The sequence below is a fragment of the Aegilops tauschii genome, chromosome 1, assembly GCF_002575655.3.
Source record: "Aegilops tauschii subsp. strangulata cultivar AL8/78 chromosome 1, Aet v6.0, whole genome shotgun sequence".
Taxonomy (NCBI): Eukaryota; Viridiplantae; Streptophyta; class Magnoliopsida; order Poales; family Poaceae; genus Aegilops; species Aegilops tauschii.
The window spans coordinates 301,390,552-301,462,640 of NC_053035.3; the positions used below are offsets into that span (position 1 = coordinate 301,390,552).

The window sequence follows — 72,089 nt, forward strand, 5'->3', positions numbered from 1 at the left end:
TCTAGCCATTTGTCGGAATCTGGGCCCGCCATTGCTTCTTCATAGTGCGAAGGTTCACCGTTGTCTAACAACATGATTTCCAGGACAGGGTTGCCATACCACTCTGGTGTGGAACGTGTCCTCGTGGACCTACGAAGTTCATCTCGAATTAAACGAGATCCTGATACAATGTTCATGCTCAAAGCTGGCACTAAATAACAATTATTGAGGTTTAAAACTAATCCCGTAGGTAAATGTAGAGGTAGCGTGCCGACGGCGATCACATCGACCTTGGAACCATTCCCGACGCGCATCGTCACCTCGTCCTTTGCCAGTCTCCGTTTATTCCGCAGCTCCTGCTTTGAGTTACAAATATGAGCAACCGCACCGGTATCAAATACCCAGGAGCTACTACGAGTGCTGGTAAGGTACACATCAATAACATGTATATCACATATACCTTTGGTGTTGCCGGCCTTCTTGTCCGCTAAGTACTTGGGGAGTTCCGCTTCCAGTGACCACTTCCCTTGCAATAAAAGCACTCAGTCTCAGGCTTGGGTCCATTCTTTGGCTTCTTCCCGGCAACTGGCTTACCGGGCGCGGCAACTCCCTTGCCGTCCTTCTTAAAGTTCTTCTTACCCTTGCCTTTCTTGAACTTAGTGGTTTTATTCACCATCAACACTTGATGTTCCTTTTTGATCTCCACCTCCGCTGATTTCAGCATTGAATATACCTCAGGAATGGTCTTTTCCATCCCCTGCATATTGAAGTTCATCACAAAGCTCTTGTAGCTCGGTGGAAGCGACTAAAGGATTCTGTCAATGACCGCGTCATCCGGGAGATTAACTCCCAGCTGAGTCAAGCGGTTGTGTAACCCAGACATTTTGAGTATGTGCTCACTGACAGAACTATTTTCCTCCATCTTACAACTGAAGAACTTGTCGGAGACTTCATATCTCTCGACCCGGGCATGAGCTTGGAAAACCATTTTCAGCTCTTCGAACATCTCATATGCTCCGTGTTGCTCAAAACGCTTTTGGAGCCCCGGTTCTAAGCTGTAAAGCATGCCGCACTGAACGAGGGAGTAATCATCAGCACGCTGCTGCCAAGCGTTCATAACGTCTTGGTTCTCTGGGATAGGTGCGTCACCTAGTGGTGCTTCTAGGACATAATCTTTCTTGGCAGCTATGAGGATGATCCTCAGGTTCCGGACCCAGTCCGTATAGTTGCTGCCATCATCTTTCAGCTTGGTTTTCTCTAGGAACGCGTTGAAGTTGAGGGCAACATTAGCGTGGGCCATTTGATCTACAAGACATATTGTAAAGATTTTAGACTAAGTTCATGATAATTAAGTTCATCTAATCAAATTATTCAATGAACTCCCACTCAGATAGACATCCCTCTAGTCATCTAAGTGGAACATGATCCGAGTCAACTAGGCCGTGTCCGATCATCATGTGAGACGGACTAGTCAACATCGGTGAACATCTTCATGTTGATCGTATCTTCTATACGACTCATGCTCGACCTTTCGGTCTTCCGTGTTCCGAGGCCATGTCTGTACATGCTAGGCTCGTCAAGTTAACCTAAGTGTATTGCGTGTGTAAATCTAGCTTACACCCGTTGTATTCGAACGTTAGAATCTATCACACCCGATCATCACGTGGTGCTTCGAAACAACGAACCTTCGCAACGGTGCACAGTTAGGGGGAACACTTTCTTGAAATTATTGCGAGGGATCATCTTATTTAAGCTACCGTCGTTCTAAGCAAATAAGATGTAAAACATGATAAACATCACATGCAATCAAATAGAGACATGATATGGCCAATATCATTTTGCTCCTTTTGATCTCCATCTTCGGGGCGCCATGATCATCTTCGTCACCGGCATGACACCATGATCTCCATCATCATGATCGCCATCATCGTGTCTTCATGAAGTTGTCACGCCAATGATTACTCCTACTTCTATGGCTAACGTGTTTAGCAATAAAGTAAAGTAATTTACATGGCGTTATTCAATGACACGCAGGTCATACAAAAAATAAAGACAACTCCTATGGCTCCTGCCGGTTGTCATACTCATCGACATGCAAGTCGTGATTCCTATTACAAGAACATGATCAATCTCATACATCACATATATTTCATTCATCACATCCTTTTGGCCATATCACATCACAAGGCATATGCTGCAAAAACAAGTTAGACGTCCTCTAATTGTTGTTGCATGTTTTTACGTGGCTTCTATAGGTTTCTAGCAAGAACGTTTCTTACCTACGTAAAACCACAACGTGATATGCCAACTTCTATTTACCCTTCATAAGGACCCTTTTCATCGAATCCGATTCGACTAAAGTGGGAGAGACAGACACCCGCTAGCCACCTTATGCAACTAGTGCATGTCAGTCGGTGGAACCTGTCTCACGTAAGCGTACGTGTAAGGTCGGTCCGGGCCGCTTCATCCTACGATGCCGCCGAAACAAGATAAGACTAGTAGTGGCAAGAAAATTGACAACATCTACGCCCACAACAAGTTTGTGTTCTACTCGTGCATAGAAACTACGCATAGACCTAGCTCATGATGCCGCTGTTGGGATCGTTGCAGAAATTAAAAAAATTCTACGCATCACCAAGAACAATCTATGGAGTCTTCTAGCAACGAGAGGGAAAAGAGTGCATCTACATACCCTTGTAGATCGCGAGCGGAAGCGTTCAAGTGAACGGGGTTGATGGAGTCGTACTCGTCGTGATCCAAATCACCGATGACCGAGCGCCGAACGGACGGCACCTCCGCGTTCAACACACGTACGGTTGGGAAGACGTCTCCTCCTTCTTGATCCAGCAAGGGGGAGGGAGAGGTTGATGGAGATCCAGCAGCACGACGGCGTGGTGGTCGAAGTACCGGGGATCTCGGCAGAGCTTCGCCAAGCTCAGCGGGAGGGAGAGGTGTCACGGGAGGGAGAGGGAGGCGCCAGGGGCTTGGGTGCGGCTGCCCTCCCTCCCCCCTCTTTATATAGGGGTCCAAGGGGGCGCCGGCCCCCAGAGATCCATCTCAAGGGGGGGGCGGCCAAAGGGGGGGACTTGCCCCCCAAGTCAAGTGGGGCGCCCCCCCCACCCCTAGGGTTTCCAACCCTAGGCGCAGGGGAGGCCCAAGGGGGGCGCACCAGCCCACCAGGGGCTGGTTCCCTTCCCCACTTCAGCCCATGGGGCCCTCCGGGATAGGTGGCCCCACCCGGTGGACCCCCGGGACCCTTCCGGTGGTCCCGGTACAATACCGGTGACCCCCGAAACTTTCCCGGTGGCCGAAACTGGACTTCCTATATATAATTCTTCACCTCCGGAACATTCCGGAACTCCTCGTGACGTCCGGGATCTCATACGGGACTCCGAAAAACTTTCGGGTTACCGCATACTAGTATCTCTACAACCCTAGCGTCACCGAACCTTAAGTGTGTAGACCCTACGGGTTCGGGAGACATGCAGACATGACCGAGACGACTCTCCGGTCAATAACCAACAGCGGGATCTGGATACCCATGTTGGCTCCCACATGTTCCACCATGATCTCATCGGATGAACCACGATGTCGAGGATTCAATCAATCCCGTATGCAATTCCCTTTGTCAATCGGTACGTTACTTGCCCGAGATTCGATCGTCGGTATCCCAATACCTTGTTCAATCTTGTTACCGGCAAGTCACTTTACTCGTACCGTAATGCATGATCCCGTGACCAAACACTTGGTCACATTGAGCTCATTATGATGATGCATTACCGAGTGGGCCCAGAGATACCTCTCCGTCATACGGAGTGACAAATCCCAGTCTCGGTTCGTGCCAACCCAACAGACACTTTCGGAGATACCCGTAGTGCACTTTATAGGCACCCAGTTATGTTGTGACGTTTGGCACACCCAAAGCACTCCTAAGGTATCCGGGAGTTGCACAATCTCATGGTCTAAGGAAATTATACTTGACATTTGGAAAAGCTCTAGCAAACGAACTACACTATCTTGTGCTATGCTTAGGATTGGGTCTTGTCCATCACATCATTCTCCTAATGATGTGATCCCGTTATCAATGACATCCAATGTCCATAGTCAGGAAACCATGACTATCTGTTGATCAACGAGCTAGTCAACTAGAGGCTCACTAGGGACATGTTGTGGTCTATGTATTCACACATGTATTACGATTTCCGGATAACACAATTATAGCATGAACAATAGACAATTATCATGAACAAGGAAATATAATAATAACCATTTTATTATTGCCTCTAGGGCATATTTCCAACAACAACTCTACGCACGCTTAACGTTCGCTTTACCTAGAACAAGTATGAAACTAGAAGTACTTTGTAGGTGTTTTTGGATAGGTTTGCAAGATAATAAAGAGCGCGTAAATAAAAAGTAGGGGCTGTTTAGGTAAAGAAGCAATAAAGTTAGTATAGCGAGTGTGGAAAAGTGGTGGTAGGTGTTGCGAAAATTGTCCCTAAGCAATTGACTACTTTACTAGACCGATAGCAAGTTTTATGTGGGAGAGGCCACTGCTAGCATGTCATCCCTGACTTGGAATTCTATGCACTTATGATTGGAACTATTAGCAAGCATCCGCAACTACTAACGTTCATTAAGGTAAAATCCAACCATAGCATTAAGATATATTGGTCTCCCTTCAATCCCGTATGCATCAATTTCTATGCTAGGTCAAAGCTTCTGTCACTCTTGCCCTCCAATACATAGTCCTATCAACATACAACAAACCCTATGGTGTGATCCACGTGCGCGCTCATATGATGGGCACCAAAGGATAGCAACATAACCACAAGCAAATTAAACCAATCATAGCAATTCACCAATTACCGATATGACAACGAAAATCTACTCAGACATCATAGGATGGCAACACATCATTGGATAATAATATGAAGCATAAAGCACCATGTTCAAGTAGAGGGTACAGCGGGTTGCGGGAGAGTGGACCGCTGTGGATAGATGGGGGAAGGTGATGAAGATGTTGGTGAAGATGATGGAGGCATTGGTGTAGATCGCCGTGATGATGATGGCCCCGACGGCATTCCGGCGCCACCGAAAGCGAGGGGGAGAGAGCCCCCCTCCTTCTTCTTCTTCCTTGACCTTCTCCCTAGATGGGAGAAGGGTTTCCCCTCTGGTCCATGGTCTCCATGGCGCGGGAGGGGCGAGAGCCCCTCCGAGATTGGATCTGTCTCTCTGTCTCTCTCTGTTTCTGCGTTCTCAGATCTGGCCTTTCACCGTTTCTTTTATAACCGGAGATCCGTAACTCTGATTGGGCTGAATTTTGGACACGATCTATATCCGGAAATTAGCTTTCTTGCGGCGAAAGAAGGGCTCCAACCGCCTTATGGGGTGGCGACGAGGGTCCAGGGCGTGCCTGACTCCCAGGGGCGCGCCCCCTGCCTCGTGGCCCCCTCGGGCATCGTATCGCGTTGATTCTTCTTCCCAAAAATCACAAATATTCCAAAAAAAATCTCCGTCAGTTTTTATCCCGTTTGGACTCCGTTTGATATGGATTTTCTACGAAACAAAAACATGCAACAAACAGGAACTATCACTGGGCACTGGATCAATATGTTAGTCCCAAAAATAGTATAAAAAGTTGCCAAAAGTATTTGAAAGTTGTAGAATATTGGCATGGAACCATAAAAAATTATAGATACGACGGAGACGTATCAGCATCCCCAAGCTTAATTCCTGCTCGTCCTCGAGTAGTGTTGGGGATATTACCACTGGGCGTAAACCGGCCAGGAGAGGCTGGGTTAACCCCATAAGTAGTTCATTTGTATCTGAAGTCCATGAAGACAGACAGTGACGCTTTATGAAGGCCCAGGGCCCAAAGCCGGTTTAAGGCCTGTAGACATAAACCAGCGTTGATGTGTAAACATGTGTTGTAAGATAGAAGTAGCAGAGACCGAGCCGGACACGATTATGAGCCGGCCTCGGGATTCTGTAAACCGGCGGGCGTCAACCCATGTATATAAGGGGACGACCCGGCGGCGTTTCAAGGACAACAGACAACAACTCGAGACTCAGGAAAAGCGTATTCGCTCCCTGGTCATCGAAACCCCAACAATTCCATCACAACTAGATGTAGGCTTTTACCTTCATCGTAAGGGGCCGAACTAGTATAAAACTCTCTTGTGTCCCTTGTCCGCTTTAACCCCTTTAAGTTAACCCATAGCGATGGCTCCACGACTAAGTCCTTTCTCTAGGACATCTGCCGTGACAAAACCACGGCAGTTGGCACCCACCGTGGGGCTATCGCACGATGGTTTCAAGTTCTTGGAGGGCAACTTCGAAGGACTCAAGGGTTACGCTGTGGGCCGGATGACCAAGAGTCATCGCGGCAAGCTCTGCATCGACGATGCAGGCTGGGGCCCCGAGGCCGGCTCAATTGAGTACGGGTACCGGGTCCCCTTTGGTGGCATACACGTTTTCATTGGCAAGATCGGCGAACCGGGCCCTGAGCCGGACATCTGCACCGACCTCGTCGAAACGGCTCAGCGTGCGAGATCTGCCCGGGTCAAGCCTATCATGAAGCGTGCCTTCGTGGGAGTTATCCATGGAGGGGAATCTGAGGATAGATCGGAATCTTGTGGTGAGACCGTCGTTTATTCCGGCGACGAGTCATCGACCGGAGAGACCGAGTCGTTATATCAGTTACAAGATGGCCGGATTGGGGGCTATTCCGATGGTGACAGTATTCCGGACCCCTTTGATCTGACAAACCAGGTTGCGATCTTCATGGCCGGTACGCATCCGGCACTCCACTCTTCGATAGCAGCGGCGATGATTTCCGGATCGGCAGCGGCAACAGCGGCTGGGGCAGGAGGCCCTGTGCGACCGCCAGCTCAGGTTCTATCTGATTTGTTTGACGCGTTGGCAATGCTGATGGCGGAGGTTAACCCGGCGGATCAGGATGCACACAATGCGAAAATCGCGAAAGTGAAAGATCAGATCACCCAGGCCAAAGCCGACTTAGCAGCTGAGGATACCAGGATGGCCGCGGAGCGGGCCGCTTTGGATGCACAAGCTTACCGGATCATGCTGGATCAGAGTGCGTTGAACGAAGTCCTGAAAAGGAGGTACCGATCTCGCCAGCCGCCGGTTTATGACGCTAGAAATCTCTTTAACACCCCAGGAGCAGGGGCCAGTAATCCGCCGGTGGTAAACTGGGCGGAGGCACCTGGAGCAGGGGCGCCGGTTCAGCCACGTTTGGTGGATCCGCCTCATCAGAACAACATTGTAACACCGCATGTCCCCACGCCACCGGGTCATTACTCTAACCCGATGGACAACATTGTCGCTGCCGCTTCACGGCTGGCGGCCATCCCGATCGAAGGCGATTCTCCGGCGGCGGTCGAGACGCGTCGGGTTAAGGAGCTTCTTCAGACAGCCTTGGTTCAACAGGAGGCTTATTCATATAGTCGCGATCGAATTCATTCCACTCCCCGTCCAAGCCGGAGTTACAGCAGGCGTATGGATGAACCGGCAGTGTCAAGCAATGCACGGAGCCGTGATCCGCCCTGTGGCAATAACCCGGCGGGTGGTGCTGGTGATGCTCAGGAGGTGGTGGACCGGGCTCGGGCACGCAGAGAGGCCGAGTTAGCGGCGTAGCATGAAGCCCGTCAGCTTACTCCGGTTCGTCCAACCACATCGGTGGAACCAGGAGTTACCTCTAGTTCTTTGGGAGTGCCGTGTCTCGTCCCGGCGTTGCGCAATGTGTGCCTGCCCAAGGATTTCAAGGGCCCGCGCAAGGTGCCGAATTACACCGCCGATTTATCGCCTGAAACCTGGGTCGAAAGCTATGAGATGGCCATGGAGATGTTGGATGTGGATGATGCGGCATGTGCGAAATACTTCACCATGATGCTAGAAGGGACGGCCCGCACTTGGCTAAAGAGCTTACCGGCTAATTCTATCAGGTCATGGGCCGAGTTGAGAGCCCGGTTTATTCAGAATTTCAAGGATACATGCAAGCAGCCCATGTCCATTATGGAATTAGCTGCCTGTGTCCAGGAGGAAGGAGAGTTAACAACCCATTGGGTGCGCCGGGTTTCGGAGATTTTGCATTCATCAGACCGCATCAACGCTGACACCGCAGTTTTAACATTGGAAGGCAATTGCCGGTTTGAACCCCTGAAGTTGAAGTTGGGACGGCTCAAACGTCATTGTAATGACATGGGAACCCTCATGGCTGCACTGGTGAAGTATGCCGACTCTGATAGTACCAAGGATCACGAGTCTGACGATGATAAGATAGGGAAGGGAAAAAAGAGCGGCAACGCTAAGGGGCAGCAACACTGGGTCTGCTTATGTACATATTATGACATTGTATATATTATGATCAATATAATAAACCGGAACCTCAGCTAAAGCGGGGTATCTGTTGTTTTTCTTACATCATGTGTGGTTACATGGAGCTTACAAAGCGGCGTCCGGTTTACCCCTTGATTTAGCTTCTCAAAGCTTTATATTACATCACTTGGGGGCTTGGTCGTATCTGAACCATACCTACACCTCTTGATCGGCGCAATGCCACAACATCACTTGGGGGCTTGGTCGTATCCAAACCATAGTCACACCTCTTGATCGGCTCAAAGCCACATCAATCCGGGGCCAAAGAGAGTGTTGTAAAACAACATCTCAAACATAGGCACCCACTGAGCACAGCTCACAATGTTGCTTGGGGATTCTTTGCTGTCGAAATGAACTAAGAATCTACACTTGTAACAGGATATCAAGCCATGGCTTGGAAGCCTGGTGTATACACCTAAAACCCCGGGTTAACCTGCCTACTTAAGTAAGTCACTCCGCCCAGGTAAACCTGGTATGACCCGTCAAACTTTGACAAGTTACTCTAAAATGAAGACCCTGAACTTGTCAAGTTAAAACAATGATTGGTTAAGGATTGAGGACCATCTTAAAAGGCTTTGCAAAAATGGTTTAACTCAGTGGCCTGGCAGCCCATGAAAAGCCTCGAATTTGGGGCCTGGCAGCCCGTGAAAAGCCTCGACTACAATGGTTTTTATTTGCCTTTTGCTAAGTTTTCTTTGTTTCATAAGATTTGTGATGTTTTTAAAACCGGTGTTTATCAACCCGGTTAGGCTGTCAACTACAAGTTGTCAGTACACGATCAAATTATAATCCGGAGACTATCAGCCCGGTCTGGTTTTGACTCAAAGGCACCAGTATGGAATAAACCGGTGTTTCTGACAACCCGGAATGGTTTTTATTGTAAACCGGCATCATATATCAGGAGTTACTTATCCTCTAGAGTAGGGTTATGGCCCTCACTACAAAGTTGGTTAGCCAACATCATGCCTAAAGGTCGCAGGTATTATATATTTCCATATTTGGTTATCTTTTACAACCTTGGTTACAGACCTTGATCCTATATATATTTGGGTATCATGACCCGCCCGGGGGTAAACCGCCAGGGCGCTTTAAGCTTCTTATCTGCAGGAACAGCTTGAATAAATGGCTATGGATTATGAATATCATATCTTAAGCATGTCGGATTAAGCAAGCATCAGTCGCAGATAAATATGCACGAAGGCATACCAGACCAAGTATTTTAACTAGCATATTACAAGGCGTTTCAGTGCCCAAAAGGGTAATTGTTTTCTCAAATACATGTTGCAGCATGTAGAAGACTAAACCGGCCTCCAGTTCATGGTTGGTCACCAGCTTGGCCTGACGGCTACGGATCATCTCGCACCGGTTCAACTCCCTCCTCTCTACCCAGTGGCTAGAAATCAATAGTTGCCCAGTCGATCCCGGTTAGGGCTTGGAATACAGCTTCATCACTTATCAGCGTGGACGGTTCAATGTCAGGGGCATAAGTGTGCTTACGGATTGGTGGGATAAGATTTTGTGCTTCTAGAATTGGTACCGCAACCCGTCTGTTCTTATCATCATAACTCGCCTGATAAGTATGAAAGATCTGCCTCTTCAACCAGTTGACAAGCCAATGGGCGTACTTCCCGGTTTATGATTCGGAGATCATCATTGCCAAATTCTGTTCCGTCTTCCTTTAAACTGGGATAGCCTTGGGCCACCTCCACTGGATCAAAGTCAGGTACCCATGCTTTTGCCCGGGTTAGTGCGGCCAAAGCGCCCGTTCTAGCGGCAGACTTTTTAGCTCGTCTACCCGGGCAGGAAGCATAGATAACCTTTCTAAGGTATCCTTGATCAAAGTGGGAGGAGGATTATTATGTGAAGCAGTGTAGATGATCCGCTGCGGTATACAGCTACTCTATCAGAGTGTAGGCAGCTTTCAACTTCTTCTGTACATTAGAGCCCAGATGGCTAATGCGAGTTCCTGCACCATTGTACACATCAGTAAACCGACAACACATGGGAGAGATATGTTGAAAGTATTAAGGAAAAGATGTTTTACCGAACACAGCAGCAGTCATGTCATGAATCTGCCGCTTTACGCCGGTCAGTTCATCAACCACCGGTTTAAGAGCGGCTTCTGCTTTTTTAGCCCTTTTTATCAAAGCGGATTTTTCAGTCTCCCAATCCGCCCGCTTTTTGTTGAAGCCCTCTTTCAGTTTCTCCATAGCGCCTAGAGCGCTGGTCAATTCTTCCTTCGATTTGGAGGTTTCAGCTTGTTGGGACTTGAGGTTCTCTTGCAGATCAGCAGTTTGGCTTTCCTTCTTTCTTAGATCAGCCTATAAAGAGATAGATATATAATGAGTTGACAGTACATGTTTGAAGTACCAAGCACATAACAAGTTATGCCCTTGGTACTTGGGGGCTAATGCATATTTGCTCTTTATCAGAAATTTCTGCAAGTCCCAAGCACAATACAAGTATTAAACTTGGCACTTGGGGGCTAATGTGTGTTTGCTCAGAACTGCTGATATGGGAATTCTGCTACAAAGTCCCGGTTCATCTTTATAAAGTTAAACCGGCCCTTGGGGCTACATCAGTGAAGTTAGGATGCATTGTTGCAAACATGAAATTGTTATTAAGTCCCGGTTTAGATTGGTATACTAAACCGTTACTTGGGGGCTACTGGAGTTGATAAGCTGCAATTAGATGTAAGAGAGAAACACTTATGTAGTTACCCCATATCGCTCCTTCATCAAATTTACCAAACCGGCTTCATAGTCACGGCTGGTGTATAGACGGTTCAAGAAGCCGGAGTGAAGGTCTTGAGCATTCAGATGGGCATAATTGGACAAATCGGTGTTCCATTTGCCTTTGCCAATTGCAGAGAGCTCATCTTTGGTAGTATGCTTTGACAAAGTGACTGGATTGCCAGGAGTGGTATGGCCAGTGCCAGTAATCATAATATCATCGTCTTTGTCATCAGCAGCCGTTACTGGGGTTGGCGATTTGTCAGTATTATTCACTGGACTGACCTGTTTGTCATCAGTCCGGACAGGGCTGGTTGGCTGGTCAGCATGGCTTGTGGTGTCAACTTCTACCTGCTCAGCAACGAAGTCATGATCTTGAGGTGGAGGGTCATTCAGTATGGCATCAATGTTGGTCTCTTCAGGATCTGGAGTTTTCTCCGGTTCAACAGCCACGTCCTCATCAGCCGGTTTATTCAACTGAGCCTTCTTGCTGGGTCTGGGCTTGGCGCTGAGAAGAATAAACAAGAGGACCAGTATAGTATATATTAAAATAACATATCAAGGATAAAAGTAAGTGTATGACTCACCCAAGAACTGTTTTGAGGGGTGGAAGCTTTGTGGCCGACGATTCGCCAGAAGATGAGTGAGAAGTACCCTGATAATTTGAATCAGACGGGTTAAGAGGCTGGCGGAAACAACCCGCTTTGGGGCATGAAGTGTCAAGGGGATAAGAGACCTCTGATCAGCGTTTCCGAACCGGAGTGTTCGGTAAACCGGCGGAGGTAACTACCTGGCCGCTGTGCCGGGTTGTGCGGCGAGCCTCGTGCTGCTGTGTCTTCAAAAGAAAGTTTGGGTCCAAGTAAGCAAGGGGGTGAGAAAATTTTACTTTCCGGTTTGCTCGATGGATTTTTTATGTCGGCAGAGGATCTGAATCGGAGGAAGAATGATTACCTCTACATCATCAGCATGACTGCCTTCAGCGTCATCCTGATAATAATCATTGTCAACAAGGTGTACGAAAAATGAACCAAGAGAGTCAAGTTCTACCTCTGATTCCGAATTACCCACATCTTCATCAGCTGGTAGATCAGAGGATGCAGTGGTCCTTTTCTTGGCAGGTTTTTTAACAACCTTGGTCTTTGGACGAACTGGCTTGACTGGTTTATCTTGCGGCTTGACCGGTTTGTCTTGCGGCTTCGCCGGTCTGTCTGTGGTGGTTTCTTGTTCCAGAACGGATCATCACCCTGTCAGAAAATAATCACACTTTTAGAGAATATTTGGACAGAAGCAACTTCATATAAAAAGATTATATGATTCTTACAGCTGGTGGTTTGTTGAAGGTGCAGAAAGGGAGTAGTCCGGTTTGAGCACAGACAGCCTCCGGTTCATTCAATATCTTTTTTACAGCCTCAGTGACTTCTGCATCTGTAAGCTGAATGTCAATGTGCTACTGAGCATCCTTCAAACTCTCTGTATACTCACACATCAAACCGGAGCGCCGGCTTAAGGGCAGAATACTCCAGCTTATCCAACAACGAGCAAGATCAACTCCTGTCAAACCGTTTGCCATGAAGGCTCTAAGCTTTGATAATTGAGGAGCATAGTTGGCCCTTTCTTTTGCAGTCAGCCTCTGAGGAAAAGGATGTGTGTTGCTCAAGCGTTCAGGGTGGTAACCCGGCAAGGGGTTTTCATCAGGTGGAGATGTATCCTTGCAATAAAACCAGGTCTGGTTGGGGTGACTGTTGAGCTTGGGGTGAGGGAAAGTGGCTTCCTTCCTTTTCTGAACCGCCATTCCGCCCACTTCCGTATTGGCTCCATCCATGAACTCTGTGCGATGGTTTAAGTGAAAGAAATCCCTAAACAGTTCGACTGTAGGTTCCTCTTGCAGATAAACCTCACAGAAGACTTGGAAGTGGCAGATGTTGGTCACAGAATTGGGACCGATGTCTTGAGGGCGCAGCTGAAAACTGGCTAGTACATCTCGGAAAAATTTCGAACCGGGAGGGCTAAAACCTCGACTCAGATGGTCAGCAAACAGGACTACCGCTCCATCCTTGGGTGTAGGAGGATTTTCCGGGCTAGGGACCCTCCAGTGGATGACATCTTTCTTGGCTAAAGCGCCCGTTTTAACAAGATTGTTTAACTGTTCTTTGGTTACTCGAGAAGGAGCCCAATTGCATTCATAGACTTGCTTGGCCATGGCAATGAAAGATCTGAAACATGATTATTGCTGGTTTAAGATTTACAATGGACAACTATACATCGGTATAAGGATGTAAGCATATTGTTAAACCGGAATTGGTTATTCGTAAAACGGAGTCTGACAATGGAAACAGTACAATGATGAATGCATTGGCGGTTCAACAGGGGACTAATGGTATCTACTGGGTCATCATTTTGTATATGAAGTTAAACCGCCCAATCTGGTATTAAAAGTGTATAAGTGAAGGAAGAAACAAGTTTCACATCTTGCCATGGTAATTTCAGATCTACCGCGCGTTGGAAAAACAAAATATATACTGACCTAATTTCCAGCATGTTAAAGGTTCACCAAGTTGAGATGAGTTTTATACAAGGCAGATGTTCTAACAAGGAAGCAGGAGTTTAAAGTACAAAGGCTTTGGAAAAAGCAGATCTAAACTAGCCATTGGTACTGCTAAAGAGAAACAAACAGATTCAAGAACTTTGAAGAACTACGAAGAACGACGAACACTAATGGTCGATCTGGAGTAAGAAAGGAGGAACGTACTAGTGCTGAGGAAGCAGTAGAGGATTGCCGCATTTTTCTGGTCCGATCAGGTTGATGCAGCGGCCGTTGCGGAGGAAGAAACGAAGGTCGACGGTGGCGGCAGAGCTCCAAAGGATGGGCAGTGCAAGGAAGAAGATGAGGTGAAGAGATACGGAGGGGAATGGAAAGACCCCCTGGCCCTATTTATAAGGGCAGAAGATAAGCGTCAGGCACGAAAATCGAGGAGCCTAAATTTTGGATATGAGGCGGAGCTGTCGCCTCGATTGTCGGAGGCTCATTAATGAAGGTGGATTATACACAGTTTTAAATAACATGTGACGTCACGACGATTTACCATGGTCCTAGAAGATGATGTCACAGCGGTTTACAAGATTATGTGAAGATGTTGAAGAAGAAATTTTCTTAAGTATTGAGGATTGACATGAACCAGTTCAAATCAATCTGGGGCCTAATGTTGAGGATATTACCACTGGGCGTAAATCGGCCAGGAGAGGCCGGGTTAACCCCATAAGTAGTTCATTTGTATCTGAAGTCCATGAAAACAGACGGTGACGCTTTATGAAGGCCCAGGGCCCAAAGCCGGTTTAAGGCCTGTAGACATAAACTGGCGTTGATATGTAAACTTGTGTTGTAAGATAGAAGTAGCAGAGACCGAGACGGACACGATTATGAGCCGGCCTCGGGATTCTGTAAACCGACGTGCATCAACCAATGTATATAAGGGGACGACCCGGTGGCGGTTCAAGGACAACAGACAACAACTCGAGACTCAGGAAAAGCGTATTCGCTCCCTGGTCATCGAAACCCCAGCAATTCCATCACAACTAGACGTAGGCTTTTACCTTCATCGTAAGGGGCTGAACTAGTATAAAACTCTCTTGCGTCCCTTGTCCGCTTTAACCCCTTTAAGTTAACCCGCAGCGATGGCTCCACGACTAAGTCCTTTCTCTAGGACATCTGCTGTCACAAAACCACGACAAGTAGGTAAATGATAAAAAAGATAATTTTTGATGTGGAATGCTACCTAGCATAATCTTGATCATGTAATCTAATCATGGCATGAATATTAAGACACGAGTGATTCAAAGCAATAGTCTATCATTTGACATTAAGACAATAATACTGCAAGCATACTAATGAAGCAATCATGTCTTTTCAAAATAACATGGCCAAAGAAAGTTATCCCTACAAAATCATATAGTCTGGCTATGCTCCATCTTCACCGCACAAAATATTCACATCATGCACAACCCCGATGACAAGCCGAGCAATTGGTTCATACTTTTTAACGCGTTGCAACCTTTTCAACCCTCACGCAATACATGAGCGCAAGCCATGGACTTAGCACTATGGGTGGAATAGAATATGATGATGGAGGTTGTGTGGAGGAGACAAAAAAGGAGAATGTCTCACATCGACGCGGCTAATCAACGGGCTATGGAGATGCCCATCAATTGATGTCAATGTGAGGAGTAGGGATTGCCATGCAACGGATGCACTAAGAGCTATAAGTGTATGAAAGCTCAAACTGGAAACTAAGTGGGTGTGCATCCAACTTGCTTGCTCATGAAGACCTCGGGCATTTGAGGAAGCCCATCATTGGAATATACAAGCCAAGTTCTATAATGAAAATTCCCACTAGTATATAAAAGTGATAACTCAAGAGACTCTCTATATGAAGAACATGGTGCTACTTTGAAGCACAAGTGTGGTAAAAGGATAGTAACATTGCCCCCTTTTTTCTTTTTCTTTTTTTTCTTTTTTTCTTTTTTTGCGGGCTTCTTTGGCCCCCTTTTTTTATTTAGGCTTCTTTGGCCTCTCTTTTTTTCTTGGGGCAATGCTCTAATAATGATGATCATCACACTTTTATTTACTTACAACTCAATATTACAACTCGATACTAGAACAAAGATATGACTCTATATGAATGCCTCCGGCGGTGTACCGGGATGTGCAATGATCTAGCGTAGCAATGACATCAAAAAAACGGACAAGCCATGAAAACATCATGCTAGCTATCTTACGATCATGCAAAGCAATATGACAATAAATGCTCAAGTCATGTATATGATGATGATGGAAGTTGCATGGCAATATATCTCGGAATGGCTATGGAAATGCCATGATAGGTAGGTATGGTGGCTGTTTTGAGGAAGATATAATGAGGCTTATGTGTGATAGAGCGTATCGTATCACGGGGTTTGGATGGAACGGCAAAGTTTGCACCAACTCTCGAGGTGAGAAAGGCAATGCACGGTACCGAAGAGGCTAGCAATGATGGAAGGGTGAGAGTGCGTATAATCCATGGACTCACATTAGTCATAAAGAACTCATATACTTGTTGCAAAAGTTTATTAGCCCTCGAAGCAAAGTACTACTACGCATGCCCCTAGGGGGATAGATTGGTAGGAAAAGACCATCGCTCGTCCCCGACCGCCACTCATAAGGAAGACAATCAATAAATACCTCATGCTCCAACTTTGTTACATTACGGTTCACCATACGTGCATGCTACGGGAATCACAAACTTCAACACAAGTATTTCTACAATCCACAACTACCCACTAGCATGACTCTAATATCACCATATTTACATCGCAAAACTATTGCAAGGAATCAAACACATCATATTCAATGATCTACAAGTTTTATGTAGGATTTTATGACTAACCATGTGAATGACCAATTCCTGTCAACTCTCTAAATAGATATAAGTGAAGCAAGAGAGTTTAGTTCTTTATACAAAAGATATGCCCATGCTCTAACAAATATAAGTGAAGCAAAAGAGCATTCTACAAATGGCGGTTTTCTATGTGAAGAGAAACATGCAATCCAAACTTCAAATGATATAAGTGAAGCACAAGAAGCATTCTATAAAGCCATACTCAAAAGATATAATTGACGTGTAAAGAGAATTCTATAAATCAACCATGGACTCTCTCATACCAGCATGGTGCATAAAATAAAAGTGAAAACTAAATGCAAAAGACGCTCCAAGATTTGCACATATCGCATGAACGAAACGAATCCGAAAACGTACCGATATTTGTAGAAGAAAGATGGGATGCCTTCCGGGGCATCCCCAAGCTTAGACGCTTGAGTCTCCTTGAATATTTACTTGGGGTGCCTTGGGCATCCCCAAGCTTGAGCTCTTGCCTCTCCTCCTTCTCCTCACATTGAGACCTCCTCGATCTTCGAACACTTCACCCACACAAAACTCAACAGAAAACTCGGTAAGATCCGTTAGTATAATAAAGCAAATCACTACTCTAAGTACTGTTGCAAACCAATTCATATTTTGTTTTTGCATTATAGCTACTGTAATATAACTTTTCCATGGCTTAATCCACTGATAGAAATTGATTGTTTCATCAAAACAAGCAAACTATGCATCAAAAACAGAATCTGTCTAAAACAGAACAGTCTGTAATAATCTGAACATTCACCATATCTCTGGTACTCCAAAAATTCTAACAAAATTAGGAAAAATAAACAATTTGTATAGAAAGACAGTGAAAAAAGTTTTAGAACCATTTGACGTTCCAGTAAAAAATGTAAAATCGTGCACTACATCCAAAGTTTCTGCCCTGCACCGCACAAACCAACAAGCATTGTAAACATCCTAAAGGCAAACCTTGGCACATTATTTTTATAATACAATGGAATTGTACAAGGGGATAATTTTTTTTGTTGAAAATTTTCTGTAATCAAGATTCACAAAGTTTCCGTGAGCATGAACAAAGTTCAAGGAGCTCCCCCACTTCAACCATGCTTGTCTCTCTCACTTTCACTTTCCTTTTTGAAAAAGTTTTGGGTTCCCCTCTTTATTTTTTTGTTTTTAAACTATATAAAAGCACTCAATAGAAATAAATGACTCTCTAAAACTTCTAGGTTGTCTCCCTGGTAGCGCTTTCTTTAAAGCCATTAAGCTAGGCATGTAGTGCTCAAGTAATGGATCCACCCGGATCCCAAGGTATATCAAAGCCAATTTGAATCAACAATGATTTAGAATTTAGTAGTGAGCACAAAGTAACATATATCATGTAATTACGAAGTCTAACTCTCTTCCTGTGCATCGGCATATCATAAAAGAACAATCCATGCACACATAGTACAGGCCAATGCATAGTATAAATAGTTTCTTGCAATTTTATCATATTGGAAACATGGAGAGGCGGAGATATAGTTCCTCTCTCATAATAATTGCAAGTGGGAGCAGCAATCACATGAATTTTATATTCATCAAAATCATCATGTGCAACGGTAAAAGGCAACCCATCAATATAATCCTTAATAAGGGCAAACTTCTCCGATGTAGTGTAGTTTGGAGAATTCAAAAAGATAATAGGACTATCATGTGTGGGTGCAATAGCAACAATTTCATGTTTAACATAAGGAACTATAGAAAGTTCATCTCCATAAGCATAATTCATATTGGCATCTTGGCCACAAGCATAACAAGCATCATCAAAAAGGGATATTTCAGAAGAATCACCGGGATCATAACAGTCATCATAGCAATCATCCTTCGGTAAGCACGAAGGGAAATTAAACAATGTATGAGTTGAAGAGTTAATCTCATTAGAAGGTGGGCACGGGTAGCTAATCCGCTCTTCCTCCTTTTGTTCTTCGCTCTCCTCATCATCTTTTTCATCCAATGAGCTCACAGTTTCATCAATTCCTTCTTCCATAGACTCCTGCAAAATATTAGTCTCTTCTTGTACAGTGGAGGAGTCATCAATATATGGTTTAACATAGGCATTAGAAGCATAATTATCATAACAATATTTAAGTATGGCAAAATGTTCAAATTTGTAAAGAGTAGCATCATACTTTTCAATCAAAGAAGCAATTTCATAAGCACCCTTAGCAACAAATTCTTCAATTTGTTGAACATCATAGTAATTATAAACACCCTTAACATACGAAGATACGATTCCATCACTAAACTCACGTTGGTAAGGAAGGTGTTTCTTAGGGTTTTCCGAACAACAAGTAACATCATATATTTCACATAAATTCCAAGCATAGCACTGCAAATGATGAATTTGATCCAATAAAAGTTCCCCTTTTTGAGATAAGCGGTGTCGCACATAACAAGCATGCTCATCTAAAGATTTGCCCTCAACTAAGCTAGTTGGGGTTTCAGCACGAGCACAAAGGGATCGAAGATGATCCAACTAAAAAGCTTTAGGAGTGTGATAGATTTTGAATGGTTCTTCAACCATTGGTGTAGTAGGTACAACTAATTTTTTTGGTATTTTACGTTTCCTACCCATAACTAAAGATAGAAAACAACTTAGAACAGCAAATAAAAATTACTTAGTGATAAAGCAAACAAGCACACACCAGAATATTCACCCCACGCTATGACTCCCCGGCAACGGCGCCAGAAAAAGGTCTTGATAATCCACAAGTATAGGGGATCAATTGTAGCCTCTTTCGATAAGTAAGAGTGTCAAACCCAACGAGGAGCTAAAGGTAGAACAAATATTCCCTCAAGTTCTATCGACCACCGATACAACTCTACGCACGCTTAACGTTCGCTTTACCTAGAACAAGTATGAAACTAGAAGTACTTTGTAGGTGTTTTGGATAGGTTTGCAAGATAATAAAGAGCGCGTAAATAAAAAGTAGGGGCTGTTTAGGTAAAGAAGCAATAAATTTAGTATAGAGAGTGTGGAAAAGTGGTGGTAGGAGTTGCGAAATTGTCCCTAAGCAATTGACTACTTTACTAGACCGATAGCAAGTTTTATGTGGGAGAGGCCACTGCTAGCATGTCATCCCTGACTTGGAATTCTATGCACTTATGATTGGAACTATTAGCAAGCATCCGCAACTACTAACGTTCATTAAGGTAAAACCCAACCATAGCATTAAGATATATTGGTCTCCCTTCAATCCCGTATGCATCAATTTCTATGCTAGGTTGAAGCTTCTGTCACTCTTGCCCTCCAATACATAGTCCTATCAACATACAACTAACCCTATGGTGTGATCCACGCGAGCGCTCATATGATGGGCACCAAAGGATAGCAACATAACCACAAGCAAGTTAAACCAATCATAGCAATTCACCAATTACCGATAGGACAACAAAAATCTACTCAGACATCATAGGATGGCAACACATCATTGGATAATAATATGAAGCATAAAGCACCATGTTCAAGTAGAGGGTGTAGCGGGTTGTGGGAGAGTGGACCGCTTCGATAGATGGTTGAAGGTGATGAAGATGTTGGTGACGATGATGGAGGCGTTGGTGTAGATCGCGGTGATGATGATGGCCCCGGCGGCATTCCGGCGCCACCGGAAGCGAGGGGGAGAGAGCCCCCTCCTTCTTCTTCTTCCTTGACCTTCTCCCTAGATGGGAGAAGGGTTTCCCCTCTGGTCCATGGTCTCCATGGCGCGGGAGGGGCGAGAGCCCCTCTGAGATTGGATCTGTCTCTCTGTCTCTCTGTTTCTGCGTTCTCAGATCTGGCCTTTCACCGTTTCTTTTATAACCGGAGATCCGTAACTCCGATTGGGCTGAGTTTTGGACACGATCTCTATTCGGAAATTAGCTTTCTTGCGGCGAAAGAAGGGCTCCAACCGCCTTACGGGGTGGCCACGAGGGTCCAGGGCGCGCCTGACCCCCTGGGGCGCGCCCACCTGTCTCGTGGCCCCCTCGGGCATCGTATCACATTGCTTCTTCTTCCCAAAAATCAAAAATATTCCAAAAAAAATCTCCGTCAGTTTTTATCCCGTTTGGACTCCGTTTGATATGGATTTTCTGCGAAACAAAAAACATGCAACAAACAGGAACTGGCACTATGCACTGGATCAATATGTTAGTCCCAAAAATAGTATAAAAAGTTGTCAAAAGTATATGAAAGTTGTAGAATATTGGCATGGAACAATCAAAAATTATGGATACGACGGAGACGTATCATATGGCATGGAGTCTAAAGATTCCAGACAAGTTGGTTGACGCGTATATTCATCTCGCACTTAATCAGTCTGCACGCCAGGGATGCTCCATTTCAGTTGAACTGCACAAAAAATTTGGGTGGTTCATTTTCTCAACCGCCTCCTTTCTTGTCTGCAATGTAGAATTTTGGCGAGCTACAAGACCAAGATGAGCCAGTAAACTAGTTGGATGAAAGTAGTGGCCAAGTTTATCAAACCTTCCTCGGCACGAGGCCACTATTTGAGGATAAACCTACAAGCAAAGTTCAGATTGTCTGTGCTGCCTCTTATGTACTCAAAAGTTTACTCGTACAAGCATTAATTTTAGCAAGAAGTACCTCTGACTGAACACCATTTACCAGTATGTACCCTAGGTAATTAAAGTTCGTCCATGGATCATATTGGCTGTGATCTCAATCATTTGGATGCATAAACATACTGAACATGTGTATATCCGAATCTTTTTGTGAATTATCTATGAATATTGTTGTGTGATCTATCAATCATTTGGATCCATAGACATGCTGAACTTGTGTATATATGAATCTTTTGAGTTGTTGATAGTGAATGTTGGCTATGAATATGAACGTGTCCTGTGAACCTGAGTTTGATACGAATGTTTACCTTTTCTGTTGTGCTTGTGTGTGAACTTGTTAGTATGCCTACTGTGGGGTATGTGACGTGTGGGTGTCAACGGCACACCTTCTTCCCGAGAAGAATTGCACATGCTTTCTTAGGGTAGCAACGGCGCATCAGCTCTTTTTAATCTTTTTGCTCTGTCTTGCCCCCTCCCCCGCTCAACCCCTGCCGTAATGTTTTCGGCCTCAAAACAAACATAGTACTGCGTTGTTTTTGGGGCTTGATGAAAAATTGAGTGCTGGTTTCTGTAGGTTGGCCTGCCCGGCAAATGGGCTGCTGGTCCACCACGGACTGGGAGGCTAAAAATACAAGTTGTATGGTGCAGAGGCAAGTAAAAAAACGCCATCGAGATCCATCCACCGAAGAAAAAAAATCGCTCCTGATGTGCTTCTTCAGTCGTGCCGCTGGCCCCCTCTTTAATCCAGTTCGCTCGGAGATCTGGTCTCATTTTTTTCCAGAGGGCGAACAAGTATCAGCTAGGCCTAGGTTTTGTATTTTAACATGCGTAGCCCACGACATACGGTGACAGTGGTTTCAACTTATTTTTTGAGGTCCATACCGGCCTATGGGCTTTTTCTTAAAGATCGGCAGCCCAATGTATTTTTTTAACCACATTATATATATTTATATTATTACTATTATCGTATATTTTATAGAGACTTATATATACATTATAAAAACATCCCACGTGTTATTAACTTATAAAAGTAAATGTTTAACAGAAGTTGGCAAGGAAAATCCTGGTTGTTTTTGACTCACAGGCAAGGAAAATCCTGGTGATTGCGTACAAAAGCTTGCGAAGATTTTAAGGACCAATGTAATAATAACGCGCTCATTTTTATTTTAAGCAATAACTCGCTAATTTGTTAATTATGTATATAAAAAATGTGCCTCTCCGGTTTATTTTTGATATTAGTTGCTCCTTCTAACATAACATTATATATATAACGAGCCTAGCTAATTCGTGTATTTGAAGGAAGTGCAAATGGGCTGGGATTTCTTAGATAATATAAATGGGCCGCATTGACGCGAAATTATTTGTTCACCCAGCCCACCAAATGAACTGTACATTCTAGAAAACATGGGTTAAATATATGCCACATTTTCGTAGGCTGACATGTGGGCCAATAGGTCGAAGCCTACGCAGGGCGTTGTCAACTTGGTCGGCATGCACCTTCAATCTCTTGTCTTCTTCCTCCAGCATCGCCGGGACTGCCTGGTCCGGCCTCCGGCGGCTAGCGGCTCTGCTTAGCACGCATCGCTGCGAAGCGCTACCCCACCGCCGGCCAACTATCCCTCCACCCCTCCACACCTCCTGTTATTCTCCACTGACTGCAGCCCCACGCCGCACCAGAACTAGTTATAACCCTTCTCCTCCACTCAATATGCGACTCCACTGCCGCTTCTTCCCATCTCCGAGTCGTTCCCGTCCGGGGCCTCGCCGTCGTCCACCGCCTCGCTGTGCTCGGTGTGGCGTGGTCAACAAACGAGAGTCATTGGAAGAGGACTGTACATGGAGAGCCTGACGGCTGGGACCCATGAGGTCCATGGTCGCACGCAAGGAAAGTTCCTCCTTATTAAGCTGAAAAAAATGTTTCCTCCACCTGACAGCTGGGACCCATCGGCCGTATCTTCGCATGGAAGGAAGTGCCTCCATGTTATGCGAAAAAAATTATTCCTCCCGTTGACAGCTGGGACCCGTCAGATTTGGTGGCTGACTTGTGGGCCTACTAAGCGGACGTGTACGCAGGGCTTTGTCAACTTAATCAACAAATGATTCTAGCAGCTGGACCATTGGATGTTAATCCAACAGCCGTGCTCCTTCTTCAACCTCTTTTCTTGCTCCTGTCTCCCATGAGCGGCACTGCGGCTGTGCTGCCGCGCACCCGAACCAGTCAAGTTTCCCACTCCTCTCCATCTGCGACTCCACTGCCCCGTCTTCCCCATCTCCGGGTCGTTCCAGTCTGGGGCCTTGCCGTCGTCCACCGGCCTTGGTGCGCTCTGCACGGTGTGGTTAACATGGTCAACAACTGAGAGTCATCGGAAGGTGACTGTACGTGAGAGGCTGACAGTGGGGATGCACCACGCCCATGGACGCATGCATGCAATGGAACGCGGCGTGGTCAACGTGGTCAAGGAACGACTTCCATCGGAAGTGTACTGTACGTGGAGAGGCTGACAGCTGGATCCACGGCCGCAGCAAGGAAGTGCCTCCTTATTACGCGGAAAATAATGATTCCTCCACCTAACAGCAGGGACCCACAGGACGGGCCACCGTATTTTGCACACAAAAAAATGTTTCCCCCTGACTGTTGGGACCCACCGGACGGGCCACCGTATTTCGCGAAAAAATGTTCCCCCCGCTGTCAGCTCGGACCCACCGGAAGTGCCTCCTTATTACGGAGAAAAAAATGAATACTCCCCCTGCTAGCTGGGACCCACCTTGGTGGGAGGCTGACTTGTGGGCCTACAAAGTTGACGGGGACGGAGGGCTTTGTTAGCTTAGTCAATATAAACGATTCTAGCTGCAGTGACCGTATGATGTCCATCCAACGGCCGTAGTGCTTCTTCAACCTCTGTTCTTCTTGCTCGAGCCGCCCAAACCAGCGCCGGTGGTGCCGCGTGCTCCTGCCTCCCGTGGCCGGCTATGATGCCGCGGAGGCCTCACCTCCCCCTACTACTCCCACCGCTGGCCAGGCCATCCCTCTACTCACACACATCCCCCGTTATTCTGCGGCGACGGCAGCCTCACACCGCAGCCGAACCAGTGAACCCTCGTAATCCTCTCCGTGCGGGCTTCCACTGTCGCGTCTTCCCCGGCTCCGCGTCGTCCCCTTCCTAGGCCTCGCCGTCGTCCACCGCCCTGGTGCTCTCGGCGTGGCGTGGTCAACGTGGTCAAGGAACGACGTCCATCGGAAGAGTACTGTACGTGGAGAGGCTGACAGCTGGGTCCACGGCGGCCGCAAGGAAGTGCCTCTTTGTTACGCGCAAAATAATTATTCCTCCACCTGACAGCAGGGACCCACCGGACGGGCCACCGTATTTCGCGAAAGAACGTTTCCCCCCTGACTGCTGGGACACACCAGCTACATCTTCGCACGCAAGGAAGTGCGTCCGGGCAAAAAAAATGATTCGCCCCAGTGATTGTTGGGACCCACCAGCTACATCTTCGCACGCAAGGAAGTGCGTCCGGGCAAAAAAATGATTCGCCCCCCTGACTGCTGGGACCCACCAGCTACATCTTCGCACGCAAGGAAGTGCGACCGGGCAAAAAAAAACGATTCGCCCCCTGACTGCTGGGACCCACCAGCTATATCTTCGCACGCAAGGAAGTGCCTGACAGTCGGGACACACCTGGTCGAAGCGTACGTAGCGTTGTCATTCTGGTCGCGAACGTGTACGTACATACTGGTCGATGTAGAGCGCGCACGTGTCGTAGTAGAGGCGCGCATGTAGCATGTACACGTACGTACAGCGGCCAGTGTGCAAGAAAGAAAATTTGGCCACGTACGTACATACGGGTGGGGTCTCGAACGCCTACTCGCGCATATGTACGACCAGGGCTCATGTACATGGCTGGGTCGGAACGGAGAAACTGCGTCGTCTTTGTGTTCATGGGGAGCCAACCAGCTGGGTCGGAACGGAATGCGTCGTCGTGTTTATCGGAAGGGCTTGGACGCAATAGCCAATGGAAACGAGGCATGGCGTACCGCACAACGGAGGAAACGGCCTTGTGTTCGACCGGCCACGGTCGAAACGGGATCCAGTTCATCGGGAGGGGTCTGGCATACCGCAAAACGGAGGAAACAGACCTCCTACGGTCGAAACGGGGGTCCTGTTGATCGGGAGGGGTGTGGCGTACCGCAAAATGGAGAAAACGGACTTGTGTTGGAGCACTACGGTCGAAACGGGGGTCCTGTTCATCGGGAGGGGTGTGGCGTACCGCAAAACAGGACTCCATGGGATACTGTTCATCTCCACCGTCGACCCCCTCCAGCCTCCACGGGCTACTGTTCATCCACCGTCGACCTCCTCCAGCCTCCACCTGCGACTGTTCATCCACGGGCTCATGTTCATCCAGCCTCCACCGCGTGCTACTCCACCGGCTACTATTCAACCAGCCCTCTCCACGGGCTCCTGTTCAACCACCCCTCCACGGGCTACTGTTCATCCAGCCCTCCACCGTCTACTGTTCATCCAGCCCTCCACGGGGTGGTCCTGTTCATCCAGCCCTCCACGGGTCCTGTTCATCCAGCCCCAACCGGCTCGATCGATCGGGGTCCTGTTCATCTAGAGGCAACACCACGGGGTCCTGTTCATCCACCCCACCGGGAACTGTTCATCCAACCCCCCCCAGCAACACTCAGTGTTCATCCAGAGGCGGCATCGATCGGCTTCAGTTAGCAGTAGTAGCGAAGGAATCGCTCGATCGGGTTCGGTTAACAGCCATCGATCGATCGCTCGGGTTCAGTAACGCGTAACCTGCAATTCAATCGCTCGGGTTCAGTTAGAGCCCAACGCCTCGCACCCACGCGCGTGCGTGTACGAGAGAAACGCGCATCGCTCGGCCCCGACCACCCACCGTAACCGGGAACATCCCGATATTTTCCTCGCCCTCGCTTCTATCACGGTTTTTTCCGTCATGGACGGCCCAAAGAATGTCATGCAGCTGCGTCTCCGGCCCGCCCAGGGCGAAAAACCCATTTTCTGTCATGATTTTTTGTCACAGAAGTAGGAGCCCACCACATCTATGATGATACCGGGTTTTGTCACAATTATCGTCATAGAAGTGTCATAAGTATGACAATTTTTTTTCGTTCGGCCCAAAATGTCATGAATGTGTCTTTTTTTGTAGTGTATATAGGCGCAAGAATTAGGCCAGGAAGTGCACGAGGAGCCCACAAGGGTGGGGGCTCGCCCTACCTCCCTGGGCGCACCCTCCGTCCTTGTGGCTGCCTCGTGGCTCCTCCGACTTCATCTCCAAGTCTCCTCGTTGTCTTCTGGTCCAAGAAAAATCACTGCGAAGGTTTTATTCCGTTTGGTATTCCTTTTCTGCGAAACTCAAAAACAGGGAAAAACAGGAACTGGCACTGGGCTCTAGTTTAATAGGTTAGTCCCAAAAATAATATAAAATAGCAAATTAATGCATATAAAAGATCCAAAACAAATAATATAATAGCATGGAACAATAAAAAATTATAGATACGTTGGAGACGTATCATGCACCTCCGCCGACCTCAATGTATGATGCATCGAAATCAGCAAGAGGGGCACTCAAATTCACCGTGCTCTCGGCCAACATCTCCGTATATGTGCAGGGAACATTTTGGCTACAAAATCGATGGCCAAAGCTCAAGAAGTGTTTCGAATTGCCAAAAATGAAGATAACCGGTGCAAAGCAAGCAAGAGATTTTTTTACCACCCGGTCGTTTCATCGAACACGTTGTGGGTGTGGCCAGTGGCTTGGCCATCAATGTGGATGCCAGGGATGGCCGGAGGCAGAGGAGGTGAAGTAAATATGCCCTAGAGGCAATAATAAAGTTGATTTTTATATTTCCTTATATCATGATAAATGTTTATTATTCATGCTAGAATTATATTAACCGGAAACTTAGTACATGTGTGAATACATAGACAAACAGAGTGTCACTAGTATGCCTCTACTTGACTAGCTCGTTAATCAAAGATGGTTAAGTTTCCTAGCCATGGACAAAGAGTTGCCATTTGATAAACGGGATCACATCATTAGAGAATGACTAGCCGTCAACCCGTGCAACCGCACAGGCTACTTATTTTGGCAACAACTTTGTGCAATAAATTTAACATATTGGTTATATGTAAGAACACACGATTTATGAATTCATACACTTTCTAGTGCTCTTGAAATTAAATTCTTACCATAGTTTCATCTTTAGTCATACATTTAATTAACATTTGTATGTCCCATCAAAACACAATATTTTGTTTTCCTTGGCCTAGAAAATCTTAATCGTTTCTTCAACATGTGTCAAAAGTTGCTAAAAACAAAAAAAATTGAAAAATTCTTAGTCTATGAAAGAAGTTCCACCATTTATTTACTCCCCCGTGTGTATTAATTATATAAAAATGTTCCACGGAAAAAGTGAAGCACACAATTACTAATGCTTCAATTGTGGAAACAAATGATATTCGGATGTTTACAAACAAAACTGCTGACAATACTTTCTTAAATATAGTGTACAATTACTGAACCACAGAGCAGCGTGATGTTTGTAATCATGCCATACTGTCAAGCAACTAAATAAACTCGAGTCCATCAGTGTCTGCCATGCTGTTATATTGAGAAACACATGATTTCTTCGTATACTCATTAGGAATTCTCCATGCTGAATTGTTGAAAGATTGTACACACTGAACATGACAAACACAATAAGTTTGTTTTCGACTATATAATTATCAAAAAAATTCATATAAAATATAAACATGCACAATTTTTATAGACAACAGTACACCTGCAGTGCCATCTCTTCCACGTACCTAAAAGAGAATCGCCCAGTAGCGGCCACTTGATTATTTGCCCAATCTCAGAAATCAAGTGGAAGTGCGATAAAATATTCAGATGTTTATACAGTCCACATGCATTGCTTTGGTTCCCTGGTGTCATGTGATCTACATCACTTTACAAAATATGAAATATTGATTATATATCAGCAAGAAATAAAAATTGAGTGGGCCAAGATTAATATAATGAATTATGCAAAGAAAAATATAGGTGAATCGAAAACATTTTAGAAACATTTTTCGTTCTTTTCAACATGAACCAAGATTACGTGTTGTTTTTTAGTTAGAAGGAGAAATAAAAATCATGCATGTAATTAAAATATGTGAGATAATATTACCTTGCTTTATAACTCCAAGGAAAACAATCTAACTTCAAGTTGTCGTATAAATAAGTGTACCAACAGGCGACTCCTCCTGAAGTAAAACTTTTCCTAGCAATAGCCTATAAATGGACTCACTACTACGCTAGTTGAGTGATGCTACACATATTGTCCTATCCTAGTACGACCAATGGCTTTCTCATAGAAAAATACGACCAATGACATAGTATATTAGTATCTCTCTTGTTTTCAACCTGTATGGTCCACATTTGTGTCCTACCACCATCCGTTAGCAAAGCATCGTATGTGTACCATTTGTTTTTTCAAGATTTGCAGTGTGGTGCTGATGTTTCCTGCCACTGCCATTGCATTGACCGGCCAATTTATTCAACAGTAGTTATGGAGAACAGAAAAAGAAATTTGTTCCTCATGGCTAGGTATGACCAACTTACATTTGATTCAGGTGAGGAAACAGAATTAGGAGGACAGAAAATGTATCAACTCAAGCATATTTGAAGAGAGACTAAATACAGTCATGTCTCAGAATGTTAGCAAGAGGTTATTCCTATAAGAACATGAGGGCGTGATCCCTAATGTCAACTTTGACATTGTAGAATAACTAAAAATATGAGATAAGACCATCAAATTTATTGAATAGATTATAAGCTGAAGCATGCATTGCTACTTAACAAAAGGACACATTAGGCGCCTGCAAGTGAGTCCATGACTTTTTTCCTTGTGCGTTTCATCTAACATACATGGGAAAATTGAGTGCTATTTGACATCGTATGGCCATATCTTATCGAGAAATACGATCATACTGGAGGTGGAATTAGTATCATCTAAGCTATAAACTTTTTCCTATCCAAATAGCATTTCCAATTTTTCTTTGCTCTGAGCTACAATACCACTTATGTATGCTTTGCAGTAGTTCTTTGGTCACAGACAACCATATTATAATCTAGAGACGCTAAAAAAAATATTGAGTGGTCTATCAACATGGAGGTATACTTGATCAAGTAGAAAGAAGAAATTTTCTCCCTGAACTCGCACTTTTGGTGATATTGGCATACGGAAACCCCTCAACAGTTTTTTTCCAGATCCAATTAATGTTAAGAAAGCCCTCGTAGTCTGCCCGTGAACGAACCTGTAAGTTTGCTAATCATGTTCCAGACCTGTTCTGACCTTCATTGATGCACTATTACCCCTGCCGGCCGACACCTTTTCCTGCAAGTAGCGATCAGTTCACTGACAGAGAAGATCAAAGAACAAAATTTGCATCATGGTGAATATCTTAAAAGCTGTTGTATTTCCTAATACTTTGCATTACATACTTTAGTGCTAGAGTCATCTTCAAGACTTGAGCAGATGCCTAATTCACTACAAACAAAGCAAATCAGCTCGCTGGAGACAACCTGTGGTAGCATGTAATATTAAATCTAAGCAAACTGCATTAGCCATATCAGGGAGCCCAACTGAGAACATCAAGAGTTTGTGCGATCTCTGATTCAGGGATGATCTAGAAGACACAGGGAGGCATATGTGGCTTCTCCACCGAGAATCCAATCATTCATGTATGCATCTATTTATTCAGTCTATTCATCATCAAGTATCTAACTATGCATCCATTAATTATACTTATCCATCAATTCCATATTTGTATCAGTGAGTACCATCGAGATAAAGCATAAAATATATTGTTCGGTCATAGGTTGTTTGCTGGGTACAAATACCTACATGAAGCACGCACAAAAGTAGTCTGAAATGTTGGATGAATTAACATTTTCATCAGGTATTGGAAAATAGTTTAATTAGACACCGACTAAAAGCTAAATAATCCTTCTTTCACAATAATTAGAAGCCAGGGACAAAGGATTAATGTGTCAAGTAAAGTGAAACGATAAATCCCTCTTTACCATTCAACATTCCATAGGCTCCAGATTTGTTCACGTATATAGTGAGCCTATAACAGTTTTTTCATCTAATATGTGTACCCATGGATCGATGCATGATTGTAGATGAGTTTACGGTAATAAAGTTACGTCCCTACTCATAAAGAAAATCTTGTGATGATCCAACAATCCTATGTATGTTAGCTGCAAGGGGAGATTATTCTTCATAAGAATAACAACATGCCAAAACTGTACTCTCCCTGAAACTGAAGTTTGCCCGTCATATCCACCAAGTAATGTGCTCGACAGAGGGCAGATCTAGGAGGATCTTATTGGGTGTCAGCACCAACCTTCCGAAATAACATTTTCTGGTGGAAGATTTAACAAAAAAAACTACACACACCATATCTACAGTGTACCAAATTATAATAAGCTGGGAAAACTTTGTATAGTATGCGTTCAACACCAACAAAAACTGATATATCGAATGGTTTCTTTGACCCAGTAAATTGATGATTGAATTTTTTTCATAATAGGAAAGTAAATGTACATGCTTTAGGCATATCAACATAAGTGGTTTGCTATGTCAATTCACATGTGCAGCCCTTCACAACATAACTGAGAATAAATTGGAACCTTAAACAATTTCTAGTAACTCAATAAATAACTAATCTACATGTAATGGGCTGGAAACTGGAACATGTTTAATGCTTAGTCCTCAAATAACAAAGAATCCGTAGGGACCGAAATATCTCGATCTATTGTCTTTACCGGCTCAGCAGAACTCAGAAAATAGATAGGTCTGGAAAAATGAAAAAAGGCCACATACCTTGAACCAACTGTTATCAAACATCAACTATGTCAGCTGTACATGACTGCCCACTATGTGCATCAGGGCCTTTTATATAATAAACTGATAAAAATGATAAACAAATATTAGTCCATCCCAATTTACTTAGATATGCACTTACCACAAATCTTCCTTAGAAAATTGCAGAGCTTGCATCAGCCATCTGGACAGTGTATTATAGATAAATTATATGAGAATAAGTTATCCAAATCAGAAAATTCTTCAAAATACAGGGGTGAGCGGCGAAAAAAATTGAATGGTGTCAAGCATGTAAACAACTTTGCTACCAAATCTCCATCGTTGTTTGCTAGGCAGCCGGGTTGACAGAGACGGCCATCCAATCTGCTTCAAACCGTCATGGTACATGGTACACCTCCTCCACTCCATCAACCACAATGGACATATTCATCTGGTCCTGAAAATATATGTTGGATTACTGTGTGGCAAGAAGTTGAAAGTTCCATCCCAAGCAGCAGGGGAAGATGGATTGGATGGTACCTAGCAGCAGTATAGTTGGATCGTACCTAGTTTTTTTAGACCGATACCAATGTGCATGAATACCTAGAAGCAGTAGAGGATGGATTGAATCGTACCTTGTTTTTCGGATCGATTCCAACGTGGATAAGATGCGGCAAGGAAGGGCGGCGGTCGGGGAAGCTGGATGATGTTGCAGTTGGGAAGGGCGGCGAACGGAAGGATGGAAGGAGATCTACGGGGGCGAGGCCTGATCTGTTTTGGAGAGAAAGATACGAGAGAGGAAGAGAGAGCTGAGAGATTGAGAGAGTACTACCGTGAGAGAGTTATGGGCCTCTACTTGGGCTTCAAAGATGGTGGGCTTTCTGGTTTTTTCTTTTCAGCCGAACTAATCTGGCCGAAAGTTTTCTTTTTGACGAAAATTAATCTACACCGTAATAACTTGGTTCCATCTCAGATCTACGGCTAGTAAATTCTGATTAACACGGTAATTTCTAGGGAGTCACAAATTAGTATAGGTAGGTATATATATATATATAGGGAGAGAGAGAGGGGGGTATAGATAGATAGATAGATAGATAGACAGATATAGATAGATAGATAGATAAATAGATATAGATAGATAGATATAGATGTGATTGACTTGACCCATCCGTTAGCTTAGCACGATGATCATTTAGTTTGTTGCTATTGCTTTCTTCATAACTTATACATGTTCCTATGACTATGAGTTTATGCAACTCCCAAATACCGGAGGAACACTTAGTGTGCTATCAAACATCACAATGTAACTGGGTGATTATAAAGATGCTCTACAGGTGTCTCCGATGGTGTTTGTTGAGTTGGCATAGATCGAGATTAGGATTTGTCACTCTGAGTATCGGAGAGGTATCTCTGGGCCCTCTCGGTAATGCACATCACTATAAGCCTTGCAAGCATTGTGACTAATGAGTTAGTTGCGGGATGATGCATTACAGAACGAGTAAAGTGACTTGCCGGTAACGAGATTGAACTAGGTATTGAGATACCGACGATCGAATCTCAGGCAAGTAACATACCGATGACAAAGGGAACTACGTATGTTGTTGTGCGGTTTGACCGATAAAGATCTTCGTACAATATGTAGGAACCAATATGAGCATCCAGGTTCCACTATTGGTTATTGACCGGAGATGAGTCTCGGTCATGTCTACATAGTTCTCGAACCCGTAGGGTCCGCACGCTTAACGTTCGGTGATGATCGATATAATGAGTTTATGTGTTTTGATGTACCGAAGGTTGTTCTGAGTCCCGGATATGATCACAGACATGACGAGGAATCTTGAAATGGTTGAGACATAAAGATCGATATATTGGATGACTATGTTTGGACATCGAAATGGTTCCGGGTGAGTTCGGGCATTTACCGGAGTACTGGGAGGTTACCAGAACCCCCCGGGAAGTATATGGGCCTTATTGGGCCATAGTGGGAGAGAGGAGAAGGGAGCCTAGGAGGGGGCGCCCCCCCACCCCCCCCCCCCCAAGCCCAATCCAAATTGGGTGGGCCCCCTTTTCCTTCCCCCTCTCTCCCCCTTCCTTCCTCTCCTAATCCAACTAGGGAAGGGGGGAATCCTACTCCCGGTGGGAGTAGGACTCCCCTTGGGTGCGCCATAGAGGGCCGGCCCTCCCCCTCCTCCACTCCTTTATATACAGGGGAGGGGGGCACCCCATAGAGACACAAGTTGACAGTTGTCTTAGCCGTGTGCGGTGCCCCCCTCCACAGATTCCACCTCGGTGATATCGTTGTAGTGCTTAGGCGAAGCCCTGCGTCGGTAACTTCATCATCACCGTTATCATGTCGTCGTGCTGACGAAGCTCTCCGTCAACACTCAGCTGGATCGAGAGTTTGTGGGACGTCACTGAGTCAAACGTGTGCAGATCGCGGAGGTGCCGTACTTCAGTACTAGGATCGATCGGATCGTGAAGACGTACGACTACATCAACCGCGTTGTCATAACGCTTCCGCTTACGGTCTACGAGGGTACGTGGACTACACTCTCCCCTCTCATTGCTATGCGTCACCATGATAGATCTTTCGTGTGCGTAGGAATTTTTTTGAAATTACCGCGTTCCCCAACAGTGGCATCCGAGCCAGGTCTATGCGTAGATGTTATATGCACGAGTAGAACACAAAGAGTTGTGGGCGATAATAGTCATACTGCTTACCAGCATGTCATACTTTGATTCAGCGGTATTGTTGGATGAAGCGGCTCAGACCGGCATTACGCGTATGCTTACGCGAGACTGGTTCTGCCGACGTGCTTCGCACACAGGTGGCTAGTGGGTGTCAGTTTCTCCAACTTTAGTTGAATTGAGTGTGACTACGCCCGGTCCTTGTTGAACGTTAAAACAGCACACTTGACGAAAATCGTTGTGGTTTTGATGCGTAGGTAAGAATGGTTCTTGCTCAGCCCGTAGCAGCCACGTAAAACTTGCAACAACAAAGTAGAAGACGTCTAACTAGTTTTTGCAGGGCATGTTGTGATGTGATATGGTCAAGACATGATGCTAAATTTTATTGTATGAGATGATCATGTTTTGTAACAGAGTTATCGGCAACTAGCAGGAGCCATATGGTTGTCGCTTTATTGTATGAAATGCAATCGCCATGTAATTGCTTTACTTTATCACTAAGCGGTGGCGATAGTCGTAGAAGCAATAGTTGGCGAGATGACAATGATGCTTTGATGGAGAGCAAGGTGTCAAGCCAGTGACGATGGTGATCATGACGGTGCTTTGGAGATGGAAATCAAAGGCACAAGATGATGATGGCCATATCATATCACTTATATTGATTGCATGTGATGTTTATCCTTTATGCATCTTATTTTGCTTAGTTCGACGGTAGCATTATAAGATGATCTCTCACTAAATTTCAAGGTATAAGTGTTCTCCCTGAGTATGCACCGTTGCTACAGTTCGTCGTGCCGAGACACCACGTGATGATCAGGTGTGATAAGCTCTATGTTCACATACAATGGGTGCAAGCCAGTTTTGCACATGCAGAATACTCGGGTTAAACTTGACGAGCCTAGCATATGCAGATATGGCCTCGGAACACTGAGACCGAAAGGCCGAGCGTGAATCATATAGTAGATATGATCAACATAGTGATGTTCACCATTGAAAACTACTCCATCTCACGGGATGATCGGACATGGTTTAGTTGATATGGATCACGTGATCACTTAGATGATTAGAGGGATGTCTATCTAAGTGGGAGTTCTTAAGTAATATGATTAATTGAACTTTAATTTATCATGAACTTAGTACCTGATAGTATTTTGCATGTCTATGTTGTTGTAGATAGATGGCCCGTGCTGTCGTTCCGTTGAATTTTAATGCGTTCCAGAGAAAGCTAAGTTGAAAGATGATGGTAGCAATTACAAGAACTGGGTCCGTAACTTGAGGATTATCCTCATTGCTGCACAGAAGAATTACGTCCTGGAAGCACCGCTAGGTGACAAACCCACTGCAGGAGCAACCCCAGATGTTATGAACGTCTGGCAAAGCAAAGCTGATGACTACTCGATAGTTCAGTGTGCCATGCTTTACGGCTTAGAACCGGGACTTCAACGATGTTTTGAACGTCATGGAGCATATGAGATGTTCCAGGAGTTGAAGTTAATATTTCAAGCAAATGCCCGGATTGAGATATATGAAGTCTCCAATAAGTTCTACAGCTGCAAAATGGAGGAGAATAGTTCTGTCAGTGAACATATACTCAGAATGTCTGGTACCACAACCACTTGACTCAACTGGGAGTTAATCTTCCTGATGATAGTGTCATTGACAGAGTTCTTCAATCACTGCTACCAAGCTACAAAAGCTTCGTGATGAACTATAATATGCAAGGGATGGATAAGACAATTCCTGAGCTCTTCGCAATGCTAAAGGCTGTGGAGGTAGAAATCAAGAAGGAGCATCAAGTGTTGATGGTCAACAAGACCACTAGTTTCAAGAAAAAAGGGTAAAGGGAAGAAGTGGAACTTCAAGAAGAACAGCAAGCAAGTTGCTGCTCAAGTGAAGAACCCCAAGTCTGGACCTAAGCCTGAGACTGAGTGCTTCTACTGCAAAGGGACTGGTCACTGGAAGCAGAACTGCCCCAAGTATTTGGCGGAGAAGAAGGATGGCAAAGTGAAAGGTATATTTGATATACATGTTGTTGGTGTGTACCTTACTAATGCTCGTAGTAGCACCTGGGTATTTGATACTGGTTCTGTTGCTAATATTTGCAACTCGAAATAGGGGCTACGGATTAAGCGATGATTGGCTAAGGACGAGGTGACGATGCGCGTGGGAAATGGTTCCAAAGTCGATGTGATCGCCATCGGCACGCTACCTCTACATCTACCTTCGGGATTAGTTTTAGACCTAAATAATTGTTATTTGGTGCCAGCGTTGAGCATGAACATTATATCTGGATCTTGTTTGATGCGAGACGATTATTCATTTAAATTAGATAATAATGGTTGTTCTATTTATATGAGTAATATCTTTTATGGTCATGCACCCTTGATGAGTGGTCTGTTTTTACTAAATCTTGATAGTAGTGATACACATGTTCATAGTATTGAAGCCAAAAGGTATAAGTTTAATAATGATAGTGCAACTTATTTGTGGCACTGCCGTTTAGGTCATATTGGTGTAAAGCACATGAAGAAACTCCATGCAGATGGACTTTTGGAATCACTTGATTATGAATCACTTGATGCTTGCGAACCGTGCCTCACACTACAAAAAAATACACTTCCGTGATGATACGTGTTTGTCACAGTAGGTCACGTTTTCTGTCATGCATGAACATCCATGACAAATTTATGATAGAATCAAGATAGTCATACCTGTGTTGTCGTAGAAGTGTTCCATGACATTACCAAAATCATCATCACGGAAGTGTCCACTTCCATGACGATAAATCGCGCGTCACAGAAGTGCTTTCGTCAAGGGTGACCGACACGTGGCATCCACCGTAACGGAACGCCGTTAAGCTATCGGGTCCTGTTTTGGATCCGATAACCCGTTAACAGCCGGGACCAATGGGAAATTTTCACGTGTAAAATTCTGATTGACCGGAGGGAACACCTGTCAGCTCGTCAGTGGGCCAGATGTCGCCCGTCCATTGGAGGAAATATGCCTACGATACGTCGACACATGGCTGGGCCCAACAGAGGCCCATATAGGTTAAAAAGGCCGGCCCAGTCAAAGGCTCGTAGTACTTACTCAGGTACTAGTGGGACAGCCCAATAACGGCATGCTTAATAAAGGCCCATTTACGGCCCGAAGCCAGATCTGGCCTGTTAATTGTTCGCCGAATATTTGGGCCCATTTACAGCCCAAAGCCAGATCTGGCCCGTTAATTGTTCGCCGAATATTTGGGCCCAATTACAGCCCAGTGACTTTCGTCCTGTTAGAGGCCCGATGTAGACATGGGCCCATTTCAGCCCGGTGTGACTTTCGGCCTGGGAATGGCCCGTGCTGCCCATGGGCCATATATGGTCCGACAGGACATCGGGCCCACCAACGGCCCGTGATAAAGGTGGCAATAGTTAAGCCCAACGTGACTTTGGGCCTGTTAAAGGCCTGTTGCATAATTCGGCCCGTTGATGTCTGTACTAAGCTTTCGCCCTCTTAAAGGCCCATGATATCAGTGGGCCAACTAAAGCCCGAGATATGTTTTGGCCTGGTAACTGCCCGTGATATAACTGGGCCCAAAAAGGCCCAGTCTACATTTCATCCTGCTGAATGCCCGTCGACGACTAGTGAAAATTGAGGCCCAACATGCATTTCGGCCTGCTAAAGGCCCATGGTTTCATCTGGGCCGTAACAGGCCAGTACAATATTCAGCCTGTTAATGGCTCAACGCTACCTGGGCCAAACTAAGCGTTGGGTCCACAAAAGGCCCAACTAAAATATAGGTCGGTGTAAGTTGTGGGCCTCGCGCAAAGTGTGAAGGCCCCAATCATTCGGGCCCAAGAAAGATGCAGGCCGGCCCAATTGTGGCCCGCTAAACACCAAGCCCGTTGGAGGCGAATGTTTCAGCCCGGTCGACTACATCTGATTTTTTTCAGATAGCGAATGATGGCAGTAACTAGTAGGAATTAAGAACAAACCTACTCTATACAATAAAGAAATTACGGCATGGTAACTAAGAATAAACCTACACTATACAATAAAGGATTTATGGTATTTTACATCCACTGGGCATCAAAGTTTGCCAGCAGTGATCATAAAGCGCAACGAAGAAGCAGATTACAAAAACTGGGCACTATTGCAGCGTAACAAAATAATACTGAACCGAGACCACTTCCAAGATAGTTCAAGAAAGGTTAGCCTTGCGCGGTAACTACTGCGCAAGCTGCTGAGCAAGGCTGTGAGACCGGCCTAGCATGTCGGTCATAGCTTCCAGGTGTAGCTATTTAGCGATGAGGTTCTCATTGGTGTTCTCCACAATCTTTCTTAGAGATAGGACTTCAAGTCGAAGTTGAGTTGCAGAATGCCTTTCTGCTAGAACTTGGGACTGAAGAAGTCGAACTGATTCAGCCAACGAATTCTGTGAGCTTGTCTGACTGCTAGTCTCAAGTAACTTGAACACTGCATCAAGACAAGACTTTGGGGTTGTCTCGCTATCTTCAAGATGTTTTGCCTTCTTTGCTGCAATATATGTTGGGTTTGTCTCACAGCCTTCAGCAGACTTGTGCTTGCCATCAGGCATATCACCCTGAAACAAAGCAGAGAGATGACAGGTTTTGCACGTGTATAAACAAAGATGATAATTGTGCTGTCAATTCCATCCAATTTCAAATTAGAAAATAAAGAGTAAATTCAAAATATCAATAGCATAATTTGGCATTGTTCATAATGCAGGGAGCTTCACCACACTACTGGATTACCATGTCAACATAACAAGCATAGATGAAGGGCAAAGAAAATCATTGTATCTATTTTGGTTAATGTGCATGGCATGTTGCTCATATCATCAGCCACATCGGTAAGATAAAACAGGAGATGACAAGGTGCAAACGTGGGCTGCTTCACCACACACTGGATGATAGATCCACAAAAACAAGCATACATATAGGGAGTATTGAGTAATGTGCATGGTATGAATAAGGAATTTGGTTTTACAAGTAAAACTTAGAACTTACGGTTCTTGCAAACATGCATTTTGGTAGAAACAGCAAACTAAACAGCAGTAAACGATAGGGAAATTGAGCAAATTAAACAGCAGTTGAGGATAAAGGCTTTGGAAGGACTAACTTACATTAACAGTTAACACCGGCTTTATAATGCCCTTCTCCATGTCAAGGGAAGGATAACTCAAGAATTTCAGCACAGAATCTTCTTCATAAGCATTGCCTGTACTCTACATTTTATAGAGAGTAATTATAGATATGATAATACTGGAAGGGATAGAGGATAATGAAGATAAGATGCAGATTGATGCTACATAATCAACTACCAATCCCTAGAAGTACAAGCTTTACATGACAAAATGTACTGACAAGAGCAATGGGCTACACTTCTACACTGGCATCGTCTCTGTATTCTACTTTTTGGTAAGATTAAATATAGATATGATCTTTTTAGTAAATGGTGGGCGAGGGAGATAAGATGCAGAATGCTACACAATGAACCAATCCCTCTTCCCATAATACAAGAGTGTTTTGAACACTGGTGTACTGTACAAAACGTTCTTACATTATGGGATGGAGGGAGTAGCTGTTAATGTAAGTACAGTGATAGACGACGTTCAGTCCTTACAAGAGGACTGTGAGCTAAACCTCTTCAAAAGCATTGGGTTGATTCTAAATTTATGTAAGAGTCCATACGGATCTTATAATGTCCACCAAATGGACGATAACGAGGCTAACATGTGCAGTGATGCTACATAATCAAACAGCTATGAAAGTAAGTATGGTCATACAGGGCAAGAGGTACTCACAAGAGCAATGCAGTGTGCAGTATAGTTGCGAGATTCTGTGGTCCCTTGAGAATGAATGTTCTTCTGCTAACAGTTTTCGTACAAGTGAGATGTTAAGGAAAATGCAGAAATGTAGTTCAAATTGTGATGTGATATCATAGACAGTACCTTACGCTACAGCCGAGACCAATGTGTAACAAGATTATTCCAGTCACCGTCGGATAAATGTAGCACCGGAGACTTTACAGAAATTTCGTTTAGAGGCTTGCCATCGAAGTGCGCTTGCCTCAGGTAGGAGCGATACTTCATCAACGAGTGCTTGAAAAGCGCAACCAACCCTTGCTCGTCTTCACAATCCAGTTTGGTCCTCGCCTATTTAAAAGAATGAAATCTTGTGTCTTCTGTCAGCAGAAACATATGCAGTAATGACCATGAATAACATTAGTACATTACTTACGCGTAAGTTGCGGAGGAAGACTGGAAATTGTTCTATGTCTGCGGTATAATCTTTCCATGAAGGAAAGGTGCGCACAAAGTTCCTGACAACAATATAAGCTTTGTCTTCTAAACTGGGAAGAAATGGAACATGGGTCCTATTTGCTGCAATTGGGGCTCTCTCTGGTTCGAAAAGGGATTTGGCAACCGGATTTGGTGTACTCTTTGCTGGAATGGGGGTTTTGCGTCGTAGAGCCGGTGCTATGTCAACTGGCATAATCATAATGTTTGCTGCAGTTGGGGTCTGCTGAGTTGGGGCATCAGAAATGACCAGTGTAGTAGGGCTAGTCTGCTAGAGTTGGGGTATTTTGTGGGACAGGTGATATTGCAACTACACCTAATGGGCTATTTGATTTATCAGGTGCCACTACCTTTTCCAAATACTTTGCTTGTGCTCCTCCATGATCAGCAATCGCCCTCTTCCTTTTGAACGTCTGATACACAAGAACAGCATTTGAATGGATAAATATGGTATGATGACAGATGGAATATGTACTGAAAATGGATAGGCAGGGCGTATTCACATACACGATGTGTAAACTAAGCTAATGGCAGTTCAACAAAGTAGAAGCAATGCAAAGCATCAGTTGCAAGATATGTACGACCAATATAACCTTGGAAAGTTAGAGCAAGCACCTTGATGGGTGAATAAGATAGGGCATCTTCCTCTGACTCCTCCACTAGGGAGCTACATTGACTTAGGTCTCCCTCTAGCTCAGAATCACTATTAGGATCATATCCTGAGCATGGATCTGTAGGTGGAGAGCGTTTGCATTGCATTGCATCCAGAATTGATTTCAGTCCCTTAATGCCAAGTTTGACAGCCATGGCATTGTTCTGCTTTATTCTTTTCATGCGCGCAAGCTCATAATCATTATGATGCTGTTCAGAATCTGAGATTCATGAAAACATAAAAAGTAGTCAAATTATCTATGGAATGCATTGCAGATTCAACTCGAAGAGTGTCTCCCTATAAACCCCTGCATATGCAAAGTTCACCCCCCAACCATGCTGACCAGACCACACACAGAAATACAAATCCCTTATGTCTCTATAACAGACAGACACACATTTCAAAACTGAAGTAGGAACATTAGAATCATATGAAATTCATATTTGAACAAATAAACTAAGGAATTATGAGTGGCATAATGTTTAGCTTCAAGGGTGGAGTGTTGGTAGTGGGACACAAAGCAAGTAGGCAGATTGTATTCCATGTAAAAGATCGAAGCCTATGTAAAAGCTGGAAATGACACTTTCTTTCTATACAAGGCAGTGTTCGTTGCCCACACATGATGGAAGAGATCACATAGAGAAATACTATTCACTCATGTCTACGGTTGCAGTATTTAGAAACAGGGTGGTCCACCCTAAAAGAATATTGCCAACAAATATGACAAGGCAAGCATAGATGTAGTGAATCAATCATTTACTTGTGAGCTTACTAGGACAAGTATGCAGAATTGTAACTGCAGTAAGAGACCGTCCAAAATCTGAATCAAGAAGTTTGTCTAGCACTTATTGTTTGCAACTAATCGACGTGAATAATTTGATATTATATCGAATGAGTAAGAAAGACAAGTAAAATTGTCAACAAACCTGGCTTGCAGTAGTAATCTGGGTCAATGTCACTACGACCAACAATCCAAAATGACTAGTGTCTGTTCCTAGGGCCGGAACTTTGAAAACCCTGTGAACTTTACAGGTACTAAAGATTACCGAAATACATCTGAACCAGTAAGTGTAGGTAGCACTGAGCACACAACAAACCCTAATGACAGTCCTGCCTAATGAGTAATGAATCAATTAGAAAATGTGTGATGAGGAGTGGCTGCTGAGTGTTGAGGACGTATCTCAGGATAAATCGGGTTGGCTTAGTGGGTGCTGCACGCCTGAGCCCTGAACGGACTGGGAAGGTAGGCACGGCGGCGCGCCCGAGGAGCGGTGACGCTGTTGGGCGAGTAGCTCCTGACCTCCTGTTAGTCCGGCATCTCCTCCTAGATTTGAGGCAGGCGGCTGGGGCGAGTAGAGATCGGAAGCGCGCAGCAGAACAGAGGGGAATCGGGGCCTGGGACGACCCAAAATCCCAGGGTGGGCCGGCCCACCGTGGGCACCCTGTAGAGATACACACCCGAGCGGCGAACATGCATTTTCGAAACTAATTTAGCAACATTTAGCTGACCAATTAAACGACTCTGTTTTAATAATATCAGATTCGTATTTGAACAACTAAGCTTGTTTAGCTTGATGGGTGGAGCAGTGCTATTATGACACGAAGCACGTATTCTGATCGTATAGTGATCATAAAAGGGGGAAACTGGAGAAATGATATTTAGCAGCCATTGTTTGCTTCGAACTAAGAACTAAATTCTAAGAGCTGAAAAGAAAGTAGAGTAACCAAGTTAAGATCTATTTTCTGGTTGAGATCAAAAAGTTGAGGAGATATGAAGTACCACCTCTCTTACGGTGCCGTGTAGGCATCGGGGGTGCGATGGCTGTTGGTGGCGCTAAAGCAGATCTGCGACGGTAGACGGATGCATCGGGGGATAAGTCCGTTGCGGTGGAAGAGAACGTCGTGTGAGCGGCCCCGGCAAAGAGGACGACGGCGCCGATGAAGCGAGAGGACGTGATGCAAGGCTCTTGGTCCATCGCCGTGGATGAGAAATGTCCATATCTAGCAGTGGACGACGCGGTCTTGGTAGGCGCTCCGGCATGGTGGAGGACGGTGGAGATGGATGTGGTGGAGGACGGCGGCGATGGATGGGGTGGAGGACGGCGGCGATGGATGGGGTGGCGGACGGAGGCTGGTGTGGGGATGGTGTTCTAGCGCGGACAGTCTATGAATGGGAAAATGGAGGTACGGGGAACCATGTTTTTGGGACGCGCCTGTCTGAAATATGGGAAAGTTACGAACTTAGCCCCCGTTTAAAATTTGGACGTCTCGTTGGTTGGGGATACGACGGTAATCTCGCATCTCGCCAATATTTGCCCATAGCGATTTCGGGCGAGGAGAGGGTGGTTGGCACCCATGGTTGGCGCCCACGGTGTATGAAGGGGCTGACAGGTAGGGCGGTTGTGTCACGTCTGAGTGAAGTTACAAACCTGCCCCTATTGAAAATATTTACCTACATCGATTTCGGCCGAGTCAAGTTTGTTTTGCCGCCCACCGTGTATGAATGGGGAAATGAAGGGAGAAACAGAGGTCTTTCAGACGACCTTGAATCAAATGTGTTTTGCCGCCCATTTTTGGCGCCCACCGTGTTGTAATGGGCTCAGAGGCGGTCGTGTCACGTCTGATTGAAGTTACTATCCTACCCCTATTTAGAGCAGTGGAAATCGGGCCGATGGATTGTGTGTGTAATGGGTAGACAGTAATTTCCATCTCCCAAACACTTGGCTTTGGGCAGCCGACGTGGGAGTGGACATTTTGCCGCTTCTTTTGAATTCTGGGACAATAAGAATCCACGTTTACCCTGGCAACTAAATTCGAATCCATTTTGTATTCCTATACGAATCTTTATAAATCATTCTATGTGTTTTTATATATCTTCAAAAGGACGACAAAGATGTATTCCATTGTCATATATGAATATGGTTTACAAATGCCGATACTCAAATTCAGAAGCTAGAATCCAGTTTAAGGTGAATTCGAATATTTGGAACACTTCATGTCCAACTCAAATGTCACACGCAGCATAATGTGTACTCCCATTTAGATATGTACACAAGCGATTTATCAAGATTCAAATACCGAGTCAATCAACCAAGAATGTACAAAACTAACAGACATATAAACACTTATAGAGTATATGGATCAATAATATCAACTAACATACATAAGCCAGGCCGCTGTACTTTTTTTTGCTACAATAGCATCCTTTTTTTAGCCAAGCTACTACAACATCTTGGCCCTTTCCGATGCGTGCCACTTATGGTCCATCTATACTACTATTATTGCTGAATGCACATTCAGCCCGATTGGCATATTTGTAGGTCTGGCACAGCAATCAAAATGAAATGTCTCCGAGTCTTATCAATTAATACAGACTTGTGCTCAAATAAAATTACAAATCAAAAAACAAAAAACAAAAAAAAACAATTATTACATGATCTCTAAAACAAATGGTTTGATTGATTACATGAACAAACAACACAAAGGTTATTCAACGATGGAAAGAACATTTCACCTATGATTTACCAAGTGGGAATTTAATTTCCTTTTTTCCTTCAGGACCTTAACAATGTGGTCAGTCTCAGCTTGCTTCGTTTTGAAATCCACCAAATATTTAATGGTTGTCTTGAGTACTGCTACTGATTGTGCTGTTTGCTTCCTCAACATGTCAACTTCATCTCTAAGTGCAGAAGTAGAATCTCTTTCTACCTCTAGTTTAGCCTCTAGGGCATCAGCAGTTGGCAATTCATAATGCACGATTGGGCCGGTGCCACTGCTGTGGGATGATACAGCGTCCATGGGGACCTCGCTCTTTGATCTTGGGCTAATCTGTTTTGCCATTAAAGTCCCGATTGGATTCAGAAAAGTTTAAGTTAGCAAAACATCTCAACTAGGAGTTATAACAGCAAACCAGTTAAACAAACAAGGAATTAAATTCGATGCTGAAAAGTAGTTATTAACATCATTGTAACCCGTTGTTGCAGCAGCAAAGCAGTTAAACAAACAAGTAGCTATTTAAGTTCATGCAAACATGTAATTCTTAACAGTAAGTATCAAACACATAGATAGGTGCAGTATATAATAGGATTAACAGGCTGTGGCATTATGTAATCAGTAGCAAACTAAAATCAGCCAAGCAGCGTAATTGAACAATTTTGCAATAAGTGGCTAACTAAAATTCCGAGAAGCAGGTAACTGAACTTACGCTAGTTCTTTGTACAGGCACACTGCAACTTCTTTTTCGCTTACAAGGTTGTACGAAGGAGTCCATGGCATCAATTGCTTGGATACGCAGTCCCAATACTTCTTTCTTCCCACACTGCATTGGTAAGTCGAATGGTTAATCTGGTAAGATGGTGCGTCCTTGATATGTTATATGAGGACGTGTAGTCAGACTAGTTGTAGCCACACACATCACACTGGCTTTTACTGTATATTTCATGCAATTACTTTTGGCATATCGAGATCTAAGAAATCTACAATAGGATGAATAGACTGGCATCCTTCACATTATTGGCGAACTCAGTTCATAGAAACAAGCAATTCAACCATTCTGTGGGTAAATCAAAAGCGCCACTGGAATATTTTCCACTACCCCAATCATACACGCAAAAGGGGCGACGCCACCATAGGGGCTTGTATGGGCGGCCACCTCGGGTGGCTCGAAAGTGTGCACCTAGTTTGAGTCGTCCAGGTTGGCCCGGGCTAGTTTTGTTCGTCCCAACGCACGAGCAGGCAATGTAAAAAATGAAGAAAAATGTTTCAATTTGGATAGGCCAATAACATAAGTGCAAGGCAGGCCCTATAGCAGGCTCGCAGCCCAAACGAGCACGTCCCATATCGATCGACAGCAGGAAAAATCCCAATTCATCTGCTCCAGCCTCCAGTCTGGTTCGCTCCTAATCTAGCCGCCGCTGGACATACCGACACAACACTTCCTCGTGCCCTCGTTGGAGGGCGGTCACCGGGCTTCAAGTGAATGGAAGGACAAGAAGATGAAGATCCAACCCTGGGTGTAGCCTGCATGGAAGGCAGCGGCGGCAGCACGGGCATGGCATCGAGCTTACGCAAACGGACAATCGCAGCTTGCAAGAGTAGCATGCGCAACGAGGAGGTACATCACATCCCTGATTATATATAATTCAACTCTTCAATTTCTGGCCAATAGTTAAACCTGACGGTGTTGTAAAACTGCATGTATGTAGGGAATCTATGAGAAAATGAAACCAATTTCTACTTATTTTATAACTCTCCCAATCAATACTGAACTGACTGAATTTGATGTATCTAATCAAGTTTCCGGTGCAAACATCCAAGCTCATGTTGTTCTTGAGCCTGAAGTGTCTAATGAACAGACTGCTAATGAAGGATTTGATGCAAGCCTTTTACATGCTCCTGGTGATGAACATATAGTGTCTAATGAGGCATCTAATGCAAGCATTTTGCAAGCTCCCATTGAAGGATTTAGTGTCTAATGATGATCTGCTATGTTGAGAGAGACATAGAGATTTGCAGGCATTGATGACAAGCAAATTATAGTGCATTTTCATGGCTTGAGGAAACGTCGAGGCCATCTACCAGAAAGTCCCCATATCATGACAACGTAGCATATACTTTTCTAATCTGTTGTTTGAAACTATTGGCATACTTGTGCAGGATAGATATATTGATATGCAGTTTGCGCACTGGTTATAGGTGCAATTACACTTCGATATTTTCAGCCAGAGAACGAATAATTCAAGCAGGTACAGACCATGTTTGTAGTCCTTGTACACCATGTTGCATTTTGTGTTTTTTGGTGCTTGCATTATTTAGTGTTTATAATCTAAACTACTTTGGATCATTAGCTGGTTTTCAAAGTGCATGTAGCTTCACATTTCTCAAGTTATGTTGATCTCCGGAGTGCAAGTGCCATCGTATTTTTTAAGTTAAATGTTCGCCCCTGGTAACTTGAATTCGTGGATCCGCCACTGCACACAAATCATACACAAATGCCAGTACGAATTAAATGAAATGCAGGGACTTATGCTAGCTCATTGTACAGGCTCACTTCAGCTCTGCTTGCGCTTGGGATGTTCCATGTACAAGTCCATGTTACCACTTTCTTGGATGGGCAGGCCTTGTGCTCCTTGCATCCCCCTCTGCATTTTTGACACGGCTAATGGTTGATCAAATAAGAGGAATCGAGCTTGCTGTTGTACCGGAGGACAGATACTTACAAGGTTATACGGGTGTGCAGGATGTGTACCAGATCCCGTAGCACCGTCATGCTTCGCTAAAAAATGGATTTTCTTGTTTCAGATGATATCTCCAGAAGAAATAAGAGTTAAAGTCAGAGTTGGATAGGCGTGTATGCTAAGAGAGCAGTGAAAGGATATCCAAACATCGTCGGAACAATGCACAAGGGAGTGATGTGTGGATACCTAGTTCGGGCCGGCGTTTGGGCATGCTCTCCTAGCTAGAGTGCGGGTCACTTCAGAGCCGTTGAGGGTGATGCGCTGGCATTGGCTGGCCGCGCATGGATGCAGATCTTGAGTGGCAGCGGAGCGCTATGATGCGGTGGACGAGACCGTTGGTGAAGCCCCAGTGGCCTCGCGGGGCGGAGGCGCGACGATGTGCTCGGTGAAGTAGCCCCGGTGAGCTGGGAGACGGCGTCGGTGAAGCACACCTGATGCGGTGGAAGTCGGTGTCTGTGAGGCACATCGGTTGCGGCGGCCGACGTTGTCGGTGGACCACCCGGTGCGGTGGACGAGGGTGTAGATGAGGTAGCTCCAGTGCGGTGGTGAAGCGCGACCGTCGTCTTCGTCGTCGTCGTCAGGCACAGAGGTGGGGAAAGAGACGAGACGAGGGGCGATTCAAACTTTGCTTGGGTTGGCGGCGAATTAGGGATTTGAGCAATCTGGGCGCGGAAGGGGACGTTGGAGAAGGGAGATTTTGCAGGGCTGGAATTGGGGCCGCTAGATATTTCAATCCGAAATGTCGAAGCGCAAACTTATTTTGTCGTCGTCCTTTCTTTGGGGAGAGGGAGGGAGGGGGTGGGTGGCTGGGTGCTAAGCGTCCGTCCGACACACGCGAGCACCACGACACGACCCTGGTCTGCCTGGTGCGCCTACATTTGAGAATGCAAACGAATCTTCTTTCATTTGCAAAGGAATATGTATGTATTACCATTTCCGTGTTTTCCTTGCAATAATTAGTCATTTGAAACGAGATACTATAAATTAATTTATGAGGAGTTATTTGAAAAAAAATCGAAACGGTATCTACGGTATCCATGCTAACGTGGATTAGAGTGTGTGTCACATAATTAGTTATTTGAATTAGAGTGTGTGTCACATAGCGATCTCCAATTCTAACGTGGATTTCGCATTTCACTGTATCCACGCTACTTTTTTAATACAAATTCATATGTATATGATGAACACCATGGTAGTGAGAAAACTTTTGGATGGATTCAAACATATGACCTACAAAATAGCACAACAAATCGAGTCAATGTCAACTTTTCGAAACCTAGTATGGCACGAATTCGAAATAATTACCACTATGCATGGTCCTCAGTTCAAATCTTACAATGTACACCGAATTGAAACATCGATATTAAGTCTCGTACTATCTACATTCAAATGTTGTTTTTAGCCCCCCCCCCCCGCACACACGCTACATACTTCCTGTATCGGTCAATCTTCCTCTCCTAACCACCTTAGGAAGCTATCGGTTTCCAACACACATCCATTGTTTCTCTCCATGTTTCGATCTCTAACTCTCTCAACTACACAACCCCCTTTTTCCACTCTGTTACCAAATGTATTTACCTCACACACCCGCCATTGCACCCCATGCCGAGCTCTCTCTCTCTCCCTCTCCCTCTCACCCTCTCGCGATAAATACATGCATTGCCTATCTTGCCCCCAACCTCTCATGCGCACGCACGCATGTTGTCTATCTAGGTCACTCCCTCGAGACTGTCTCACTCTTTCTTCCGCACGGCAGGCCACACTCGCTCAATCTCGCTCTCTTTATCCGAGTCTCGTTTAACCTCATTTTCTTTCACACAAAAATGATATATCTCCCTGTTCGGGCCTCAATCGACACACTCTATACTCTCTCATGCAGATTGTCTATCTAGGTCAGTCCATCGAAGCCGCCCCCAGTCTTTCGACCTCATGGCGGGCCACGCTCTCTCTCTCTCCCCCCTCTCTCTCCCCCCTCTCTCTCTCTCTTTGTATGTCTTGGTTGACCTCGCTCTTTCTCGGACAAAAACAATATATCACCATGTTTGAGCCTAATTCGACTTATTCACATTGTATACTCTCTCACGCACATTGTCTATCTAGGTCACTCTCTCCAACCCATCTCACTCTTTCGATCGCACGACGACCCTATGTGATCGATTGACCTTTCTTCCTCCCACGCATAAAATATATCTACACGTCTGTGACTGGATCATCTCTCAAGCTCTATCTTACAGCCCTCTTGCCAAAAGCTCAATCGGACAATATCTCTCCAGAGCATATATATCTGTTCAATGAATGTCGGACCACACTCACTTTGTCTCTCTATCTATATGTCTCTCGATTGACCTCACTTTCTCACGCCGTATCTTCTACACATTGAAGCTACCTCTCCATCCCTCGCAAAGCCAGAGCTATTTACATTGCGAGGGGCACTCCAACCTTGGATTAATTTGTGTAGGCATTTATTCTAGTCGGTTTAGATTATATTTTCGTAGCATTCGGCCCACAACTACTCCAAACACCGTTGCAACCCCCGCAACTCCCCTAGTTGATTTCCCTCTGGCTCGGTCATCGCTCTCTCGCACGTCCTTTCTCGCCTTCAACGTCGCACCATGGTATTATTGCAAAAAACTATGTTGTTCTCTTTAATTATTATAAATAAGCTACAAAACTACACACCGATAGTCCACTTGGAATGGAACAAATTTCGACCCACAAATTAAAGTGCTACAAACTACACACCGAGGGGCCCACATGTCATGAAACAAATTTGGACCCATATATAAATTAAAAAATAAAGGACGAGGATCGAACATGCGACCAGGGCCTTCAAGCCGCACGTCAATAGGCAACATACGTAGAACAACAATGTTTGTTGTACCTCCCTTTGTTCACATAATGTTTTTATATTACCACAGCCTATTTAATGGATAACATGTAATATTATTTTTAGTACTATTCGCCTTCACTTATTGGTGGGTTCCATGTGTGCTCTCTCTCTCTCCTCCCCTTCTGCGTTTAGACGCATGGGCAAACACGAAGAACTCACGGGCGATGTTGCCGTTGACCATATCTGGACGCGTTCACAAGTTACAACACCAGTTTCACGTGCTAGCAGCACTAGTCAATGTGTACGTGCAATGCACGTTAATTTGGAAGTATATTAAGTGCATGCGGATGTTAAGCAGGATATTATTTGCGTGTTATTATGTGATTAGCACTATTTTTGGCATGAAATTAACTGCACGCTAAACGTGTTGAGCGCTCGACATTGAAGCAGTCTAGGTCGTTGGATGACAAGGAATACATGTGGCTTGATGACGTTTTATATTTAATTTGAAACGGCTCTAGGAGAACATTCAATCGATCAAACCATAGATTTCGTTTAGTCTGACTCCGAATTTAAATTATACGACGATCAATCTAAAATAAACGGAAATGATAAATGTTCGGATTTTAAGCATGACAATCCGCACGTTTTTCATGGCAAATTTAGATTACGTGGCGGCGGCGGGGGCGTCTTGCGATGGGAAGCGGCTCCTCTGCCGTGCTCTGTGTGTCGTCGGGCCACTGACCACCGGCGACGGCGGCGCCTTGCGCCGTTGTTGGCGTACTCCTGGACGTTGGCCTAGCTTCAAGGAAGGCCAAAATGTTCTGGACTTAGGAGCGAGTCAACTGGCGGGAGGAGGCGACTGGCGTTGGTGCAAGGAAGCGGTCGACGGCGGCCATCCATGCTGCTGAGGGGGGCACTAGCACCTGCGCGGGGACAGGCGCTGTCAACGGCGCGGCGGAGACATTCGTGTGCACGGGCACCGGCACGGGCGCGCACGTCAGTTGATACGTCTCCGTCGTATCTATAATTTTTCATTGTTCCATGCCAATATTCTACAACTTTCATATACTTTTGGCAACTATTTATATTATTTTTGGGACTAACATATTGATCCAGTGCCCAGTGCCAGTTCCTGTTTGTTGCATGTTTTATGTTTCGTAGAAAACGCATATCAAACAGAATCCAAACGGAATAAAAACGGACGGAAAATATTTTTGGAATATTTGGAAAATATGGGCGAAAGAATCAATGCGAGACGGTGCACGAGGGGGCACGAGGCAGGGGGCGCCCCACCCCCTGGGCGCGCCCCTGACCCTCGTGCCCCCCCCCCCGCAAGGCGGTTGATGCCCTTCTTCGGCCGCAAGAAAGCTAATTTTTAGGAAAAAATCACGGCGAAGATTTCAGTCCAATCAGAGTTGCGGATCTCCATATATATACGAAACGGTGAAAGGGCAGCCGACGGAGAACGCAGAAACAGAGAGAGACAGAGAGACAGATCCAATCTCGGAGGGGCTCTTGCCCCTCCCATGCCATGGAGACCAAGGACCAGAGGGGAAACCCTTCTCCCATCTAGGGAGGAGGTCAAGAAGAAGAAGAAGAAGGAGGGGGGCTCTCTCTCCCTTGCTTCCGGTGGCACCGGAGTGCCACCAGGGGCCATCATCATCGCTGCAATCTTCACCAACAACTTCACCGCCACCATCACCAACTCTTCCCCCCTCTATGCAGCGGTGTAACCTCTCTCTTACCTGCTGTAATCTCTACTTAAACATGGTGCTCAATGCTATATATGTTTTTCCCAATGATGTATGGCTATCCTATGATGTTTGAGTAGATCCGTTTTGTCCTATGGGTTATTTGATGATCAAGATTGGTTTGAGTTGCATGTTTTATTATTGGTGCTGTCCTATGGTGCTCTCCGTGTCGCGCAAGTGTCAGGGAATCCCGCTGTAGAGTGTTGCAATACGTTCATGATTCTCTTATAGTGGGCTGCGTGAGCGACTGAAACACAAACCCGAGTAAGGGGGTTGCTGCGTATGGGATAAAGAGGACTTGATGCTTTAATGCTATGGTTGGGTTTTACCTTAATGATCTTTAGTAGTTGCGGATGCTTGCTAGAGTTCCAATCATAAGTGCATATGATCCAAGTAGAGAAAGTATGTTAGCTTATGCCTCTCCCTCAAATAAAATTGCAATAATGATTACCGGTCTAGTTATCGATTGCCTAGGGACAAATAACTTTCTCGTGACAAAAAGCTCTCTACTAAAACTAATTTAGTTGTGTCTTTATCTAAACAGCCCCTACTTTTATTCTAGTTTCATACTTGTTCTAGGTAAAGCGAACGTTAAGCGTGCGTAGAGTTGTATCGGTGGTCGATAGAACTTGAGGGAATATTTGTTCTACATTTAGCTCCTCGTTGAGTTCGACACTCTTACTTATCGAAAGAGGCTACAATTGATCCTCTATACTTGTGGGTTATCAAGACCTTTTTCTGGCGCCATTGCCGGGGAGCAATAGCATGGGGTGAATATTCTCGTGTGTGCTTGTTTGCTTTATCAGTAAGTAATTTTTATTTGCTGTTCTTAGTTGTTCTCTATCTTTAGTTATGGATATGGAACACGAAATACCAAAAAAATTAGTGGTACTTGCTAATCATGGAGATGGGGAACCTCCTAAAACCATCAATGGTGGTTATGTGAAAGATATTATGTATTACTTTGATAATCCTGAGAAAACCCCATTCAATTATGTAATGGGAGACACATTGGATCAACGCGAATACTTTAGGGATTATCGCTTGACTCAAAAAGGGAAACTATTATGGGATCAAATTTATACGTTGAAGTGGTATGCTAGGCAACTATGTCTAACATATGATTATACTTGTTGCTCTAGGATGAAGGCTCCACACCTTCCTTTTTCATGCAAATTTAATGACAATGAAACCTTGGCTTCTTATGCTAGAGGTATATATGATTACTATGATGTGGAACAAATAGAAGAATTTGTTTCTTTTAAGGGTGCTTATGAAATTGAATCTTTGTTTGAAAAGTATGAAGCTTTTGATGATGATGTTTATAGGCCTGAAAGTTTTTCTATATTGAAATATTGCTATGAGAATTATGAATACAATTCCTATATTGATGCACTTATTGAGAAAGTCTCCGCTGTCCAAGAAGAGACTAATATTTTGCAGGAGTCTATGGAAGAAGAAATTGATGAAACTGTGAGCTCATTGGATGAAAAAGATGAGGAGGAGAGCAAAGAACAAAAGGAGGAAGAGCGGATTAGCTACCCGTGCCCACCTTCTAATGAGAGTAACTCTTCAACTCATACATTTTTTAATTTCCCTTCGTGCTTACCGAAGGATGATTGCTATGAGGACTATTATGATCCCGTTGATTCTCTTGAAATATCCCTTTTTGATGATGCTTGCTATGCTTGTGGCCAAGATGACAATATGAATTATGCTTATGGAGATGAACTTGCTACAGTTCCTTGTATCAAACATGAAATTGTTGCTATTGCACCCACACATGATAGTCCTATTATCTTTTTGAATTCTCCCAACTACACTATATCGGAGAAGTTTGCACTTATTAAGGATTATATTGATGGGTTGCGTTTTACTATTACACATGATGATTTTGATAGATATAGTATGCATGTGCTTGATGCTCCTACTTGCAATTATTATGAGAGAGGAACTATGTCTCCACCTCTCTATGTTTCCAACATGGTAAAATTGCAAGAAACTGTTTATACTATGCACTGGCCTTTACTATGTGTGCATGAATTGTTCTTTTATGACATGCGGATGCATAGGAAGAGAGTTAGACTCCGTTGTTGCATGATATATGTTACTTTGTGCTCACTACTAAATCACAAATCATTGTTAATTAAAATTGGCTTTGATATACCTTGGGATCCGGGCGGATCCATCACTTGAGCACTATATGCCTAGCTTAATGGCTTTAAAGAAAGCGCTGCCAGGGAGACAACCCGGAAGTTTTAGAGAGTCATTTATTTTTGTTGAGTGCTTTTATATAGTTTAAAAACAAAAAATAAATAAAGAGGGGAACCAAAAACTTTTTCGAAAAGGAAAGTGAAAGTGAGAAAGACGAGCATTGTTAAAGTGGGAGCTAGCCTTGAACTTTGTTCATGCCCATGGGAACTTTGTGAATCTTAATTACAGAAACTTTTCAAAAAAAATAATTATCCCCTTGTACAATTCCATTGTATTATAAAAATAATGTGCCAAGGTTTGCCTTTAGGATGTTTACAATGCTTGTTGGTTTGTACGGTGCAGGACAGAAACTTTGGCTGTAGTGCGCGATTTTTAATTTTTTACTGGAACGTCAAACGGTTCTGATTCCTTTTGCACTGTCTTTATATACAAATTGTTTATTTTTCCTAATTTTTGCAGAATGTTTAAAGTATCATAATTATGGTGAATGTTCATATTATTACAGACTGTTCTGTTTGAGACAGATTCTGTTTTTGATGCATAGTTTGCTTGTTTTGATGAAACTATCAATTTATATCAGTGGATTAAGCCATGAAAAATTTATATTACAGTAGGCATAATGCAAAAACAAAATATGAATTGGTTTGCAACAGTACTTAGAGTAGTGATTTGCTTTATTATACTAACGGATCTTACCGAGTTTTCTGTTGAAGTTTTGTGTGGTTGAAGTGTTCGATGATCGAGAAGGTCTCGATGTGAGAAGAAGGAAGAGAGGCAAGAACTCAAGCTTGGGGATGCCCGAGGCACCCCAAGTAAATATTCAAGGAGACTCAAGCGCCTAAGCTTGGGGATGCCCCGGAAGGCATCCCCTCTTTCTTCAACAAGTATCGGTATGTTTTCGGATTCGTTTCATTCATGTGATATGTGCAAATCTTGGAGCGTCTTTTGCATTTAGTTTTCACTTTTCTTTTATGCACCATGCTTGTATGAGATAGTCCTTGGTTTATTTATAGAATGCTCTATGCACTTCACTTAAATCTTTTGAGTATGGCTTTATAGAATGCTTCATGTGCTTCACTTATATCATTTGAAGTTTGGATTGCCTGTTTCTCTTCACATAGAAAACCGCCATTTTGTAGAATGCTCTTTTGCTTCACTTATAATTGTTAGAGTGTGGGCATATCTTTTGTAGAAAGAATTAAGCTCTCTTGCTTCACTTATATCTATTTAGAGAGATGACAGGAACTGGTCATTCACATGGTTAGTCATAAAATCCTACATAAAGCTTGTAGATCACTGAATATGATATGTTTGATTCCTTGCAATAGTTTTGTGAATAAAGATGGTGATATTAGAGTCATGCTAGTGGGTAGTTGTGGATTGTAGAAATACTTGTGTTGAAGTTTGTGATTCCCATAGCATGCACGTATGGTGAACCGTTATGTAACGAAGTCGGAGCATGAGGTATTTATTGATTGTCTTCCTTATGAGTGGCGGTCGGGGACGAGCAATGGTCTTTTCCTACCAATCTATCCCCCTAGGGGCATGCGTAGTAGTACTTTGCTTCGAGGGCTAATAAACTTTTGCAATAAGTATATGATTTCTTTATGACTAATGTTGAGTCCATGGATTATACGCACTCTCACCCTTCCATCATTGCTAGCCTCTTCGGTACCGTGCATTGCCCTTTCTCACCTCGAGAGTTGGTGCAAACTTCGCCGGTACATCCAAACCCCGTGATACGATACACTCTATCACACATAAGCTTCATTATATCTTCCTCAAAACAGCCACCATACCTACCTATCATGGCATTTCCATAGCCATTCCGAGATATATTCCATGCAACTTCCATCATCATCATATACATGACGTGAGCATTGATTGTCATATTGCTTTGCATGATCATAAGATAGCTAGCATGATGTTTTCATGGCTTGTCCGTTTTTTGATGTCATTGCTACGCTAGATCATTGCACATCCCGGTACACCGCCGGAGGCATTCATATAGAGTCATACTTTGTTCTAGACATCGAGTTGTAATATTGAGTTGTAAGTAAATAAAAAGTGTGATGATCATCATTATTAGAGCATTGCCCCAGTGAGGACTGGATGATGGAGACTATTATTCCCCCACAAGTCGGGATGAGACTCCGGACTTTAAAAATAAATAAAAGAGGCCAAAGAAGCCCAAATAAAAAAAAGAGGCCAAAGAAGCCCACCAAGAAAAAGGAAAAAAACAAAAAAAAATTGGGAGAAAAAGAGAGAAGGGGCAATGTTACTATCCTTTTACCACACTTGTGCTTCAGAGTAGCACCATGTTCTTCATATAGAGAGTCTCTTGAGTTATCACTTTCATATACTAGTGGGAATTTTCATTATAGAACTTGGCTTGTATATTCCGATGATGGGCTTCCTCAAATGCCCGAGGTCTTCATGAGCAAGCAAGTTGGATGCACACCCACTTAGTTTCCAGTTTGAGCTTTCATACACTTATAGCTCTTAGGTGGATCCGTTGCATGGCAATCCCTACTCCTCACATTGACATCAATTGATGGGCATCTCCATAGCCCATTGATTAGCCGCGTCGGTGTGGGACTTTCTTCCTTTTTGTATTCTCCACACAACCTCCACCAACATATTCTATTCTACCTATAGTGCTATATCCATGGCTCACGCTCATGTATTGCGTGAAAGTTGAAAAGGTTTGAGAACGTAAAAAGTATGAAACAATTGCTTGGCTTGTCATCGCGGTTGTGCATGATTTGAATACTTTGTGTGGTGAAGATGGAGCATAGCCAGACCATATGATTTTGTAGGGATAACTTTCTTTGGCCATGTTATTTTGAAAAGACATGATTGCTTTATTAGTATGCTTGAAGTATTATTGTCCTATTGTCAAATGATAGACTATTGCTTTGAATCACTCGTGTCTTAATATTCATGCCATGATTAGATACATGATCAAGATTATGCTAGGTAGCATTCCACATCAAAAATTATCTTTTTTTCATTTACCTACTCGAGGACGAGTAGGAATTAAGCTTGGGGATGCTGATACGTCTCCATCATATCTATAATTTTTGATTGTTCCATGCCAATATTCTACAACTTTCATATACTTTTGGCAACTATTTATATTATTTTTGGGACTAACATATTGATCCAGTGCCCAGTGTCAGTTCCTGTTTGTTGCATGTTTTATGTTTCGCAGAAAACCCATATCAAACAGAATCCAAACGGAATAAAAATGGACGGAGAATATTTTTGGAATATTTGGAAAATATGGGCGAAAGAATCAACGCGAGACGATGCCCAAGGGGGGCACGAGGCAGGGGGCGCGCCCCACCCCCTGGGCGCGCCCCTGACCCTCGTGGGCCCCCCGTAAGGTGGTTGATGCCCTTCTTCGGCCGCAAGAAAGCTAATTTTTAGGAAAAAATCATGGCGAAGATTTCAGTCCAATCGGAGTTACGGATCTCCATATATATACAAAACGGTGAAAGGGCAGCCGACGGAGAACGCAGAAACAGAGAGAGAAAGAGGGACAGATCCAATCTCGGAGGGGCTCTTGCCCCTCCCATGCCATGGAGACCAAGGATCAGAGGGGAAACCCTTCTCCCATCTAGGGAGTAGGTCAAGGAAGAAGAAGAAGGAGGGGGGCTCTCTCTCCCTCGCTTCCGGTGGCGCCGGAGTGCCACCGGGGGCCATCATCATCACCGCAATCTTCACCAACAACTTCACCGCCATCATCACCAACTCTTCCCCCCTCTATGCAGCAGTGTAACCTCTCTCTTACCCGTTGTAATATCTACTTAAACATGGTGCTCAATGCTATATATTATTTCCCAATGATGTATGGCTATCCTATGATGTTTGAGTAGATCAGTTTTGTCCTATGGGTTATTTAATGATCAAGATTGGTTTGAGTTGCATGTTTTATTATTGGTGTTGTCCTATGGTGCTCTCCGTGTCACGCAAGCGTGAGGGATTCCCGCTGTAGGGTGTTGCAATACGTTCATGTTTCTCTTATAGTGGGTTGCGTGAGTAACTGAAACACAAACCCGAGTATGGGGGTTGTTGCGTATGGGATAAAGAGGACTTGATGCTTTAATGCTATGGTTGGGTTTTACCTTAATGATCTTTAGTAGTTGCGGATGCTTGCTAGAGTTCCAATCATAAGTTCATATGATCCAAGTAGAGAAAGTATGTTAGCTTCTGCCTCTCCCTCAAATAAATTTGCAATAATGATTACCGGTCTAGTTATCGATTGCCTAGGGACAAATAACTTTCTCGTGACAAAAAGCTCTCTACTAAAACTAATTTAGTTATGTCTTTATCTAAACAGACCCTAATTTTTATTTACGCTCTCTTTTTATTCTTGCAAGCCTATCCAAAAACACCTACAAAGTACTTCTAGTTTCATACTTGTTCTAGGTAAAGCGAACGTTAAGCGTGCGTAGAGTTGTATCGGTGGTCGATAGAACTTGAGGGAATATTTGTTCTACCTTTAGCTCCTCGTTGGGTTTGACACTCTTACTTATCGAAACAGGCTACAATTGATCCCTATACTTGTGGGTTATCATCAGTGCACGCGCAGGCGCATGCGCTGGCAGGTGCACGGGCACCGGTAGGGGCGTGCGCGTTAGTGCACGCGCAGGCGCATGCGCTAGCAGGTGCACGGGCGCGTGAAAGTCGGCGGGGACCTCGTGGAACCCTGTGGCATCAAGCTCGGCGATAATGCGCGGCTCCCAGCCCATCAATGCCACGGGGATAGGCGCTGGCACAGTCGGGGCGACGGGAGCCGGAACGGGAGCGGGGACAGGCGCGGTGTCTTCCCGCAAGGCCAGTTCAAGCTCGTCCCAAAGCGCCTTATGTTCTTGAGACTCCGGCTGGGTGTCTTCCTCAGGAAACTAGAAGACTAAGGGTAGACCATCATGATGCGGCATGGCGTACGTTTAGGTCAGGCTGGTTGGAGGTAGACGACAGGAGAATCGGAGAGGAAGAGTGAAGATTGTAGCGATACCGGGTAGTGCGGGGTTGATTTTAAACTGCGGCGCCGGTGGCATTAAAAGTGGGAGCACTTGGGACGAAGGTGGGTGGCGGAGCCTGGTCAAAGGGCTTGCCTCCCGGTGAGCCTGCACAGCGGTCTGCTCGCACGCCTCCCTGTCAGCTGGCGCAACGGTCTGCTCGCACGCCTCCCGCCGACTCACACACTTGCTCGGACGGCACCTGCCGATGAGAAGCGGGACTTGTGGCGGCATGTAAACGCCCACGGTTTCAGTAGTGAAAGCGTTCGCCTTAACGTGACAGGTCTTTGTTCCAAAATACCTTGACTCTTCATTTGTGCAGCTTTTCATAAGCAGCTTGTCTCAAATTGAAGAAAAAAATTACGAAGTAATATTTGTGCCATATCACGTGACCATGCTCAGTTTCAAGAATTTATGCTCACTTTTGGATTTTCTGAAATTTAAGATCCAGGATTTGAAACAATATCATAACCTGCATCATGCAATAAATTTTCAAGCCATACATTTGTCCTGTTCTATTTCTTAAGAAAGGATTTGGTCAAACATTTTGCTTAGTTAGACTTCAGACAAGTTATATATGTAGAGCAAAAGGATTATCCCTCCGTACCAGTGCATTGCCTGATATATTAACTCAAGTACTAGGCACGAACAAACGGGCTCAATTCTGTGCTCATCCTGGTGTAGTAGTAGTAGTATTAGGCAATGCAGCGGGTGACCTTGGCGAGCGGCGACCGAGGGAATTGAACCGTGCTCGGCACGGTAGGTAACGTTGTATAGTTACTAAAGCATCCCTCCGTTGTTCATCGGTAGTCATTATGGACCGGGGACATGAGGGGAATTTCCTAGGGCTGGAATTCTGGCCGCCAGATATTTCGACTCGAAACGCGGAGGCTCGACTGGTTGGGGTTGCCTAATGTGCGTACCACGCACGCCACCAGAAGGACACGAGCCCGGTTTTTTTTTTGTTTTTTATTTTTTTAGGATCAACACGAGCCAAGGTCTGGCTGGTACGCCGTTGGGTCCTACCATTCGAGAATACGAATGGAACCTTTTAAATTGCCAAACGAATCTATGTGTATTACAATGCCCGTATTTTCCTTGCAAATACTAATCTCAACGTGGTAATTGATTTATGACGAGTTGTTGAATTAGACTGAGTTTGTGATATAGTGATCTCAACGTGGATTTCACATTTCATTGTATCCCTAGTAAGTTTTCAATGCAAATTCAAATTTAAAAGATGAACAATATGGAGGTGAGAAAACTTTGTATGTATCAAGCATATGACCACAAACACACACACACACACACACAGACACCCACACACGAACACAACAACAATTCAATAAGTATAGTGCATCTATTTTTCCAAACAATGCATGTATGACACGAATTCAAAAATACTCCTTCTGATCCTAAATATTAGTCTTTTAGAGATTTCAACAAGCGACTACATACGGAGCAAAATGAGCGAATCTACACTCTAAAATATGTCTATATACATCCGTATGTGCCATTCCATTTGAAATCTCTAAAAAGACTAATATTTAGGAATGAAGGGAGTAAAATGTAAGACATGCATGGTCCTCAATTCAATATTTAAAATGAACATGAAACTACAGTACATGCAAATGTTGTGTTTAATTAGGCGGAGCTATGATTGTCGAGGGTCAACCCCCCTACCTTAGATAAAACTGTGAAGCTCTGTTTAGGGTTGTTTAGATTATATTTTTCCCCACCCTCCCAACCATTGATTGGTGGGCACCCCTACCCCTCCTCCCCGGGAGAATATCATGTGCCCCCATACCTTAGATGCTATATGCCGATACGAGTTGCTTGGAGCTTGTAGATCTGAGATATAGCAACTCACATGATGTCTTAATATTTTTACAGGAAACCTTGATGAGTTTGATAATTGCACACAATTTGTACAAAAACTACTCAGATGGCCTTGGATCCCATATCCAACGACCTCGAAGCTCGTATCACCGTAGCATCTAAGATGAAGGAGGACATCATATTCTCCTGTATGTAAGAATATCATGTGCTACCACACCTTAGATGCTTTGGTGATACAAGCTCTTCGGAGCCGTTGGATTTGTGACCCAACACCTCCTCGGTGGTTCGAATGGTTTTTTGCAGAAAAACCCCCAAAGAGTTCGGCCACTGCTTACAAGCACAAAGACTGCTCAGATGCCATTGGATCTCAGATCAAATGACCTCGAAGCTCGTATCACCGTAGCATTCAAGCTGCGAGAGCACCTTATGTTTTCTCGCACGAGAGAATATGAGGTGCTCCCGCACCGTAGATTCTATGGTGATACGAGTTGGAGATCTAACGGCCCACAGTAGGAGGTTTGAATGTTTTTGCAATATACGGCTGAGAGAGTTTGGGAATTGCGCAGAAAGTACAAGTACTATGCATGTGCCATCTGATCACTGATCATATGACCTAGATGCTCATATCACCGTAGCGGGTAATTAAGCTACGGGGAGCACCTAATATGAGCAACGGGGAGCCGTTGGATCCAAGATGCAACGGCACGCACGAGGCCTGAATGTTTTATTTGCAAAAAAACCTTTGGAGAGTTTGGAAATTGCGCATAATTACAAAGACTACTCCCAAGCCATTGGATCTCACTTCCAATGGTGTAAAAACTCGTATCACCATAGCATCTAAGCTGCGGGGTGGATGTGATATTCTATGCCGCTGTCATTTTTGTTCCTAAACTTGCAAAATACGTGTAACTCGTGCCGTTACTTGTCTAACCGCGCAAAGTGTTTGTTCAAAAAAACCATCCTACACTGAAATATCGGAACAACACACGGGAGGCCCACTTGTCATTAATCAAATTTGGACCTAAAACTAACAAATCTGAAAGACGAGATTCGAACTGGCAACCTGGACTACAAAGCGTAAGTCGATAGCCTGAAACAACAACGGTTGTTGGCTTTGTCCCATAACTTGATTTTATACAGTATTACGTTGAGTAGAGTAGAGGGAGTGCCTCGTCAACACGTGCATGACCGTTGACTCACTTACTGGTGGGTCCCAGGTCTGCGATCTCTCTCTTCTCTCCATCGTCTAACCTTTGCACGGGCACACACGAAGAGCGGCACTAGCTTGCCGTGGTGTTATTACAACTAAAAAAGCTTGGAAAATAGAAGAATATCCTAGAACAAGAGACGTTGTGGCTGGTCGAGACGGAGCTAACCACACCTATCCTCCGTGCCATGTTAGCATGATGAAGCTGTGGCTAGTGGGGTGTTTTCGATCGACCGGCTGGGTCCCGAGGTCGAACCATAGGTACTACGTCTGATACAGTAAATTTTTACACGCACATTTTCCCTCCGTGCCGAGACATGGCACACCCTACCGCGCGGTTTTGGGGTCCTCCCGGGTGGTGCACGGATATATTCTTCCTGACGTGGGATGCCCTACTGCGCGTTTTCGCCGAAGCAAGTAAATGAGTCGTCAAATCACGAAAGACCACCTTTCACGCCGAGTACATCAGTGAAGCACGATGGCTAGCAGTTGGGCTAGTTCGACCGATTAGCTAGGCCGCCGCCACATTTGTTTTTCACCCCTTTTTTTATCTACTTGCCGGCAGGTAAATTTAAATATCCACCACGGCGTTGCTCTAGTGTTTGAGTGCGGCAGGATTTTTAATTTTTTGATTGACGGGAGCAGGCGCGGCAGGATTTTTAATTTTTTGATTGATGGGAGCAGGCGCGGCAGCAATTAGTCACGATGACTCCGCCCGTAAAACCCACTGCTCCCTGATGTGAGAAGTCGTCGACTGGTGTTTTACCATGGTGAAAACCAAAAGATTCCGCGCTCCTCGGCTGGCTCCCTCCGCCTTCCCGTAGATTGCATTGACTTTCAGCCGTTTTGCCCCCTGCATCACCAACGTCGTGCGCCTCGAGAAGCAGAGGGACTTCGGTGGTGTTTAGGCGCCCTCTGCATGGGCATGTCCATGTCTCGGCGCAACATGAGCGTTGGATCAAACTCAGACGCTGCAGACCAGTCACTGTAGCACAAAGCGTGTGGGTGTGTTTGGTTGCATTCTCATCTCAATATAGTTGTTTCCTCTTCGTGTATTTGTTTTAACCTACTAGTGTGGACTCATGCACCCTTCATACACCCTGCCTAACACTATTCGTGCTTCATATGGTTCATGTTTTGTGGAGTACTGAAGCACCGTACTCTCTGTGCGCTGTAGACCTAGTTCTGTTAACATTGATCTCACCGTTCATTCTCGACCGAACAGTCGAAAAAGCGGTACTATGTTACTACATTACTGTTCATATAGTTGACATGCGCACAACATCATTTGTTCTCGTCATATCTTACTACACTAGCAACAAGATTATGTAGTACTGACGTATGAACCACTGCACATGCCTAGTAGTAGGAGCACTGTGTATGTTCAAGTGTCTGCCGTGTTTCGCACTCCTCCATCGTAAGAGTGGAAACGCTTGCAGTAATCATTTTTTTTCTTCAGCAAAATAGTGGACATGCTCTACCGTGCGGATCCTCCTCCATCCATGCACTAAATTACTCACTTTCGCCGACGTGTGGGACAACCAGCATCGGGGTCCACCAGCCATGCACTAAATTACTCCGTAGTAGAGTGACGGTAGACTACCTCGATCGAAGCATCGCAGTAATGCCCAATGAGCCGTCAAATCACAAAACCCCCTCCTTTCCAGCAGTAAGTTGGACGGAAGAAGTAACCATCATTTCACTCTTCTCTCTCAGCTTCCTCTTTACCCAACTCGCTTCTCCCTCATCTTGTTCCTCATTTCTTCAAGAAAACCCCGACCTGCTTCTGCCATTGTTCTTCTCTCCCAAAGAAGGAAAGGTGAGCGCATCAATGGTGTTGATTCTGGCCAAGGCCCGGTCTTGCAACCCCGAGATTGATCCTATAACTCCCTCTCTTTTCCTCTTTTGGGTTTGTGATTATGGTTTCTTTTCTTTTATTCTATTTGACAGTTTCTTGATGGACGCTAGAGCACTGGCCGAAGTGATGTCTATGGCTCTGGCCAAAACCGTCGAGGCTCATGGTACGAAGAAGCGCAAGCACCCCGCCGAGACTACCGTAGACAAGCTCAAAGCCATCGCCCTGTCGAAGCCCCCCTCTTCAGGATCCCTCATTAAGCAAGTCCAGGTAATATCTCTTCTTGACGATCTTTTTCTCGATCTTGATCGTGTTTTTTCATCTAACACGCAGTACTAGTACTAGTAGTACAACTTTCTGGGTGATCTTGCATGTGATTTTTGTGTGCCAAATGACGGTTCTAAATTCCTCTTTTGGCCAAAACATGCGAGAGGTTGACACTGATTTCTTATAGATTACTTTCAACTACTCCCTCTGTCCCAAGTTCTTGTCTTAGATTTGTCTAGCTACGGATGTATCTAATACTAAAATGTGACTTGATACATCCGTATCTAGACAAATCTAAGACAAGAATTTCGGGACGGAGGGAGTACTTTATGAACATCAATGCTACCATTGAAGAGGGTATATTTGCCTCAGTAACTTGTGTTATGGATATTGCAAGTAATCCCTCTGCTCTCATGCCTTTGAAGACATGTTCTAGTGTCTTTGTTCACTCATTTATGTGCGTATATGTAGTCATATATGGAGTATAATATCAAAAATCATCTGATATTTCTGAATGGAGGTAGTAATAAAATATGGTTTCTGTTTGAATTAGAACCAGGTCCACGGTGGACATGAAGTTCTCAAAGTCATGCCGTGTGAACTGGAAGACCTGAGGATGAGTTCTACTGCTAAACTATCCAGCTGTTGTGTCCTTGTCGCCACGTGTCCTGAACTAGTGTTTTCCTATAGCATTGTTGTCAGGCGTGTTCTTGAGGCTGTACTTGACCACAACAATTTCCTGGTTGTGCCTTCGATTACGAAGGGTGTGTTTCTTGTAAAGCTTCCCAACAAATCTGATGCGGCATGTCTTCATCATCATGTTTATGAGTGGAAAGACCACTCTGTTAGGTTCTCTGAGGTTGACGAGATGGTGATGGTGCATGTAGACATCTCTCACGAAGTCCATGGCCTAGTCAGTTATGTGGGGTTCATCCCGTAGGTCGGTGGCAAGAAATAGTCTGCAGAGTTTAATTAGTGCAACTTTGCTTGTCTGTAGTAAGTACTATTGTTCAGTACTTGATTTGTGTTTGTGAACCCTGTATTGTTTATTAGTACTGCCGCTTTTGGTGTGTGGTCTGTCCTGAGAACGGTCTATGTTAATGTCTGTCCACTCAATTCAGTCTGTATATTTTGAAGTATCCAGATCATCTTTTTTGTGAGGACGGTTTATCAATTATGGTTACACTCCAATATCTGTATGCATTGCAGGGTTTATCGCACCCACCAGGATTTCCAGTCCCATGGATGTTCGGTCCATACGATTTGTCACGACCTTTGGACTGTCCTGCTTGTGGGAGTAGGCAGGGCCCCTGCATGCCACCCGTAGTTGGCCGATCAATCTTCTGTTTAGCACTTAAACATAGTGATTTCCTCGTAGGGATTCACTCGTGTCACATCAACTAAATCTTATTGATTTACTGTCTAAATCTTATTGATTTAATGTCATGTTTTCTTCCTTTTCCTGCAATTTTACGATGCAGGTTTTGCCATGTGACATTCATCACAGAATAAACCGTTTGGTTTGCTCTACGATGGCTATTTTTGCAGGTTTCACTTCTTATGTCGTGTCAGTAACGAAGGCACTGTCCATCACTTATATTACTGGAAAAAATTGGACCAGTCTGTTGTCTGAGTACAAGCTGAATCCCTATGATGAACTGCAGTTTGGTTTAACAAAAATGCCACAATTAGTCCTTCTCGCATTTAAAAGAAATGAAGAAAAAAACTGGATCACGGTCACGAAGCCTAGTCAAGTTAGAAAGCTGATCATAGCAGACCAGACACGATCGCCGCTGTCTCGCACATCGGTACCACCTTCAGCAACGGATCGAGCACCGGCAGTTGCTCTAGCACTGACAACGGCACTAGCTCAGTCTGATCCAGCTGAGGATTGGGCACCGACCGCATCAGCGGATCAGGCTGATCTACCGGAGGATCGCGCATCGACACCGGCACCTGCTCCGACACCGGCACCAGCTCTACAAGGAGCACCATCTCCGGCAGCAGCAGCAGCTTCGACACCTGCACCAACACTTGCACTTGCATTTGCTTCGGCCCGTGCAGCGGCAACCGAACGAGCAGTTGCACCGGCAACAGACTGGGCTGCAGTTCGCACTTCATATACCAAAGTCCTTACAAAACTGACATGTCCACCTTCTTGGTAAGCATTGGCCGCCCAAATGTTTCGTTCTTTTTTCTTTCGATGTTGTTTCGCATGATTCACTGTGTTGATCTAACTGTTTGGGTATGTCTTCTTGTTTGCAAACAGAGAATTCCTAGAGCAACGAGGGAGTCGTTCAACAATCCGGGCGACAGCGGCCAAGTTTCTCTTACCATGCGCAACATTGGTGTGAATGAACCTGCTCAATATACCATAAGTACAAAGGATGGTCGCATGATGATTGATGCTAAAGGATGGTCAAGGTTCAAATCTAAATCATATCTTGCGGTAGGGGATGATCTCAAAATCGAACTTTCTCGGCAAGGAGAGCTGGTCCAAATCAACTTTGAAATTCTTCAGTAGCAGCACGCAACTGCCGAACTGATCTATCCTCCGAGAGATTTTGATGTAATAATCTGGCATGGTGAAACAAGTGTCCTATGTGTATAAGTAATACGACAGTATTATTTATCACATGGTATATCATTGATAGAATTGCAACTCTCATTGCTGGTTAGGAACTGTCGTTCGATTTCATTCCAACAGTTGCCGTGCTTTATTCAATTTTGTGTATTCGCCTTGCGACAGCATCTAAAACCAACGCCATACCGATCGTTTGCAATATGAAAAGCGCTGAGGTAGAACACATGGGCCCCCAAACATGCAGGGTGGGCCTGCGGCCCAAAGTCCAGAACCGTGAGCCTGTCTGTGTATTATATTCTCAACTGAACCCCCATAATGCCCGTGCGTTGCACGTAACATCAAGATGCATTTGTATGAGTATTTTATCTTGTGAGAGAAAAGGATGAACGAGGGAAGGCCTTATTTGCAAATGTGGAGAGGTGTGTGGGTACCTTTTTGCAAAATTGCCATAGTTTCCTTCCTATCCGTCAGATATAAATCGGACGGCCTATATTGCAGGATGGCAGGCACACCATCATCACCAACTCGTTTATACTGTGTTAAAAACAAGTCTGTTTTTTATAATTATATATCTTATATATATTCCCCTTGATTTTTCTTATGTATAAAGTTGTGATATAAAAGATTTTTATATTTTTTACAGAGGGAGTATCTCTCTATCAAAAATATATTTTTGTGTAACTAGTTACTCCTGTCTTTCTACTTCCTTTCGCTAATATGTGGGGCATCCGGCAACGGGGTCCACGTGCCATATGCACAAATTAGAGTGCACAACTGCACGGTAGACACACCCCGGTCGTAGCACCGCAGTAATGCCCAATGAGCCGTCAAATCACAAACCCCCCTCTCCAGCTTTAGCAGTAAGCTGGACGGACGAAGCGGCAATATTTCACTGGGCCTGAATCCCCTTCTCCCTCGTCTGCTTGTTCAGAGAAAACCCACTCTCGGCGATTGCATAGGGTTTTCTCATGGAGAACCAGGTACGAATTCTTCATTCATCCCTGATAAATCCAAGTCCCTTGGTCGAGGGTAATCCTAGGATGGAAGCCGCCGCCGTTGATGCATTTTTCTACCTACTGAATCTAGTGTGTTTCATTTGCAGTGCCCAAAGTGCGAGGACCCTACAGGTTTCTGCGCCCTCGGCGAGACGCCACACTTGTTCCTTCTCATCCTAACACAGGATTTTAAAACGCGCACAGTATGTTCCTAGAATCCTCTTTTCTATCCGAGAGGGTGTGTTTTTTTAACATGCTGTCGACTAATTTGGAAATTTGGATTGCTATATTAGGATAAAACGTACTACCAGTACGATGGTCAACAATGACGTGAAGGAGGAAGTTATTTCTAGATTTAGATAGGGAATACATTGTGTTCTCATATTATTTTTCCTGTAGTGCATTATTTGCTCTGCCAGAACACATGTGCTCAAGATGCTCGGCCTTGCCATAACTGAATACACCAGTTTAATGGTCACAGTGAAGACAAGCCATGGATATAAGTTCCGAGTTGGGTTCATGAACGAAGAAGATCGCTGCTTTTTTTATGGCCGAACTTGGTTAAACTTTCTCAAGTGTTACGGACTGAAAGTTGGCGCACGAATGTTGATGGAAATAGCAGAACCTGGTCTCATCTCCACTGCGATCTTCCACCCCGACGTCGTTCCAATTGTTCATCCATGTTAGTTTTGTATCTGGTTCTTGCTTGTTGCCTCGATTACTTCTAAATCCACCTATTTTGTCTAACTAATCCCAATTTAACTTTAGAAGTAGCAACGAATCTCTCACGAAGATGCTACTTCTAACTAATATTTTCTTATAATTGGTGGCACGTGTAGGTTTTTTCAGAGTTAAGCAGGCTGCTCGTTTGTTATTCTGTAACAACTCGGGTGTTACTGATGGTACTGAAGTTGACTGGGACGACATCCACAAGTTCCTACACTTTATTGATCGTCTTGAGGTCCTTGTGGGGCGTTTCAATGGTGGAAGGCCACGTGGCATATGTGTGCCACTGCTGCACTCGTTGAACAGGTCCAACAGTGTCGAGAAACTTATGGTACGAGCTGTTTTCTGTCATATATGTTGTTCATAAACTATTGCTTATACCCAGTTTTACAGTTGTGATCTTCTTGAAACAGAAACTGCCCAGTTCTATTGCTCCTATACAGATGCCTGACCATGGACGGGTCAGACTTGCGCTTGGTCACAACATGATGTTTATGTCGACCTACTCCATTCCCCTTGGAGGTGAAAAGATACTTATTCATGGGTGGTCTATAATAATGAAGGCTCGTCCATCTTGGAGAATAGGACAGAAGATTATGTTCCTGCTTTTCCATGGCTCTAAAGCGAATATCCTGTTTATTGACCACATTGCGAGATGAAGCCGCTTTCAGAAGGTTGTGGATGCGTGGGGTGGCGCCTGTGCCTTGTCCTGGGGCTTGGCGGCCTCACCCTTGGTTAACTGTAGGCAAAGTAGCACTGTTCGAGGCGTGCTTTGTATGGTTGAACCTGTATAAGTACTCATACTGCTTTCAACTATGGTTGTTAAGTGCCCCTGCTGGTTTCAGTTAAGGTTGTTAAGTACTCCTGCTGCTTTTATAGTCTGTCGTGTTTCTTCTGTCCTGTCTTCCTCCAGCCGCCAAAACCAAACTAGTGCCAGCGGGGCCGCCTGCTTCCGCCTCCCACGGCCGGCTGCGCCTCAGCGCACGCATCGCCGCCCCACCGTCTCCTAAATCGTTAACGCCGACGTCCGAGGCCTCGCCGTCGTCCTCCGCGCGCTTTGGTGCGCTCGTCGCGGCGCCGCCCTCTCGAGTTGTCAACATGGTCCACACTACTAGGAAAAGGCCTGCTAGTGGCGCACCTGTTTTGGCTACTAATGGCACACTATAGGTGCGCCACTAGCATCACGCCATTAGAATTTTTTACTAATGGTGCACCACAGGTGCGCCATTAGTATCTGGTATACTAATGGCGCACCAGGGAGTGCGCCATTAGTATATCCCACGGTGCGCCATTAGTATATCCCACGGTGCGCCATTACTATCTGACTTAGTAATGGCGCACCACATAGAAGTGTGCCATTACTAACAATTTTTTTCAAATTTTTTCTTTTTAAAATAAATTTCACAATTTTTTTCTCGTTTTTTTCCTTAATCTCAGGTCACTATGGCTTAATCTCAAGCCAATATGCTTAATCTCAAGTCAAATCACACTTCGTGGTCAAACTTCCCGGAAGGTCACCCATCCTCACACTACTACAGCCCGAGCACGCTTAACTTCGCAGTTCTATCCAACCCCAGCACCAGCTCACTTCACAGGCACTTGTTGATATATCTATCATATCAATCCTATTAAGCCTTGTTGATGTCTAGGACTTTGTTCATGTTCATGAGTGTGATGAAATTTTGAAAAAATATTTGAAACTTCCCGGTCATATTACGTATCATATTTTGAAAAAAAATTCCAAAAAAAAAGTTTTTTTGAAACCAAATTTTTTTTCTGTTACTAGTGGCGCACCTAGCAAATGGTGCGCCATTAGTAAGTTTGAATTTTTTTCATTTTCCCCTCTAGATCTTAAAAGCCCCGTATCTTTCGTTCTGTTAGGTTTTTGGGGATTTTGAAGATGTTGAACAAAGTTCCCCCAGTTCAAATCGTATGTAACTTTTCGAGTAGATGATTTTTCATATAAAAAACTTTTTAATCCGAGTTCGTATGCAAAAGTTATGCCCATTTTACAAATTCCAGAGAGATTTTGCAAATAAAGTTGAAATTCATATTTGTAAATTTTCCCAACAACTAGACCACATATCACATGGGAAACTTATTTTATTTTATTTTTTTGACATTTCCATCATTTTCTTTTATTTTTTCTAAAACTGAAAAGGCGGTCCAGGGGGGTGCATTCGGTGGAATTTTTGGGCAAAGTTAGTAATGGCGCACCGTGGGTGTGGTGCGCCATTACTAGTTTAACTAGTAATGGCGCACCGCGGATGTGGTGCGCCATTACTAGTTAAACTAGTAATGGCGCACCACACCCACGGTGCGCCATTACTAACTTTGAAAAAAGATTAAAAAAATTGTTACTAGTGGCGCACCGAGGGTGTGGTGCGCCATTACTAGTTAAAACTAGTAATGGCGCACTGTCCCCTCGGTGCGCCATTACTAGTTTTGAAAAAAAAATAAAAAAATTTGTTAGTAGTGGCGCACCGATGGTGTGGTGCGCCATTACTAGTTAAACTAGTAATGGCGCACTATCCCCTCGTGCGCCATTACTAGTTTTGAAAAAAAAAATTGTTAGTAGTGGCGCACCGTGGATGTGGTGCGCCATTAGTATTTGCACACTAATGGCGTACCAACACATGGTGCGCCGTTAGTATATAGTAGTGGCGCACCACATGTGTGGTGCGCCATTAATGTCCATATTATCTATAGCCCTTTTCCTAGTAGTGCCACAAACAACAGGAATCGGCAGAAGTACGTGGAGAGGATGACAGTAGGGGCCCACCATGTCAGCGTATGGAAAAATAAAATGCTTCCTCCTAGTGTTTTCCTGACATCTGGGACCCACGACATTGTGAGCGTTTATAGTCAATAGACAAGAGAACATCACAAGATCGGCTGACACCTGGGACGTAGCTGCTCGAGCAGTAATTTTTTTGTTATTGTTGAGACGGAGCAGGGTTTGAACTGGGCTGTGGCCCGTCTAGCCCAGGCTTATATTTTATGTTCACCATGTGACCAGCCCAACTATTTTTTCTTTGTGAAAATGAGCCCAGTTTATTTTTTCTAAAGAATACCCAATCCAGGCCTACTTATTTTTCTATGCCCTGATGGGCTGCAACTCTTTCAAGACGCCTGCAAATCTTGAAAGTATTATTAAATGGGTTGTAAATATAAAAACAGATGACAAATTGGCAATTACTTTATAATTTCTGAATTTTTTCACATTTTCAGATTCCTATTTCACTGGGCATTAACTTAATTTAAATATATCTTCAAAGTACTTTAAATCTGGCTCGACATTTCGGTATTAAAAATAGTTTGGAACCCACAGAAATATGCGAAATTGGCCCTGGCCAACCAAAAAAACGGACTGCAATAAATTGCATAAGAAGTCGCAATGAGCTATATATAAATTATTAAAAAAAGAAGGAATGGTCTGACTTGTGGGCCTATTAAGTTGACGCGTATGCAAGATATTTTTAGTTATTATATACGTCAACAAACGATTCTAGCAGACGTAACCGTTGGATGTCAATCCAACGGCCATCGTGTTTCTTCAATCTCTGATCTTCCTGCTCCAGCCGCCAAATCCAGCATCGGCGGGACCGCCTGCTCCCGCCTCCCGTGCAGGCCTCACCGCCCCTACTACTCCCACCGCTGGCCAGGGCATCCCTCTACTCACCCACACCCCCTGTTATTCTGCGGCGACGGCAGCCTCACACCGCAGCCGAACCAGTGAACCCTCGTACTCCTCTCCGCGTGGGCATCCACTGCCTCGTCTTCCCCGGCTCCGTGTCGTCCCCTTCCTAGGCCTCGCCGTCGTCCACCGCCCTAGTGCTCTCGGCGCGGCATGGTCAACGTGGTCAAGGAACGACTTCCATCGGAAGAGTACTGTACGTGG

At 44.5% G+C, this 72,089-nt stretch overlaps 2 long non-coding RNA genes across 2 annotated transcripts; both read right to left on the reverse strand.

Moving 5' to 3' along the window:
- Window positions 1-27,581: 27,581 nt before the first annotated feature.
- On the reverse strand, window positions 27,582-29,833 carry LOC141021284 (uncharacterized). The gene is made up of 4 exons (XR_012181920.1): window positions 29,642-29,833; window positions 29,455-29,534; window positions 27,964-28,103; window positions 27,582-27,837 (listed from the first exon to the last, which is right to left on the reverse strand). It is a non-coding gene; the product is annotated as an uncharacterized lncRNA (long non-coding RNA).
- A 362-nt stretch (window positions 29,834-30,195) lies between these two features.
- On the reverse strand, window positions 30,196-31,799 carry LOC109734422 (uncharacterized). Its single transcript, XR_002225855.4, has 3 exons — window positions 31,643-31,799; window positions 31,337-31,464; window positions 30,196-31,212 (listed from the first exon to the last, which is right to left on the reverse strand). It is a non-coding gene; the product is annotated as an uncharacterized lncRNA (long non-coding RNA).
- Window positions 31,800-72,089: the final 40,290 nt, after the last annotated feature.